Source organism: Rhinolophus hipposideros, assembly GCF_964194185.1.
Source record: "Rhinolophus hipposideros genome assembly, chromosome: 2".
NCBI classification, from domain to species: domain Eukaryota; kingdom Metazoa; phylum Chordata; class Mammalia; order Chiroptera; family Rhinolophidae; genus Rhinolophus; species Rhinolophus hipposideros.
Window position 1 is genome coordinate 101,750,102 of NC_138048.1, and position 70,611 is coordinate 101,820,712.

General features: G+C 44.7%; 5 protein-coding genes and 1 long non-coding RNA gene across 13 annotated transcripts in view; 2 read left to right on the forward strand and 4 right to left on the reverse strand.

The window, feature by feature from the left end:
* The first annotated feature begins 14,687 nt into the window (after positions 1–14,687).
* KCNE2 (potassium voltage-gated channel subfamily E regulatory subunit 2) lies at positions 14,688–23,220 on the forward strand. The gene is made up of 2 exons (XM_081071300.1): positions 14,688–14,795; positions 20,173–23,220. The coding sequence occupies exon 2, from the start codon at positions 20,185–20,187 to the stop codon at positions 20,554–20,556; it is 372 nt and encodes a 123-aa protein (XP_080927426.1). The 5' UTR covers positions 14,688–14,795; positions 20,173–20,184; the 3' UTR covers positions 20,557–23,220.
* On the reverse strand, positions 16,466–21,682 carry LOC308507055. Its single transcript, XR_013994819.1, has 4 exons — positions 20,251–21,682; positions 19,524–19,701; positions 16,796–16,893; positions 16,466–16,688 (listed from the first exon to the last, which is right to left on the reverse strand). It is a non-coding gene; the product is annotated as an uncharacterized lncRNA (long non-coding RNA).
* Positions 23,164–34,661, forward strand: SMIM11 (small integral membrane protein 11). 7 transcript variants are annotated; one of them, XM_081071318.1, is made up of 6 exons: positions 23,204–23,220; positions 25,923–26,005; positions 26,643–26,743; positions 32,370–32,547; positions 33,679–33,835; positions 34,482–34,661. In XM_081071318.1, exons 3-4 carry the CDS (start codon positions 26,732–26,734, stop codon positions 32,532–32,534), a joined length of 177 nt encoding a protein of 58 aa, XP_080927444.1. In that variant the 5' UTR covers positions 23,204–23,220; positions 25,923–26,005; positions 26,643–26,731; the 3' UTR covers positions 32,535–32,547; positions 33,679–33,835; positions 34,482–34,661. The 7 variants fall into 7 exon arrangements, with proteins under 7 accessions (XP_080927446.1, XP_080927444.1, XP_080927445.1 ...); XM_081071316.1 differs by lacking the exon at positions 23,204–23,220 and adding an exon at positions 26,189–26,282 and having other exon boundaries at positions 23,974–26,005; XM_081071320.1 differs by lacking the exon at positions 25,923–26,005 and having other exon boundaries at positions 23,164–23,220.
* Positions 34,662–38,804: 4,143 nt separating this feature from the next.
* LOC308506166 (uncharacterized protein C21orf140 homolog) lies at positions 38,805–45,183 on the reverse strand. Its single transcript, XM_081069227.1, has one exon. The coding sequence runs from the start codon at positions 39,648–39,650 to the stop codon at positions 38,895–38,897; it is 756 nt and encodes a 251-aa protein (XP_080925353.1). The 5' UTR covers positions 39,651–45,183; the 3' UTR covers positions 38,805–38,894.
* A 1,711-nt stretch (positions 45,184–46,894) lies between these two features.
* Positions 46,895–51,388, reverse strand: SMIM34 (small integral membrane protein 34; the record flags this gene model as incomplete). Its single annotated transcript, XM_081079533.1, has 2 exons — positions 46,895–48,532; positions 51,382–51,388. The coding sequence occupies 2 exons, from the start codon at positions 51,386–51,388 to the stop codon at positions 48,120–48,122; spliced, it is 420 nt and encodes a 139-aa protein (XP_080935659.1). The 3' UTR covers positions 46,895–48,119.
* A 16,235-nt stretch (positions 51,389–67,623) lies between these two features.
* The window catches only part of KCNE1 (potassium voltage-gated channel subfamily E regulatory subunit 1), an 11,450-nt gene continuing 8,462 nt past the window's right edge, over positions 67,624–70,611 (reverse strand). For both annotated transcript variants that reach the window (XM_081062718.1, XM_081062717.1), the window contains exon 2: positions 67,624–70,611. This exon is cut by the window's right edge and continues 155 nt beyond it. In XM_081062718.1, the coding sequence (XP_080918844.1) occupies positions 70,326–70,611 (286 nt within the window). In that variant the 3' untranslated portion in view covers positions 67,624–70,325.

Sequence of the window (70,611 nt, forward strand, 5' to 3'; positions counted from 1 at the left end):
TTCAGGCAACGGAGCAGATTTAGGGAGCTAAAGAGACAGCCTAAACCCTGCGGAGTGTGACTCAAGAACCCAAGTAACAAGGTGAGAGAGAGGGAGGGGCTGCCAAAGTCTCTCTCCTACTCAGGACAGTAAATAAGCGCTAAGGACTTGACCCAGCACCCAACTTTCGATGGCAGAGGAAGCTCCTCCCTCAATATCATGGTTGGGCCGAGCATCAGGAAGAAGCACTATTATAATTGCTTCAGGTTTTAGGCTCTAATGTATGGGAGAGCAGGGATGGGAAAGGGAATCTACAAGGAGGCACCCTTCCAAAGCCCACTGGAAAAAGTCCAAGATCACAAGGACAGTCGTCCATGAAGGAATAATTGGTGTTACTTGGAACATGAACGAAGACTCTTCTCCTCTGTGGAGAATGGGGGTCTGACCCAAGAGGAAGCCACTTCTTCAACATTTCCCAGCCCTGTAACCTGGAGTCCTCCCACACCAGAACTACTCATTAGTTTCCTATGAAAGAGGGCCCAAGCAGACCTGCTAAGAGTGAGTGATGGGAGACAGAATGATGGCAGGGATCCACTGTGGATGGGGCAGCTACCTCCTAGAAACGACCTCATGAGGATAGCCAGCACTGTCCCTGCTATAACAAAATGGTGGCAAAAACCCCAGTCAAAGGATAAGCTTCAAATTGGGGGTACAATGAGCAGAAAAGATGTGCCCTTTGCATTGGCTGTCCCAGCCCTGGGCTACCATGCATGGGTCTCCTGTGAAATCCCATACAGTGTTCCTCTCCCTAAGGATGACAGCCCACTCTGTGGAGAGCAGTGATAAGGATCCCCTGTTTGGGTTATAACTTTTCAGCTCTCAGGCCAACACCTATGAATCTGTAATGGCTTCCTGGGGTACAGTGTTGAGAAGGATTCTGAGTCCATATCTAAAGCTCAGTGGCGTACTCTGGTTTCTCTTCAGATCATATAAATCTTTCGCCTTTCAAAGCTCAGTGGAAAAGATAACCACTGTTGATTAGTGATGCCTGCAATGGGCAAGTAACAAGCATAGCCGTGGAGGTGGCTGATTCTGTGTTGTGAGCAGTAGATACTGTTTGATGGTGGCTGAGTTGTGGGTTGAGATAAGTATTCCCACAAAGGATGACACGGGCATCACGCCCTGGAACATCTCTGGAGGTGACGATCACTCCTTTCCATCCCGGAAAGAAAACAAAACAAAAATGCACTCCCAGAAACACTCATTTCTTCTCCATTATCTGGTGCTCCCGAGAAGGGCAGCAGGTCAAGGGCAATTTCCTCCTCTTTCCCCAAGGAGCAAACTGATTGTTGGCCAGAGGGGGCCTCTTTCTCCAAGGCTGTTCTGGAGCGCTTGTCTTCCCAGGGCAGCTGCAGCCACACCGTTTGTTTCTCGTCATGGAAAGCTGAAGCTTCTTGGAGCCCAAGCTAAATACTGGCTGCGGTGGAACAGCCAGGTTTTTTTTTTTTCATGAGCCCTTGGTGAATTGAAACCCAGAAGCCAGCAGCCCACCTGCCAATTATTACAGTTAATTCTGTGCAGGCTTCACTCAGGAACCAAGACAGAGAGTTCTGTTTGCTGGTGGGGGCGCACAAGGCGGGTGAGAGGGGCTGTGGCCGCGAGGCTATGAATGCCCTCTGTGTGTGCCCGAGCTGGTCCTGGCAGCCATGGTGCCCTCACTTCCACTGTGAGTCTGGCATCTAAGTGTGACTTCAGCAGGACCTCCTGCTCCTTGAGTCTGCATCTGAGATCAGAGATGTTGACTGTCAAGAACTTTTCTTCCTCATGCTACTCGCCACAGCCACCCACTTCCCCCTTAAGAACTCAGTGAAGAATCCTTGTGTTTATTTTTTCCAAGGAAAAAGGGAAAACGACATTTGGCTTAAAACTGGGGTTTTTCTGTTGTCTTTTCTCCTGTTGATTCGGGCAGAGAATAGTCACCCTTTGTTACTTGAAAGTACCTTCTGCAGGGGCCACAGTCGAGTTTGAGCTTGGTCTTGCCTCGAAGTGACCTTGAGGTTGGTTGCTCCAAGCTCTCTCTCCTAAGTTCCTCCAGGCCTCGTTTGGTTGATTAATTAGTTCATCCATTCATTAGTTCATTCGTTCCTGTGAAGCCTGGCAATTGGACTGGGCAATGGGAAGACAGTGGAGAAGATGGATTTCCTGTTTTGCAAAGTCAAGCAGGAAAGCAGACAGTAAGCAAGAGGTTGCACAATAATTGAGTACCATCGTGATGAGAACTAGGAAGGGCTGTCTCAGAAGCCACAGCCAGGCGCTCGGGGATAAAACCCAGCTCAGCCCCTCCATAGGGGAGTGAGCACACATAAGACACGATAGCAGTACCTGGTATATGTTCAAATGTGTAACAAGGGGACTTCATCTGGACTGGGGGCGGTGCTGTCTAGGAAGTTGTCCCTAAGTTCCTTGGCATTTAGCCAAGAGTAACCTCTGCTCTGCTGATGCTCCATCGTCCCTCGGTGGGTCCTCCCATACCACAGGAAGACAAGCCATTTACCCGTGTTGACTGCCCGTGACGGACACTATGCCAAGGCCAAGGATAGTCTAAAGATGAAGAGACACAGACCCTGACCCCAAGGAGCTCACCTGTGAGCCTAGACATGAGTGACCACAATGCCCAGTGGAGGGAGCCATGACTTTCTCCAGATGGAGGAGGATTGGAGAATGTTTGGACAGGAAATGACTTGAATTGTGTCTTGAAGAATGAGTCTTGTGAAGGAAGCCACTTCAATCATGAGGCCAGGGGTTCAGAGGGGTGCAGGGTATGAGCAGGTTCAGAGGGAACATTTTATTGGGCTGTACATCTCTTGACTCTAGAACATGAACCTTCTTATCCATCCAAGCAGTGAGTCTTCTAATGGTGCAGGATGGGGACTTCACTCCAAAAACTGTGCTGAGAGAGGAGCTGGCTGGGAAGGAACGGTGCTGGGCTGGTCCCTCTTAGAAGAGAAACTCTATCCTCTGTGACTGGAAGAAACAAAGGATGCTGGGTTGTGACTTCTGTGGCTCTCCGGTGCATGTTAGACGTGCCTACCCTGGGAGATTTCTGGGCCAGAAAACTAGTCTAACGCTTCATACCTGCCCAGGCTCCCAGGGGACCCTGTGCCCTTGCTGCCCTTTGGCCTCAGCTGCAGCAAATGTCTCCTCACCATGGCTCAGCTCCCAGTAGCTACCTTAATCACACGGCATAAGCGTCTATTTTAGTTACATAAACAGAGTTGTCTACATTTGGATTCTGGGGCTGGCTGTAAGAATTTGTAAACAGCATGGTGTACGCATTTCACAGAAAGTTGCCAGGACATGCTCCTTTCCCACTGCCTGTTGTCCAGTTTTCCCTTTTATAGAGAGCCTGGCTGGGAAAGAGAGACAGAACTTATTTGGGAATAGAGGACAATCTCTCGGGCAAATTCCTCTCCCCCATTCCTGCAACCACTACCCCCTCTTCTCAAATTTTGAGGTCTGGTGCAAAATTAAGACTACTCCTGAGTTATGAGTCTCTCCTGAATGCTAGCATCGCATTAATATAAACTTCATGGAAACCAAATTTGGGGAGATTTTATTCCCAGAGGGATAACAAGGGATTTTGAAGTTTAAGGCAGGTTTAAAAAAATCTATTGAACACCACTGTCCCTTCAGAGCCAAGACCCCATGTGATATCACGACCTTCCCTTCACTACTCCCTCCTACAAGCTTTCTTTAGCTTCGAACAGGGCTTGTATGGTTCTAGACTGAAGACATACTGGAAACCACAGAAAAGTGGTCGGTTCGAGGAGGAGAGGGACATTCGTTCCTGTCTTTTATTTACTAACCCTTAATGAAGCACCTATTTGAATTAGATGCTGTGTTCGGCTTTGTGGGCCTTAGAAGGTGTATAACAGAAATTGTCGCCTTCAAAAAACCACAGTGAAAAGTGGGAACGTTAAGAGTCACTCGGATGGATTTGGGACGGCAGAGGGAGTTGAGTTTTACTCAATATATGCTTGCTTGCTCAATGAATGAATGAATAACAGGTCTGTGGTTGAGAATGAAGCCTGGTGTAGTGGTTGAAGTTGAATCTTAATCGTAACTTTATTGCAAGTTTACTCAACTTAAAGCTGAAAAGTCACAAACTGTCCCGTTTTGCCTGGGACTAAGGGGGTTCTGAAGAAGCAGGATTGGAAAAAATTCCCAGGCCAACTAGCACAAGTTGGTCACCCTCCTTGGAGCTTCAAAGAAAAGAACTTCAAAAGAGTTAGGAAGAATACAGGAAATATTGGAATTAGGAAAATGAAAGGTCACTGGGACATGACCCATGTATGAAGCAGTTGTCTTGCTCCTTTCATGTTTTAGTATGGGAGAATAAAGAGGGAGAAAATAATTTATCCTCCTAGAAAGAAACAGGGAAAATAGTAGTTATGAGACATTGGGCATGGGCGAGCAAAATAAGAGGGCTTCAGTTCTTAAACTATTCTCAAACAAACTCAACAGTACACAAAGCTATGGATATGACTTAACTTCATCTCCACAGAGGATTGCAAAGAAATTCATGGCTTTTAATCGCTTAAAATGCTGGAAGGGTCTGGAACAGTTATCTATTTTTCAGGAGCATCTATATAGGGAAAAGCCAAGGTTAGAATACGCAGCAGTGTAAAACAATTGATGCTTAGTGAAAAGGTTCTATAGCCTACGTCGACGTTGTATTTCTTTACTTTTTGCTGTCAAGTGTTACCTTTTTAGAACGATGTGCAGATGTTAATATTTAGTGGTTGGATTTTTTAAGAAAGTGGAGAGGCCTGCTGTTCTAATAAAGAGCTTAATGTGCTGGAAATGCCCTAGTTGAGTTGAGGCATGAACCATGAGAATCAGCCCAGGGCTTCTGGGAAAAGTCCAGCTGGTCCGCCCAAGGGAAAAAGCTCAGCTTTGGCGCCACCTGGTGACAGCTACCCAAGTTTCAGGTATCAAACCCAGAAGAGAGGCACAGTGAAGATTTAAGCTCAGAAAATGACAGGAAAGTCCACTTTGAGCACCAAAAACAATATTTTATGCATTTTGTACTGTGAGTGATTGTGCAAAAGAATGACCTAGAGCCGGTTCTTTTATTCTAAAACGTTTGAGTTTGAGATTATGACTTTTGTAGCCATTGTTTCTCGTCTGTCATATGGGGCTCATTGTACCAACCTTGCAGGTGGGCATAAATACCAGAGGCATGGTACATAAAGTGCCTCACACACTGCCTGGCACATAGTAGGTGCTCAATAAATGGGAGTAGCTGAGCTAGTAGCAATGGCTGTTGACATTATTGATGGGCGGGACAGGGTGAACCTAGGAAAGCTGACTGTGGGCTGTAACTTCAGATCATACTTGAACTTTGGTGCTATTAGTAATTTCCTGAGAGAAGACAATGCAGTGGTGCATTAAGAGCTGTGCGAGAATCCAAAAGTGCAGATGGAGCCTGGTTTCTTCGAGGACAGCAAGGCTCAAGGTCACATTTCCTGGGCAAGGCTTTCCCCCAGGCTTGAACAAGGCTCTTAGGTTCCGCCCAACCTTTGACAAGGTTCCAGAGACATCATAGAGGAAAGACAGCTCTGCCTGAGAGTGGGCAAACAGGGAAACTAGTACTAATAATGACAAGAGAATTAGAAGAAGGGAGAAATGGCGATCAGGTTCCTTCTCGGCATCCTGCCTGTCGACAATCAATGGGCTAAACTAAATAATCTTTAGAGCCCCATATAGGTATAATGTTCTAAAGTCCGAGGGGTTCATAATAATAACACAAAGCTTTGCTGGTGACGATACAGGGCAAATGGAATTTTGATCTTGTTGCTGGTCAGAATATAAACTGGTGCAGCAACTCTGGAAACTAACTGGGCATTTCCTTATAAAACTAAATATACATCAGCCATGTGATCCAGCAATTGCACTCTTGAACATTTATCCCAGAAAAAAAGGAAAACTTATGTCCACACCAAAACCTATACGTGAATGTTCATAGCAGCTCTCTTTGCAATAGCAATAAACTGAAAACAAGCCAAATGTCTTTCAGCAGGTGAAAGGTTAAACATCCACATATTGGAGTGAGTGGTGCTCAGCAATAAAAAGAGACTAGTTACTGACACAAAAACCTGGATGGATCTCATGTTGTGCTGAGTGGAAGAAAAAGCCAGTCTCAAAAGGTTATATACTGTCCAGTCCTTTTACAGAACATTCTCAAAATGGCAGGTTTATACAGGGTGAGCAGGGGACAGGAGTAGGAGAGAGAGCTGCAGTGTAGAGGGGGGTGGGGTACAAGGGAATTTCTTAGTGATGGGGCAGTTTTGTACTTTGACTGTGATGGTGGTTCCATCAATCTATACCTCAGATGAAACTGCATCAAATCACACACACACAGACACACATAGGAGTGCGGGTAAAAACGGTGACATCTGAATAAGGTCTGTGGTCTAGTTAACAGCATTGTACCTATGTCAATTTCCGGGTTTTGATATTATATTATTGTTCTGTGAGATGTCATCATTGGGGGAAGCTGGGTAAATGGTAAATGGGACTTAACATTTTTGCAACGGCCTCTGAGTCTAAAATGATTTCAAAATAAAAATAATATAAAAAAATGTATAGAACGGTTGTCTCCATTGTTCTCTAAAAAAGAAATAAGCCCGAGGCCTTGCTCGGGGTGGTGGGCAGTTAGAGCCGGCAGCGCAGCGGGGAGAGCTGGGGCCCAGAGCCACTGAGTTACTCTGCGCGCAGGACAGAGCGCCCTGTGCTCCGTGCATGCTTGACAGCACTGTGGGGACACGGTGTGGTCGTTTTGAACACCGCAGGCTCTGCTTCAGCTTCTCTTTCTCTAGCTCTAGCAGACTGGAACTTATTATTATAAACACCCTGCCTGGTCAGGCTTGAAAGACCGTAAACTCGAAAGTGGTCATCAGGAGTACTCCAGAAGTGGACAGCAGGTTCTCCCAGGTGATCTTTTTTTCTGGACACTTAGGAAAGCTGGGCTGTTTCCTTGAGGTCACTAATTGGAAGCAAATTCTTTTGTTTTACATTTTCTTTCATTGTGGTAAGAGCACTCAACATGAGACCTACCCTTTTAACAAAATTTTAAGTGCATAGTACACAGTTGGTGATTATGGGAACGACGTTGTACAGCACATCCCTAGAGCTTATTCACTTTGCTTGACTGGATGTTTATGCCCGTTGATTAGAAACTCCCCGTTTCCACCTCCCCCAGCTCCCAGCAACCACCATTCTATGCTCTGAGTCTCTGAAATTGACTATTTTAGGTCCCTCCTATAAGTGGAGTCATGAATCATTTGTCTTTCTGTGACTGGCTTATTTCACTCAGCACAACATCCTGGAGGTTCATCTGTGTTGTCACGTATCATAGACTTTCCTTCTTTCTAAAAGCTGCAGAACATTCTGTTGCATGTACATCTCCGTTTTGTTTATCCAGTCATCTGTTGATGGACACTTAAGTTGCTTCCACATCTTGGCCGTGGTGAACATGGGAGTGCAGATATCTCTTCGAGACCCCGATTTCCATTCTTTTGGATAAACACCCAAGACTGGGATTGTTGGATCATGTGGTAGTTCTAGTTTTGGTTCTTTGAGAAAACGTCATATTGTTTTCCATAGTGACTCACCATTTTGCATTTCACCAGTAGTGAACAAGGGTTCTAATTTCTACACATTCTCACCAACACTGGTTGTCTTTTCCTTTCTTCTCTCGCTCCTTCTTCTCCCCTTCCTCCTCCTCCTCCTCCTCTTCCTCCTTCTCCTCCTTCTCCTCTTTCTCCTCCTCCTCCTTCTCCTCTTTCTCCTTCTTCTCCTTCTCCTCCTTCTTTGATAATAGCCATCCTAACAGGTATGAAGTGAAGCAAACTCCTAAAGCTACCACACTTTAGAACCCAGGAGAGGCCTGGAGAGAGTTTTCTCCAAGACAAGGCAAGAAACCATGGACTTGTTCTAAATTTTCAAGGAGAGGTAAATTTTAGAAAAGATTTCTTAAGGGAGCAAGTGCGGGAGTTTGTGGATGCCCCACACTGAGGCTAAACCTGAGTGCATCAGGTGACAGGAGAGCTAGGGGTCCGCAGTGGTGGGGAGGGGTAGGGAGGGGTTGCCTGTTCCCAGGGAGTAGGTGGGGACTCTTCCTGTCCTGGATACTCTCTATCCCGGGCTTCTGTCTCTGAATCAGACACAGAAGTTCCACAGGAAAACCACTCAACCATCTGCCCAAATGAAGGGCTTGGAAATGAGGACAGATTTTGCCAAGGACACATTTGGAAAGTTTCACTGAGTGCACTAACAGGAACCTGGGTTCTAAGCAGATACCAAAAGGCAGGCCTGATTCTTAGGAAAACTAGAAAACAGATAAAGTTTGCTTGTGAGACTCCCTCCTCTGCTCCCCTGTCTGGGTGGATCTGCGTTTCCCTACAAGGGCCCACAGCTCCTGAGAACGAAGCCCCATGGCCATCCCTCAAGCTCCAGGCCTCCCAGCTCGCCTTTCCGTCCACTTTTAACCCCACACAGCTATGGCCTGCACACCGAGGATTCTGATTTGTTTTAGATTCTCTTCCTCTTTAAAATCATCTTTGTAAAATTACCCCAGTATAACAGGAAAGTAATATTCACGCCAGAATAATGCACCGGGAAGAAATCCTGCTGGAGATGATGGGGGTCATCCAAACCTCATGAGCTCTACGTCGCCTTCATTTTTCACTAACAGAAATTAAAAACACCCTGCCATCAGGCCCATGACATCCACCTTTGTGAACTTTGGGCCTTACTGAAGGAAAATGGAACACGATGAAGCTGAGGTGTCCTCTGGCTGTACGTTGCAAAATAGACCCACTGTTTCTTGGTGCTAACATTCTCACCCCCGGGAGCATGAAACCAGCAAAGCGAGGGAGCATTTTGGGTGAAGACTCCATATGAAGGGGATAAACTTTAACGAAATTGGCAGCATCTAAAGCAGCACCTCCAAAGCATCCTACAAGGTTTCTACTTTTGTTGCCAAACTAAAGAAGCCCTGTATTTGGGGGAGTCCTTGGTGAGGCCACTTTTTTTGGAACTGGTTGAGCTTGTTGTGGCTTAGAGGAGACAATTCCAATAGTTCCTCAGTCTGATAATGTCATCCACTCCAGAACTGTCATCTCTTCTAGTACTCTGAAGCTGGGCCTAGAGAAATTAGCTCAGAGTGCAGCTGTATGTAACTCTCCATGTTTATCAGTGCAGTCAGCTCCAACTTTTCACAAAACCATGATGCTCGTGCTAAGACCATCAAAGAAAACTTCTTCTTTTATGAGCCCTATTTGGAAAATCCAAGTGCTGTTAATGTTTTTGAAGTGGTCAAGTTTTTTTCCCCCAAGCATCATTTTCATGAGAAGAATAATCTTGGTACCGTGTCAATAGGTGGGACTTCATCAGAGTTGGAATTTAGAATTGCCACCTTTCCCATGAATTTGGGAAGCATTGAGAGCTTTTCTCAACCAGACTCAGAAAGAGCAAAAAGTTCCTGCTATCGTGGAACTCAAGTTGTAGTTAGAGACAGCAAAAAAGAACAAAAGAAAGCAATAAAACACAATAGCTGCAGAATCCAGTTGGCGGCACGGGGGGAAGGCTGCACTCAGACTTCATTCACCTTCAGTCTAAGTGAATGGTGTCCCCTGGTTGTGCACTGCCCAGCGCATACACCAGTATTCAGGTAATTTAAAACTCTGAGGAAAATAAAACAGGGTGACAGGAGATTGGGGTGGGCATCAGTGTTAAAGATTGGGTAGGCAGGGGGAAAAAAAGTCTGTCTGAGAAGTTGTCATTCGTAGTGAAGAAGAAGCAAGCTGTGCTAAGATCTGCGGGAACGGCATTCCAGGCAGAGGGAACAGCTGGTGCAAAGATGCTATGGCAAGATGAATAACGGCCCCTCAAAGAAGCCCATCTCCTAACCCCTGGAACCTGTGAATAAAGTTCCATGGTAAAAGGGACTTTGCAGTTGTGATTAAATTAGTAGCTTTGAGATGACATTATCCTGGATCATCTGGGCAGGCCAAGTGCAATTACAAAGGTCCTTAGAAGAGGAAGGCAAGAGGGCGAAAGTTAGAGGTAACAAATGTGATGATGAAAGCAGAGATGGGCGTGATACGAGGAAGGGGCCATGAGCCAAGGAATGCAGGCAGCCTTTAGGAGCTAGAAAAGGCCAGGAAACAGGTTTTTCTCTAGTGTCTCCAGAAGGAATTAGCCCTGCTGACACCTTGAATTTAGCCCAGTGGACCCACATTGGACTTCTGACATGCAGAGCTTAAAGGTAATAAATGTGTGTTGTGTTAAGCCACCAAGTTCATGGTAATCTGTTATAGCAACAATGGGAAATATAGACAGTAAGGCAGAAACAAGAAGAGCAGGGAAGCAGGGTCAGGCTATGAGGAGAGATGAGATCTGAGAAGGGACCAGGGTCCTTTATGGCCTGGTGGGCTGCACTAAGGAGGCTGGATTTTATTCTGAGGGTGATGGGAAACCAGTGGAGTGTTTTAAGCAGGAGAACAGCATGTTCTGATTTATGCTGCTAAAAGATCATGTTGGTTGCTTTTAGAAGTGGATAAATGGGGACAAAGAGTGGAAAACTGGAGGGCAGTGAGCAGGTCACGACACAGTTCAGCCATAAAGCAAGGAGATTTGAAGAGCAGAGACTGAGTTGGGATGTGTTTTGAAGAGTCAAATTAAACACAAACTCATCAGAGCAGTAAGAAACAAGTTGACTGTATTGCTTGCCAAGCAAAGAAGACAAATTCAAAGGGCCTGCCTGTGTATAAAGAGGAAGAACCAGGCAACAATGAGAACGTACAACAAAGGAAAGATTCCTAGAACAGGTGTCTACTTGTTCATGAGATGGACCATAGTTCTTCTCTGCAACTTGCCATTCTACGAGTTTCTGACACAAAAGCCCACAATTTCCAAAGAGGTTGGGATGAGTTCCTATGGTTCTGGTGGGTTCAACACCAGTGGGCAAATTCATACCCAACCTTAAGACTTCAAGAGAATTTTCTTTGATGAGAAGCAATCAACAGTATTTGCTAGTAGATTGGATGTGGAAGGTGAGGAAAAGAAAGGAATGAAAGCTAATTTTTAAGTTTCTGGCTTAAGAAACTGGGAGGATGGTGGGGCCAATTTATAGTAATTGATTAAAGAGAAGGAGCAGACGTGGTGGGGGAATTAAGAGTTCTGTTTGGACCTTTGAAGGTGAGATGTCCATCAGACATCCAAGTGGAAATGTCAAGTAAGCATTTGCACATTTGAGTCTAAAGCTTAGAGGAGAGGAGTGGGCTGGAGATTTAAATTTACAAGTCACCTACCTAAACATGGATTCTTAAGAAGTCAACTTTATTGTGGCATGGTTTATATTAAATTACATGTACCCATTTTAAGTGTACAGTTCAATGAGTTTCACAAGTATATACACCCAGGTAAACTACCACCACAATCAAGATATAAAAAGATTCAGTTACTCTGAAACGTTCTCTCTCAATCCCCCCAGAAAACCACTGATCTGCTTTTCATCACTACAGACTTTGATTACTTTTGCCCTTTTGGGAATTTCTAGAATGGAATCATATAGTATAACCTCTTTTGTGTCTGACTTTTTTTTGCTCAGATGATGTTTTTGAGATTCATCCATGTTGTTGCATGTATCGTTAGTTTGTTCCTTTTTATTGCTGATATTCTGTTGAATAGATATACCACAATTTGTCTACCCATTTTTCTGTTGAGGGATATTTGGGTTATTCCCAGTTTTTAGCTATTATGAGTCAAGCTGCTATGAACATTCATATGTACATCTTTGTGTGGGCATATTTTTTTCATTTACCAAGAAGTAGGATTGTTAGAGCCCTATACATTCTAAGAACCTGCCAAACTGTTTCCAAGAGACTATACCACTTTACACTCCCACCAGCAGTGTATGAGAGTTCCAATTACACCACATCCTCACCAATGTTTGGTCTTGTCAGTCTTTTTTAAATTTAGCCATTCTAGTAGGTGTGTGGTGGTAGCTCATTATGGTTGTAAGTTACATTTCCCTAATGACAAATGATGCTGAGCCATTGAGAGGTATAGGAAAGGGTACAAAGATAGCTAAGGAAAAATGAAATAACTATGAGCTCCGTGGAAAAGAAAAACTTTATAGGAGAAATGTAATTACAGCTCACTATTTGGGTCAGCGTGGGTCATCAAAGAACAATATTTCTATCATCATAACAATGCAAACTTTGAAGTTGAATTTACCCCTAAGCGGATATACTTATGTTGGGAAGGTGTGGAGGAGGGTGGAGCGTGTGGCTGTAGAGTACCTTAGGGGATAGCAGGTCAATAGCTAAAGCACGATGTGTCCTAGGGGACCAGCTGGGGGTAGAGGCACCATCTGAAGATCGGCCAAAGACAATTACCCCGCTTTCTGCATCCCTATTACCTGTCATTAGCAGTTGTGTTCTACTTAAAGAATCTTGTTAACTGGTTGGTTTGTATCCCTAGCGGTCTCCTAAGAACAACAGTCCTGGTAGCTTGAAAGGCAGACTCAATTCTAAAGTCTTCCATAGCTCTTCTCTTTTGAAGACATGTTGGGTTTTGTTAGTGCTGGATATCAGACTAATAACCAATTTTAAATCCAAAAGCAGACTCAGTTCCCTGGGTTTTAAAAACTTGTCCACATGTAGGCAGAGGAGCTCTGTAAAGATGTGGGCTGCAATTTGGGTTTCAAAGAGAACATTTGCTTTTGCGTACCTTGCTTTTTGAGCAGATGCCACTATATTCTCTTGTTGGGGATGATGCAGAGAGAAGCTATTGAGAGCCTTCTGCAGAGGTCAAGGGGACTGACGGCTGTCAGGGAAAAGCACAAAGCAGCTCTGTCTTCTTGTCCAGCCTGTAACTGAGACTTCGGTCTTATTTACACTCTGCTCCTGCCTCCATTTTGTCAGGTCCCCATCTCATTCCAGTTGTGGGAATTGTGTATCAGGGCATGGGGAAGAGCTCTCTAACAATAAGCCATTAAAGAGCCACTCTTCACCAGGTGTTAGAATGTTCTTTTCTTTGGTGAGGTCTGGTCAAGCTCTGCTTCTCACTGCCATGTCCTCTCACTTATTTCTCTTAAAAACAATAGCAAAAGCTAATATGTCCAGGGCACTGACTCTCTTAGTGTGTGCCATGTTCTGTACTCAGTGCTTTATATCCATTATCTCATCTAATTTTTAAGACAACCCAACGAGGTAGGAACTCGTATTCTCTCCAGTTACAGATGAAGGTATCCAAAGATTAGGAACGCTAAGGAATTTGTGCACTGGGTCTGTCAGCCTCCAAAATCAAGGTCTTAGTCTCTAGAATATATGGCATCCAGTTCCGCCTCTAGTTACCCAGGTGTAGACTTGCACACTCTTCTGATTCAACAGCCAAGAGGCTTCAGGAGTGAGGGAGATCGGCCTCTGTTCCTTATTTCCACCAGCAGGTGGCACAGTCACCCCAGTGGAATTGCACAGGAAGTCATTTGAATGACTGGCTTCAGTTTCTTCCCAGGCACTTTCAAACCATTCCTTTCTGGTTGGGGTTTGCCTGACCTTGTTCCGTGAACGCAATCTACCAGAGTTATACAGATGTATGTCTTTACGTCACACCTAATACATTAACTACTACAATTTATAGACAATTTAAATCCCACCCATCTTCCTCTTGCAACCCAGTGTACTTCAAACCGCATTGTTCAGAGCACTATTTAATGAGAAAATCCAGTTGTAATACAAAGTTTACTTCACACAGTACATTACAACCTGTGACTTTCCAGTGATTTGGGTGGAGTGTTACTTCTGCAGCCACCATCTAGGATTAGATTCAAATCCTGGCTCTACCTCTCCGTCATCCTGATCCCTTGACCATTCTATGCCTGGATTCCTAGGCCGTAAAGTTCGTGATACTCTCTCCATTGCCTTGTGGCAACTAATACATGATGCTAATACAATAAAAGCATTTGAAAAGATCCTGACATGGGTTAAGTACTCAATAAACGTGAGCTCTCATTAAGGCCCACTCTGCCCAACTGCAAGGATTTCCACTATGATATAAAAGGACCTTTTGGGGAATAGAGTTGGTTCACTCTTTTGAGGTCTTTACATACCTTACCAGACTTGCTTCCGTCTCCTCCATACAACACCTTTCTTGGAGCCAGTTTCTGTTTTACAACAATGTTGTTATAGTCTTTGGAAATTTTCCCAGAGAGGGGTATTTAAACAAAATTTGGCTTATGAAGAAGTGGTCAGAACAGGATGCCTGCCTCAAATCATATTGGCCTTCTCCTCAACCCACACCAACCCCCAGACAGAGGTGGCCATGTTCATCTCAGCTCTCTGGGACGCTGCCTAGGAAATGGTGCTGTCCACTGAGACTTTTCCTGGAGAGGGTGGCTCCTTGTGCCCAGGCGCTGTCCTGGCTGGAGCTGGCATCATGGGGCCTGAAGAGGGAACTTGTGCCACTTCTGCCAATGACCAACTCCAAGCAGGCACACCCTGTCAGGCACCAAGGTTAGTTCCCCACTGCTGGTCAGTATTTAACTTTCCACATGAGATTAGATTAAACATTAGGAGTCATTGGGATTGCAGACTGCGGCTAGCAAGGGCTTAGCTGACTGCGAGTTGAAGGTGCTCGGCAGGCTGAGGTTTCTGCACAGTCCTGAAGAGCCTGCCAACGCCAGCAAGAAGGTTCAAAGCCTGGCTTTGGAGCAAGGAATTTCATACTGCTCACGCGCTGCAGAGGTACATTTCCACTGCAAATTCTTAGTGTTGGAGGAAGTAACAAAGCTTTCTGTTTTCTTTTCCAGGAAATTATAAAGGGAATGATTTTCCTGGTATAAGAACTGACCTTCACCCCTCTCCCTCCCTCCGTCCCTCTTTCTCTTTCTTTCTCCTTCCCTCCCTCTTTTTCTCCTCCTCCTCCTTCCTCTTTTTGGTAGTGTTTTCCTTACTCGTTTCTTCAATAATTGCCTTTGGGTGACATTTTTGAAAGTTTTTGTATGGGAGTTTCATGGTAAATGTAGATAGCCACTTCTTTTAGTGTTTTTTGTATACAATTGAAAGACTTTGCTGCCTCTTGTAGGCCCAGGTGATGCTAATGATCCACTCTTTCAAGAAAAGAGAACTCTGGATTTGGGGATCAAGTGGTGGTTGTTTTCCCCAGTGTCAGGTTGCCCTTGTTGTGAATCACAGACATCTGTGACAGGCACAGCTGGAAGCAAGGGGTCATTGCGTGTCCTGAACATAGAGAACAACTAACTGATGAGCTCAAACCATGGTCTTGGTCTCATTTCTTTGCCAGTTGAGCTGACCAGCCAGAGGCAATGGAAACGGGGAGTTACTGGAATGTGTGACCTCTGTTAGGACAGCGTGGGTTCTAAGCTCGAGCCTGGGTGACATGGGTTTCCTGTTCCAGCATCATGCCCAGCATGCAAGCCCTGTGACCTAGGATACGTGATTTAAGCTCTGTGGGCTGTAGTCATTCCACCTGCCATTATTGAGCAGGCCAGCATTAATAATCTCTAGGAGCCCAGCCTGCTTTTTTGAGCAAGAATTGGTTATTGGAAATGCCCTAAATATATATGGTCACATAGAGTAGGTTGAATGATATGAAATAGCCAATATGTGGCCATTTTGTAACCAATATAAATGGTAATTTTATATATGGTTATAGAGTATTAAGTAATGGTTGCCTTCACATTACTAAACACCTTTTCTACTTAGAAGAGGGGTAAATATATATTCCAAATATGGCCAGTGTCTCTCAGTTCAATAGTTATTCTGGGTATCAGAAACGTACATCTATTTGAATATGTTTCAGCATATCCGTCAGTGAAATTGCTTTCACACACTGTGATTTGATTATTTCCTGCGGTTATGGACAGACAATGGACTGCTCAGCCCAGTGTTCAAGAAAGGGAATCTACCTTGGACTTGACTTTTTCAGCCTGGCCAAGGGGTCAGCCCTTAGGCACTGAATCCCCACAGGCCCTTTCAACTCTATGATCAAGTCTTATCAGAAAGCACCTCCTGATCTGCTCGCACCGGGCTTTTGTCCATGTTAGAAGAGCTGAACAAACAGTCAGCAGTATTAGCTCTAACAGACCAGGAAATGCTGCCATGCCCACATCTTAAAGCAAACCCAAAGGACTCCTGTGGAATTTGGCACTGAAGTCCCTCAGCTCACAGATATTCTGTTGCAGATTCTTGGATGGGTTAAGGTCCTGGGAGTCCCGAGTGTGAATATAGACTTTTGTATGTGCATAAGTACATTTTTCTGGGGAAATACAAAATCAGATTGTTTTATTTTATTTTTCACGGGATCTGCGAACCCTTCCCTTCCACTCCCTTACAAATAACTTAAGACTCACCATTCTAGTTGAATTCCACAGTACACAGGAGAGGAACATTCATTCATTCACCAAACGTTTAGTAAAGGTCTGCTAAGATCAAAGATGAATAAAGAAATCCGTGCCTTCCAGCAGCTCAAGCTCTCCTATAATTATGATTCAAATAACTTACTTTCTCTAGACACGGGTTTCCTCATTTGAATTATGTTCGTAAAGTGGAGGTTATAATCCCAATGTCACAGAGTGGTTTTGAGCATCGCATGAATGGCACACAATACATGGGTAACTGAAAACAAGCAAACAAATGGTGGTTTGTAGAAGCAGCACAGAAGAGGGATCTCCAAGCCAGACTTGGAGGATGGGGAAAATCTTGTGGATGAGATGTCCACCTACCCAGGTTTCTGAGACGACAAGAGCATCCCATCATTTTCATGTGTGAGTCGGGAGCTACTCAGCTCCTTTGTCCTGTAGAAGTTGTATTTTTCCTTCTTCTGCAGGGCAAGTCAGGGAAAATAATTTAGAAGGTCAAGGTGACTTCCGTGCTCTCTCCTGTCTCCTTCAGGACCCATTCCTCCTCCCCATCAATACTTATTCAAGTGTCCCACCCCCATCCCAGCTTGGAAAATTCAGTCTTCTTTTGAGGTGCCCTGTTCTGGATGACCTTGCTAAGCATCAAAACATACCTCTCCTATGTCTCCATTCTCTCAGTGTCCTGAAGGAACAGGGGACTAGCAATTGGACATTTCTTATGAGTCAGGTACTGGCCTAGATTTTTCACAGGTAGTGCAAAGCTAACGAGTTCCTCTGATGAAAACATTCACAGAAGGACGCTGGCAGTCCAATTGCTATTTCCATGTAACACGGAGACCTTTGGTCCCCCCTTTCAGAGGAGCCACTGGTGGAATTCCAAGCACAGTGGCAAAGCCCACAAAGGAGATATCTAGGAGGTGGTGGGCAGAGGAGCTCCAATCACCCAGGAACTTGCAATGCCTCCTCCCCACCCCGTGGGGCGAACCCGGATACAAGGCAGAGTCTCATGTGGCCCAGTGCATACCGCAATTGCTTCAAAGAAGCACTGTCCAATAAGCAAAAAGAACTAGAATAATTCCAAGTTTGACAACATCTCAGAAAGAACACCACAGAGGATCTAATTCTCTACTCAGAAGAGTTCCCTTCTTCCTCTTCTCAGTTCCTCCTTCTCCACAGTCATTCAGGATCTTCTCCCATAACCAACTTTCCTCAACACCCATCCCTGTGATTTTTCTGTACCCCACCAGCAGCCCTTTATTTTGTAAAGTTAGCTCTGATTGTTTTTTAGTTGTCTCTCTGTTCTACCCACTTTTCAATTTTGCTTCACAAAGGAAACTTAATTCTCTCTAAAGGGAGTATCTGGGGGAAATGACAGTTTTCTTTATTGGATGGAGATGGGGAGAAGGGCTGGAAGAAACAGAGGGTGAGAACACTCGCAGGTGACCTAATCCTGTCCCATCACATTTGTAAGACTAGCCCTGACATAGCACAGAGCGTGGGTGCGGCTTGTCTTCTAACTAATGAAACAAGTGTGAACTCCCCAAATGAGTAGGTAGGTCTTGTCTCATCAAAGATTAAGGAGCTAACGGTGAGGTCTTGACAGACGAAAGCCAGCCTAGCTACACTCCCCCACAGTGAACTGTATTATTTTAAGGGGAAAAAGCATGTCTGTTACATTGCTTAGAAAATGTGCTTGGCATGTACTTTGGGGCAGTCTTATCTATTTGTTATGTTTATTTTCAACCCACTAGGCTTTTCGTGGAGAGGGAGAGGAAGATCTTAGAGCTCTTTGAATAATAGGACTTAAAATATCAGACTGAGAAACGCGTATTATCTTGGTTACAGTAATTCTCAATGAGGGAAGTTTGGGGAATGTTCTGTGGGAGAAAGATTTGGAAGTTTATTTGTACCCCTTTCCCAGGAGGGACGATCTGAAACACCTCTTTCCATAGGAGGAAAGACGCATGTTAAAAAGAGGGCACACTGCTTTCATAAGGGTACTAGGCCAACCCACTATCTGGTCCTTTGGTCTTTTCTTGACTGAGTGGGCCTGCAGGTCCTGCCAATCACAGATTTACTTCCTGCCTACATCCCTTCCAGTTCTCTTTACATCCATTTGCCCCATTTATGATCCATGTTCAGCTTCGTTCTCTGACCTCCCTTTCACTTTGTTCATACCTGTAACACTTTGCACCTTGTATCGGTACTTGTTTGTGTCTCTGCCACTATACTGAGCTGCCACACACAGCGTTCATCATCTCTGCATTTCCAAATGCCTAGCCTGTGCCTAGCATGTTAATTTATTCATCAAACACCTATTGTCCCTGCTATGTCTCAGGATCTGGGCCAGGTGCTTGTTATAACCAAGGTGGACAAAGGTGGTGTGAGCCCTGCCCTCGTAGAGGTGAGAGTTGTGTGGGAAAGATGAGACCATTAATCAATAATCACACACACACACACACACACACACACACACACACACACACACACCAGCAATATATACACATAATTATCATGTTGTGAAGAGTGCTTTGGAGAAAAATAGTAAGATGTTATTGGAGAAAAGTGGTGGTGGGAACTGACTAACAGCAGGGCCAGGGAAGTTTTCTCAGAAGTGACAGCAGAGATGGGACCAAAAGGGCAAAGAGGTGGCAGGAAGAGAGGGGCAAAAGTATTCCAGGTTGACAAATGTGCAAATGTCCTGCAGTAAGAGAACATTTATTGACTTAGAGGAAGGGAGGCCAGTACGGCCAGGTGGTCGTGAGGGTAGAGTAATAGGGCAGGTCGTTAGGAGCCAAGCCAGGTAAACCCATTAAGGAGACAGGATTTCATTTTAAGAACAGCAGGAAGGTATTACATCGTTTTAAAAACAAGGAAATGATCCCAGTTCCCTCTTAAAAGGAGCACTTTGACTGCTGTGTGGGGCCGAGAGGGGCTGATATGACCCCAAGGAGATGATTTTGGAGGGTTGTATTGCATTGCATGATATCATCCAGCGGAGAGATGCTGGGCGGTGATAGTGAGGATGGAGAGGAGAGTTGGATTTGAGAAATAGGAATGATCTCTCAGGTTGTTTCTTTGTATCACTTACCTAAAATCCCTCTTTCAAATATGGATGTACATACTCCTCTCTTTGGGATCTTTGGGAAAAGCACTGCCTAGACATTGGAGATGACACAAATTGCAAAGGCACCTTCTACCCCATAACTCTCTAAAAACATGGAACATACAGAAGTCACTGCTTCATTCAGCTGATGTTTGTTGAAGGCCTGTTATGGACAAGGCATTATATTAGCTATTATGAGGTTACTGACTGATCTAAAAACAAATTAATGAAAGATTAGTGATGAAAATTTGTAACATGAGAAAAGCATAAAGAAGAAACATTTTTTCTCTAAGTATACCACCCACTATTAACATTTTGAACTATTTACTTCCAGTCTTTTTTTTCTCCATTTTCATACGCAAATATACATTCACATACATAAATTGGGATCATACTATAGTTTTATGTCCTCTATTAAGACTTTTATTGTCTGATAGCATGCATGCAAAAAATGCATATGAAAAGTTTAAAGAATAACAAAATGTGTACTCCATCAATCCCCAGCTAGGCTGAGAAAAAATACTACTATTTTCCCCTTGCATGCCCCTCCCTCCATCCCTTCAGGTAGCCAAATGTGGAAAAGATCCCCCCCTTTTTTTAACCTTGTTCATCTGTTTTAATATTTAATTTACAGCAGGAGAAAAATATGCCTACTTTATCCAATCTGACACAGACACTGGAAGATGTCTTCAAAAGGATTTTTGTGACTTACATGGACAATTGGCGCAGGAACACGACAGCTGAGCAAGAGGCCCTGCAAGCCAAAGTGGATGCTGAGAACTTCTACTATGTCATCTTGTACCTCATGGTGATGATTGGAATGTTCTCTTTCATCGTCGTAGCCATCTTGGTAAGCACGGTGAAATCCAAGAGGCAAGAACACTCCAACGACCCCTACCACCAGTACATTGTGGAGGACTGGCGAGAGAAGTACAAGAGCCAAATTCTGAATCTAGAAGAATCCAGGGTCACCATCCATGAGAACCCTGGGGCAGCAGGGTTCAAAATGTTTCCTTGACAAATGGGAAAGGCATAAAGCCAGCCCCTGACATCCACACATGAAGAGAGGCCCATGCCATGGAGCACACCCAATTGTCATTTCTTAGAAGAACCGAAGTTCCTCGCTCTCTGTTGAGAATTTTCCTGGAGATCACATGGTTGGGTCACAAAGACAAGTCACATTTCAATCTCAGTGACTGATGCGTGCTCGTCAGAGCAATATTTTATGCTGAAGACTTCTTTTACTTTCTGCGCAATGTAAATGTCATTTTAATCAATGTCAATAGTAAAAACACAGCCAAATTTGAAGTAAAGTACCTGGGCAGTGGCAGTGGGGAGTGGGGATAGAGAGATTTACAAAGCACTGTAGCTTCTTTCTCATGAAACATTATTTTATATGTGACTGAATTTATAAATAACCCAGATGTATTACCCAGAAGCTGAGGTTCAAAATCTACCCTTTGGCTCACTAGACTGACATCGGAGCATTTATTAATTCATGAATGTATGTAGAGTCTGAAGTGATAATGAACAAAACTATGGGTTTACTTTATGGGTATTGCTTTCCTGGCATTTAATTTATTTGGAAGTCTGAAGACAGAACAAATATTTCACAGGGGCAACTAGTCCATGCCAAAGAAGAATCTTTAAGAACTACCCAGTGCAAACATTTTTAAACAAACATTTAAAGTTTTACAGAAAATTCACTTTTAAAAGTTCTTGTTATTATGGGAAAAAATAGTTGTAACATTTATAAACAACTTATTCTTTTCACTCAATTTTATTTTCTTCTCTTTACAATGACCTATCTTTACTTCTGTTTGAAGAGACTAAAGGTAAAAAAAGTGTCTGAAGTGCTATGTCTGTTGAAAATCTAGACAGTAATTGCTTAATGTTTTGCATTATGGGGTTCATGAAATCAGAGAACATCAGGTCCAAAAGGCACGTTGGCGCTCATCGCATTCTTGTCAGACCATTTCATTTATAGATGACAAATTTGCAGTCCGCAGATTAGGTGACTTCATTCATTAATTTAATAAGCAACATTTAACATCCATTTGTTGGGTCACTGGCCTAGACCTGAGGAGTACAGAGATGAATGAGACTCCCTGAGCTGGAGGAACCCAGTCAGCAGAGAGGGAGTCAGAGATGGAAACAGCATGATGGTATCACGTGACAAGCTTATAACAGAGATCGACACAAAGTGGGCAGAGTTAGAGCAGGGACAGGAGGGCAGGCCGCACCGTCACTGTCTACTCTCGGAGGAGCTGAGAGCAGGAAGTCAATGGCAAGCAAGATGTGTGAGGCTGTAGCTTCACGAAGCTTCATGTCTCCTGGCTTACCCTTTCCTCCTCCCTCATCTCCCCATCTATTCAGCCAAGGCAGAGCGATTGGGAGCAAGGCCTCAAGTCTCCGGGCGCTAAGACAAAATTCACAGAAGGAGCCCTTCTTCAAGGCCTGCTTGGAGGATGTCTTCTGTCCACTACCAGGTTTATCTCTTCAGCATGAAGTATGTACAAGGTATCTGCTTCCTAATAATAAGCATGCAATTACGCTCACAGACGCATTTAATACCGTGTTAGGGAAAAGCCATTCCTATTCCAAGGGCAGATGTGGCAGGAGTGGCTTCCTTTCTCAGATCAGACACCCAGAAAAGCTGTTGCACACAAGGCATGCATTCCAATGTGAGCACAGCAGTGACCCGGGTTACAAAATCCTTGCCTTGGGTCAGGATCGACACGGCGATCCAAGGTTTCCATCCGGTGACAAAAACTATCACCTTGAGCAGACGGTGGTCGGGCTCCTCTGAGGCCTCTGTTCAACGGGGCCTCAACCTTGAACTATACACAGCGCAGGCTCTTGGCACAAAGTATTTCATGTCCCTCCCCAAACTAAGGGACTTGAACAAATGCCAGCACAGTTTCTAACAGCTCGCGGCTGCATCCCTAGGATGCCCTTTCAAGTCCCGCCCGAGAAAGCGCCACCGGCCCCCTCTGAAGCTCACCCCCTCTGATCCCCTCCCTCGTACAGCAGTCCCTTTAGAAAGCCTGCGATTCTAAACCCGTCCTCTCCACTTCTGAGATGTGAATCGTTCACCGCCCGGAACGGTCCCCGCGCGGTGGGCACCCGGGGGCAGGAACGACTGCGCGAACTCTGCACGCCTGTGCTAGGCGTTTGCTGAACGACGGAATCGGGGGACCCAGCACCGGGCGCCCCACTGCTGTCCCAAAGGAAACTGCATGCATTTTGTCGGAGAAGACGAATGCTCAACTTGGAAGCTTCTTCGGGGACCGGTGGGTCGTCAGTCGCAGACCGCAGCGAGGAGACTCCCGGGAACGCGGGACGGCGGAGGGGGAGGGGCCGCGCGACCCCGCGCCCCGCGGAGGCAGCCTCCTCCAGCTCAGACCCTTTCTGAACGGGAACCCGCCCTGGGCCTGTCCCACGGGGTCCGGCCCTCGCCCCGCACTCGGCCAATCATGACCTGCGACCCCCGTCACTCCCCAACGACGGCGGCCGGGGCCTACTGCGCCGGCGCGCGGAGCACTGCGCCCACGGAGGCCGCTGAGGCCTACTGCGCCGGCGCGCGGAGCGGTGCATTTCGGGACGTGTGATTTTCCCGCGGCATTGTGGGAATTGTGGTTTGCGTGCCCGCCGGACGGAGGCTCCGCGGTGACTTCGAACTGTAAGTGGATGACTTGTGGGTCTTCGGGATCCTGCCGTGAATCCCGACGGCTTTTGGGGGGCGCTGGGGTGTCCGGCGCCAGCCCCGCGTTCGCGCTGTGTCTCCGAGATGCCCTCGGCCGCGCGGCGCCGGCTCTCGGAGTGGGAACCCGGAGGGTGACGGGCGCCACGGCGCCCACGCGCGGAGCGTGCCCGCCGAAGGACCTAGGCCGGCCAGGCGCCGCGAAGGCCGCGGACCCGGCGCGGGAGGCGGCGTGTTGCGGCGGCCGGCGCGGTCCGGGCGCGGCCCCGCGTGGGTTGTGGCCGCGGGGCGAGGGAATTGCCTGGGCGCCCTGAAGGGTGCGGGGCAGCGGCCTCCCCCGGCCCTCGGCGTCGGGTCCGAGCGGGGCCGGTGTCGCTGCCAGGTGTCGGGGCCGGAGGGGACCCCGGCGCGGCCCTCGGTTACCGGGGAGCGAGACCCGCTCGCCGGCCGCTGGGGACCCGGCGGCGCCCGGGGTAACGGGGCGGGGGCGGCGTGTGGGGACGCGCGGCCCGGGAGCCACGCCGGGCCCGGAGGGAAAGGGACACCGGGCCGGCGCTGCGTGGGCCGCGCTGCCTCGCGGGCCTGCCCACGGCAGTCCGATCGCTGTCGTGGTTTGGAGGGGAAGTCCGGCAAAGGGAGGAAACCCCCACGCTCTGTGTTTGCAGTCGAGGAAGTAGAATTACTTCTATGGAAGCCATTGTCGCTTTTGAGTTGCGAGCGGAGACCGGACGGTTCCGGGGTGAGAGTGAAGCGGCCCGCCTTCCTGGGTGTATCCCTCCCACGCCGGCCCCGGCCCGTCGGCCTGCGCCGCTCAGCCCGCGGGCGCCAGCCGCGTGTTTCCCGTGTCGCAGCAGGGGGGCCTGGGGCCGCGGGGCCGGCAGCCTCGGGTCGCGCCGTGGCTCTGGAGGTGTCGGCTGCGGAGGGCCGGCGGGGGCGGCGCGTGGCGGAGCGGGGCCCGGGTCGTGGGGGACGGAAACCTGTGCTCTGCAGGCAGCGGGCGGGTGGGCTGCGCTGCGCCGCCCCGCGCTCTGTGCCCCGCCCTCGCGGGGCCCCTTCCCCCCTTTGCAGGGTGCGCTGCTGTACACGTTTCTTTCCTAAAGAGCTTGAATTGTATTGTTCTAGGTATGAGGTGGAGGCAGCTGCGAGCATATTTTTAAAGTCAGACCCTGGTGCCATCAGAGAGAAGGGTCACTTACTAATTGCAGAGTTGCAGAGCGGGTCTTCGGAGTCTGGTGTTTTAAAAATGAGAGCACGTTGGTTCAAAGGAGTTCCTGACTTGCCCCGGCCACGTGACGTGCCAGGGGTGCCCCCGGAGCAGGGTCCGGACCTCGGGTCGGCCCGGTCCTCTCCTGGTGGCTCTGTGTGCCGCGCCCTCCTGACCTGCGGTGACTGCCTTCCCCCTGCGCGCCGCTTGTTGACGCTCTAAAGTGGGGCATGGCCGTTAGTGCAAGGACAGACGCTGATCATGATAGTATTTACTGCTGGCCACGTGCGGAGCGTGGCGCCTTTTACAATTTACAATTTTTTACAAAAAAACAAACTTTTTGCAAAGTTTACAGTTACAGGTTCGCCATAATGTTGATGAGATGCCGCAGGAACTTAACTCTTGTTGTATCAATTAGCCTGGTAAAATTGGTTTCATTGTAAGTCTCAGTACCTGTTGAAGACATTTCAGGAACATCACGTCTCCTGTTTGCCAGAGGGCCAGACCCCTGGGGGGTCTCTTTCGTTTATTTCCTCCTATAAGCTTTTTGGACCAGTTTGTTGTCCTTGACCTTGGGAATCAATGCCTTACCTCAGTTCATTAGGTATGTAACATGGCTTCAGAAAATTAGTGGGGAACAGCCAAACTCACCTACTCTCTTTGTACACAACTCAAAGCAGGAGTTGTAAAAAGAAAATTTACACAACTTTAAACATTTAATTTACAACATGGCTAATCCCTGAGATTATTGGAGATTACTCAAAGTGAAAATTCTACCAACAGGTTGTAACAGGAATGTATTTAGTGCAGGTCAGAATCTGCTGCTACTTAAGGACAAAGAGGCCCTTTATACATGATGGTAATGAGGACCTTCAATCTCCATCATCACATTTAAACAGATTTGTGGTGTAAATTCCTTTTGTTAGCTTATCTGACTTTGAAAAGGTCATGGGGAAAACTTGGTTATCCTGTACCAACTGCCAGCTTGTTTACCAGCTACTATGACCTTGAATAGATGAGGTATGAACTTTTTATGTTTAGATACTTTCATAAGTGAAAGTTTTTATAAAACATCTTCCCTGAAGTTCATGTTATTACCTCCATTCTAAAGGCCTGTGAAATTTTGTTGCTTTACGTCATTCTAATTGTAAGGACATTTAAAGGAAAGCTTCCCTATGATTTTTGAGTACAAAGCTCTCTGCCTGCATCAGGATAACTGGAGCCAGTTTGGAGGGCTCAACTCCCAGTTCCCCAGTGTGTGAACACATTACATATGTTTCCTTGTCTTTGAAGTGGAGAAAGTGGACTGTACCTCATAGGACTCATGTGAAGAGTAAATGAGTACAGCATCTAACACACTCAACCCAGTTGGGCACAATAAAGTGAAGCTGTGATTATTATGCTGTAAGTCTCCAAATTTCAGAAAAAATAGGGGCCCAGAGCCCATCTAGTTGACACCCCTTTTCTTCATTTACAGATGGGACCAAGGCCCTAAGAGGGAAGTCATTTGCCAGAGTGTGTAGGTTCTCCATCTAGAGCTCAAGTCTTCTGACTCTTGGGGTATGTGTTGTAGTCTAAAAATAGTGACATGTGATGCCTCAGAGCAAATCCTCTGCTGGCTGTGTCCCTGCCTTGTCACTTCCTGCCTCACCTTGCCCTGAGTCTCCCTCACATTTCAGAGGGAACCTGGATATAAATTGCTTTCTTAGGACAATTTTTTCCCTATTGTTTACTCTCCTCCAGATATTTTTTAAAAACCAGGATTTGCTTAATTAACACTCAGAGGACCTGAGGAACACTCACTCATCCACAAACCAGCTCTTGTTCAGGGCAGGAGGTGGGTAGAGGAACCGATTTTGGATCTGGGCTCTTATATTCCCAGATGAATGGAAAGGGAGCACATGTCCCTTAAGGAGCAGCACTGCCACCTCTGCTTGAGCCTGTGCTCCCATTCCTGGCACAGATCAGCCAAAGAGATCTTTCTGCTCACCAAGAGCCAAGCCTGTCTCGGCCCTCACCCAGGCCATCTGCTGTCCACCAGGCTCTGGCTCAACTTGTTGGGGACACTTAAACCTCCTTTCTGCAAAGCTCGCCGTCTTTGCTCATGTGCCCTCTCTCTTCATCAAAGGGAAGTCTTCTGAAAAGGGAGTCTGCTCTAGAAAACCTGAATTCACTTGATTCTTCTTTTCCCCACCAGACCAGCGAGATCTGATCTTCCAGCTCCTTCTCATGTGCTTGTCTGAGTGGGCCTCCGTCGAGCAGAAGTGAATTCACAGTTGGTGCAGCATGAACTGGAAAGTGAGAATAGTTTTAAACATTTATGGCTTGAGTTTTTCTTTCTCCTGTTTGTAAAAATTCAGAATAAGAAGTAAATTACAACAAGAATCATAATAATACTTAATATTTTCAGTTAAAACGTACAAGTCTACATTTACTCACCAGACTCCTGGAGGAAGGCTAGGCCTTTTCTTTGGGCATCAATTGACCTCAGATCTGCCTCACTTTTCTTGCAAAAACTACAACCTTTTAAGTTATACCTACAATTTCACATTTTGGTTTCTTTAAAATGGATTAAGATCTTACATGTGAAATCTTTCTAAATTTGTATGCTCCTCTTCCCTGATCTTTTACATATGTGTTGCCAACACACTTGTTTTTTTTTTTTCAACTCAAACTTGAAAAAGCATTGAAAGCATTCAACTTAGTTTTCATGGAAACAATCTTGTTTACATAGTCATATTTCCTAAGTGTCATGTTTAAATAAATTACTATAGCATCGCGTACAACTTAACCTGGCTGGGGAATAAACACAACTGACCCCAGTAAAACATTGGATTTAGCTGGTAGAGAAGTTCAAGGGCAACTGAAGAGTAGCCTGCCAGCTGCTTTTACAGAGGAAAAGGAGTGGCTCGCAATAAATCCCCACAGTAGGTGGCATGAGGTGGAGGTCGGCTAAGAGAGCAGCCTCGAAAACCTATTTTATTGTAGATACTCTGAAAAGTATAAAATCAAATAAAAATTACACATCGTCATACCATCCGAAGAGGGCTACTTTGAACAATGTTGGTGTATTTTTTCAAGATATGTAAGTTTAGTGTATATTTTCAAACTTAGGATCTCGTATGTACTTTTTCAATTATTATAAACATTTTCTAGTTTCAGACATCCCTTAGGTTTCTAGTGCAAGGAGAACTGGAAAGGTCTGGAAGAAGGATCAGGGAACTGGGAGAGGACCGACCCGCCCTCCTTCCCCAGCTCCTTGGGGCATGGGACTTGGGAAGGGCTGTGGAGACTGTTCTTTAGAAAGAGCCTGGTTGCAGTTAAGAAGACAGAGTGAGGATTCTGTGAAGAGACTGGAAATGTAGGAGTGTTTATTTAGCATGTATCCGGGTTCCAGAGCTCACTGTGGAAAGGCTGGGGAGGAAAGATGAGGCAGTGAGAAGATGTAGGGGGAAGAGCAGAAAGCAGTGTGGGGTGAGGTTTAGGGAAGGACTGTTACCCTTTGTCTTGCTGAAAGTCAGTAGGGATGATGGAAGTGATACTAAGCGCCCCATCAACAAGTGTCAGAGCTTCCTGCGTGATGCCCTGAGGTTCTCACACTTAAGAGTATCAAAACCACCTCGACTAGTTAAACAGTGCGGCTTTACCCCCCTGAGTCTGATCGTATAGGCCTGGGCTTTGTGATTTACCAGGCAGTGCACAGAGAAGGTTTTCTTTTCCTTGTAGAGTGACCCACTTGACCACCGAGGCAAGTCCTTATGACAAAAGGAGTCCTTCCTGTGTCAGGAGCAAAATCTGCCCAAACCTTCCCAACTTTGAACAGACACACACTGCACTCTAGCTGCCAGGGAACAACCTCATGTTTCTGACACCCTGTGGTGGCAAAGCAGTGGCCTCCCCTTACACCCTGACCGCATAGAGCCCCCTGAGACTGAAGGATTATGTGGGCCCACTGCCTCCTGTGCCCTCTCCTTTCTGGCACGTTGGGCCTGTGGTCATTAGCAACGGTCAGCCATGCCTGTGCGTTAGCAAGTGAGTGTGGCCTCATTATTTAAGAAGTCAGCCATTCTCATGACACAGGTATTGGGGTTTGTCTAAAACAATTGGTGTAGGTCTAGTCCACTCCAACAATATTTTGTTCATTTACCTCTTTGAAGGTTTGCCCATTTCAAGACTTAATATGAGGGATTTGTTAGAGATCAAAGGAAGAGATTTAACGTGACTGAAGTTCAGTACTTGAGAGGGGCAGGAACGGGCCCCTGAAATCTTTCACTTTTGCCCTCGTAGAGTCCTTGACCCCTGCTGCCACTGCTTTGCCCTCTCTCAGTCTCGAAACTTCTGCCTCTTGCCTCTGCCTCTCTAGTACCTTTAAAAAGAAAGTAAATACAGAAACCACTTATCTGTGTCCTTTTGTTGATGTGCTTCCATTTCCGTGAGTTTTCTGAATCTGGTTGCACAGTGTGATAAAAAAATACTGTGAATGCTGTTGCCGAGTGCCATCCAACGGAAAGGCAGGGATCTTCAATATGGAAAGCAATGCATCAAACCTTAGTAACTGTGTGTGACAAGTTTCAGCTTGTTAGTTGTAGCTTTGGGTGTGAGCTACGGTTGAGAGAAAGTGTGTTTTAAAGTGTGCCATAAATCATGGATCATGAACAATGAATTAACATGAAATTTTATTTCAAACTGTAAAAAAGTGCTAAAGAAACACATGCAATGTTAGAATTAGTTTATTGTGATGCTGCAGTGACCACAAAGACGGTTCACACGATTTCGTAATGGTCGTGAATCAGTTGAAGACTAGGAGAGATCGGGATGTCCTTCAACATCAGAAACCCAAGAGAATGTTGCAAAAGTAATGAAATTATTTGATCAAACAGGCGAATGACTATTAGGGAAATTTCTGAGGATCTGAACATCATTTATGGTTCCATTCAAAACATTTTAACAACAGACTTGAACGTGAGGCATGTGAGTGCAAAATTGTTCCACGTGTTTTGATTGTCAAACAAAAGCAACAGTGTTTGTCAATTATGTTGGAGTTGCACGATCATGCTGTTTCAGGTTCCAGCTTTTTAAGACTTGTCATCATGGGAGATGAAACTTAGGTTTATGGTTATGATCCTGAGAACAAGGTTCAGAGTTGTCAATGGAAATCACCCAGTTCTCATGTGAAAAAAGCACATCAATTAAGATCTAACATCAACGTGATGCTAATTGTGTTTTTTGACCTTGATGGAATTGTGCGAGCTGAGTTTGTACCCAGCAACACTACGGGTACTCTGACTATTATAGGGACTTATTAGCGCATTTAAGAAATGATGTGCGTAGAAAGCGGCCTGAGAAATGGGCAAACGGTTTCATCCACCATCATGACAACACTCTGTCACATATTGCTTCTGCTATGGCAATTTTTGCTAAATAAAAACATTATGATATGTTCCCATCCACCTTATTCACCGGATCTGGCACCATGCGACTTCTGGCTCTTCCCCAAAGTCAAAATGATTCAGAATATTGAGGCAGCCACCACAGTGCAACCAAAGACACTCACGAAAGAGGACTTCCAGAACTGCTTCAGAAAGTGGCAAGAACGATGGGATAAATGTGTTCAAAGCGAGTGGGAGTATTTTGAGGGGGGTTAATGGCAATGTGTCTTTTACTGTAACAAAAGTTTTTTTCAATTTAAATATTCAACATATTTTTTGATCATGCCTGTAACTGCTCCAGCGAAATTTTGTGTTTAGCTCATGGGGAACCATGGGCTGTGATATGGATTGGAGACTGTTCCCAGTATAAGTCAGTGCCCAGGTAGCCTAGAAAGTCCTAGTGAACTGAAGAGAGGTTTATATTGACACACAGGTGATTTTTGCCTCCAAGGAGGCAAAATAAGGTAACACTTGACATTCTTGTCTTTTTTAGCTGGTTTATAAATGTGGAGTCAAGCCTCATCTCTAAAATGAGAACCTTCAAGAAGGTAGATGAATTAGAGAATTATTTGGGGAAGATAAGAGAGGTTTGTAGCAAGTCTGAGGGAGGAAGGACCTGGAAACCACATCAGTATTCTAAGCTGCTTATATTTGTCAAGATAAAACATTTCATTTTTGCAATTTTTTTAGTTATTATACTATTATGCCAGAGTGATCTTTCTGAAGTGGGTTTGTTGTATTTATTCTTCACCGTTAAATGGTTTTGTGGTTGAAAGCTGTTATCTAGTTAACTCAGTGTTCCTGTGTTCTTACTGTTTTAACTAAAACAATTTAAATATTTGGATTCCTCCTTTTGATATCTGTTGTGTTCCTATTGCTTCACATCATAACCTTCCTCAAATATCTATAAGTAATCAGTAAATAACTTCAACGTTCATGATTTTGGTTGCCTTTGGTAAATTCAGTAGCCAAGCATTTGTTTATTCGCATAATTTAATTGTAAAATTGGTGAGGGTGGGGGAGAGCATCACGTATGTTGCAGACTCACGTAATGTTGAAGAGTTCAGACTTCGGAGCAGTCAGAACTCGGTCAGACACTAACCTTTTCAGACTTTGTTTTCTCAGCTATGAAATTAGGGCAGCCTGTGTACCTCACAGGATATCATGAGGACGGAAGGGAAAAGTCTCTGTGAGACACTTAGCGCACAGTAAGCTCTCAGTGGATGGTAACTGATGCTATGTCTTCTAACTGTGAAAAGTACATGTAGGTCTGAGTCATAAAAATGTTGAATAACATTACAGGAACATATATGTACATAATTTGTGATCTTACTCCATTTCATTGAAAATCAGGAACCAGTGGAAAGGAGACTGGCATCCTTTAAAATCTTCCATTCTAGCTCTGACCTCGTAATGAATGAGCTGTGTGCCGTGGATGGGCCTCTCCACTGCCACTTTCCTCGTTTGTATAAGAAGGTGGTGGACTAAGTCATCTTTAAAATCCATCTAGCCCTCCAGGTCTGTGAGCGTGTTCTCCGCTAAAGTTTTAACTGACTAGTTTCAGATCAACTTGAAACTCTCAGAGGGACAAATATACTCCCCATAGTATTAATAGAGTCTCTCTGGAATTACATCTAATAATTGATGTTTGGCAATTGAACCTAATGATTTCATTTGAATAAATCCTGCCTAGTCCTTTAGAATGACACTGAGCAAAGGCTATCATTCATTTGTTTGGAATGAATTTTTAATCACACAAAAACTCATAATTATTCAGATCATACTTATCATGTTTACAAAACTACTATAGTATTTGCCTTGAGATACTATTCTATATAGATTTTCATAATGAAACCTATTGGTGCAAAGAATAAGTCCAATCAATAGTTACTCCCTAGATTTCATTTTAGCCAATGCGTTCAAACTTCCAACAAAAAATTACAGGAACAGTGAATAAGTAGCTAATAAAATTTTGAGTTGTATTTCATTTTTATATTTTGCTTTCAAGTGCCAAAGCTAATGAGTAGAGGGAACCAAAGGAAATCATAGCATACTACAGCTGGAGAATCTAGAAGGAAGCTCAGGTCCAGCCTGTCTTCGAAGCTCAGAAAAGTCAAGTGACTGACCCAGGTCACACAGTCAGTGGCAGGGTGAACCTGTAACCCAGGCCCCCTGGCCCTGGCTTCCTTTTACTGGACCATGCCACTGCCTCAGAAGCAGAGGGCCTGGGCAGTCGGCCAAGTGCACGGTCAGATTGTGAGAGACCAGGGCTGTTCCATCTGCAGACCACTGGTGGGCCTCTGTGAAGCCAGCAGCAAGGGGGACAGGAAGGACACAGCTAACACTAACACTAGACTGTTAACACCCTGGGGACAGGAACCTTGTCTGTTCTAGCCTCGTGCCTGTTACACAACAGCTGCATAGTAAATGTTTGTTGAATAGAGGAACATGAATCTTATCAATTATAGAACATTTAGAATCATTTCTTCTTTAAGGTTCTTGAACACGTTCCCCTGCTGCTGTATATCTTGGCAGCGAAGACATTGATTCTCTGCCTGGCATTTGCTGGAGTCAAAATATACCAAAGGAAAAGATTGGAAGCACAACAGCAAAAACTGGAAGCTGAAAAGAAGAAGCAATCAGAGAAGAAATATAACTAAAGGGAAGTCAAAGGTACCGGGACTTTGCAAGTATGAAATATACATGGGTTTGGTGGCCAATCAAAGAATGTGATAGTTCTGAGAATTCCGCATCCCTCGGGTGGGTCTGAGCTGTGAGGGCACGTGGCCCACCTGTCACTGAGCAGCTCTGTAAGGCGAGGCAGAGCCTGACCCTTTCCCCCGTCTGCTGATGAGTCAGGGAGCATGTGATTAATCCATGCTTCTGCATGCTTCTTACTGGGAGCAGCGGTGCTTAATAGGTACTGAGTCACAGGACTCTTGAGAAGCTAATAAAAGCTTCTTAGAAAAGCACACATACTAGAAACACAAGTATGTGTAAATCTGAGATGGGGGAGGGGAAGGGGGTTATGCATCGTTTGACACCCTCACCTGTACCCAAGACTGAGAGACCTTGCTATCCCTGCAGGATAAAGTCTGACTCCTGGGTATGGCCTGTAAATCTCTTCTGTGTGTGTCCTTAACCCAGGACATGTTTGCCCCCTGTGCAGCCACTCCCCATGCTCCTGCAGACCACGATAGACTTTTGTGCCCCTTGGCCTTTGCTTGTGAGTCCCGTGGCTCGGAGAGCCCTTCCCGATGACCTGCTCCCAGGCAGGAATTAGGACTCATCATTGTGGCCCAGTGCCTGTCACAGCACACACAGGAGGTGCCCAGGATGTGTGTGTTGAGTTGAGGCACCAGGAAATTGTTATTCAACCCCCACTATAAACTGAACCTATGACATTGAGCAGTTTCCTTAATTCTGGTGTGCTGATTCAGTTTCTTCATTTCTCGAGTTCTGTGCTTTTCTGAAAATTAGGATTCAACTATGGTGGCAGGGGATTCTAGATCAGTGGTCCCCAGCGTTGGCTAAAGATGAGAATTGCCCGATGAGGGTGCTTGTTAAAATGCAGGTTCCCAGGCCCCAGCCTCTGCGAAGTTCCATTATGTCTGTGGTCGGGCCTGGGCATCTCAGCAGCAGGTGGCTGTAGGAAGGGGCCCGCCCAAACCCCTGTCCATCCTTAGATTCCATGCTTCTGTAAATAGGAGTTCCCTTTTGTAGTATTTTGAGACTTAAACTGAGTTTAAAAGCAAACGTATTGGTAATTACAGCATCACTTAGAGAGTGACTATTATGTGCTAGCGTTTTGCCAAGCATCGCACATACGGTGCCGTTGTTCCTCCTCCTGACTACCCTGTGACGTCCACTCAGATTGAAAACATAACTCCCACCGGACGTGGTGAAGAGCAGAACCAGGACTGAAGCCCCGTCAAACATTCAGGCCCCAGCTGCATTGCCGGTGAGTGCAGGAAGGGGAGCTGTCAGCACGCGAGCTCCTGTTACTCGCCCATCCCTCACTGGTCCTCAGCCAGCTGCAGGCCTCTGCCGGGCAAAAGAAGTTAGCGTGGGACTTTGCCTTAACAACAACAAAAGTTGTGTTGACTGAAACTCAGTAGAAAGACTAGGGTGGGGGAGAGCAAGCACGTCGAAATTAAAAAGGATGAGGGAAGGCCGTTTTCAGTGAAATGTTGATTGAATTTCCATTCTAGACAGTCATCATTTTGTGTGTGATACCGAGCAAGGAAGAAAAGATGAGGTGTGAGATCATAAACACTTCTTCCCTTTCACAAACCGCTGCAGAGGCCATCAGTGGAGGGGGATGGGGGGGCTGACACAGCTGAGCTTAGAGCTGACCAGGGGGTTCCTCCCTCTCCCCTCCTGGGCTGGCAGCTCATCAAAGCCTGGAGCCTTGTTTTAAACAAAAGGGATTTTTCAATGGAAGGGAAATTATGATGCTGAAAATACATTCCCTAATAGATAAGCTTCCATAGTTTCTGTTTGTTAAGTCTAAATGGCTGAATGTAAGCGTTAGTGCTGAGCGAGTAAAGCTCTGGCCCTTATCTTATCAGACATTCCTATTTATCTCTTTGGTTCTTTTTTTCTAGATTTTGCACTTTACATGTCAGCTTGAGTGGACTCCAGCCGAGAAGAAAGACTTAATTACTGAATGTTGCGTCAGAGGACAAGTTCCCAGCCTACAGCTTTAACTTAAAATGATGGGACTTTTTACACGCTTTTAAAAGAAGCAGTATTTTCTTTAGTAAAATAAAACACCTTTGTAAAAAGGGTGTCTGTGGTCTTTGGACTAGACCAGCTGGACACACACACACACACGCACGCACGCACGCACGCACGCACGCACTCACGCACTCACTCACCCTCTGCCAACCCACACCCCTCCCTCCCAGCACTGCCTGGCTACAGGTGAGGCCCCACAGGGCTGGCCGCAGAATGGCATCTGCTGTGGGGGAGGAAAGCTCGGCCTGCTCCCCTTCACCCACCCCTCCATCCCTCCCTCTAATCTGCTGTCTTCCCAGACACTCTCCTCTTTCCTCCTACAAGCACTGTCCCCCTTCTGTGTGTTTTCACTGAGGTGGAGGGAGGCTGTGCGCTCATCCCCGGGGAGCGTGCAGCGACCTTCAGCAGCCAGGACGGAACCAAGTCTCGGATAGTGGAGTAAAGAGAGGTCCCTGGGTTCTTGATCATGCGTCCATCGTAACAGCCCTGAGCTGCCACCTCAGTACTTATTGTTTGTTGCTTTGGGGGTGGGGTGGGGAACGTTCCATTTCATTTAAATCTCTGGTGAGGTCTCCACTGCTCATAGCCGGATCTAGTACCCCGGGCCTTGTCTCCATTCGTAAAAGGAGCTTAGTGGTCACTGCCCTGCCTGTACAAGGTGCTCATCTGAACTGGATGAGGTCACGTGTGTAAAAGCGGTTTGTGTATCTGAAACGATCACAGTGGGAGCGGTGCGTACCGCCTGGGTGGGCAGCTGAGCCTCCTGCTTGACCAGGCGTGGCTCCAGGAACCCAGCTGCGCCCAGACCTTCCTCAGCTGGACAAGGCCAGAGCCAGCGGGCCTCCGGCTCCGTTTGCGTCTTTGAGTCTTGGCCTGTTCCAGGGCAGCGCCATTCTGACATCACCTCAGGAGTCGCCCTGGCCCATGGGAAGGGAGTGGGGACATGGTTGTTGGTGATGGCTAGAGAGGAGGGTATCTTCCATCAGCCAACGTCTCAGGATCCCAGCGCCAGCGGCATCAGGAGGCCTGTTCCAGAGGACTTGTGCACACGGGGTTGCTGTGCATTGTCACCCAGCGTTTATTTCATACACTGGCATCTGAAGAGATTCCGGGCTGTGCTCACCAACCTCCCCGTCCACCCACCAGAAGAAACCTCTTATTGTTAATTCCCTAACTTACTGCAGATGTCTTACAAGAAAGGCCCAGAACCAAGTTGCCTTTGATCAAAGTATCATAAGATGTGTTTCCTCTCACCATGGCCAGTGATAAAAAGCAAGAATTTCCCTCAAAGAGTGAAAAGGAAATGAGGTCAGCCACGTTAGGTCTACATGTGGGCACTTGCGGGAACCTGAGTCTGGACTAGACTAGCCGGGCCTTCCGTTTGTTGAGGTGGCAGACATGTTGGAGTGGCTCGGCGTGTACTAAGCATTTTAAAGCCCTTGACCCTCGTTTACTAATAGTTGAGCCTCAGGGAAGTAACTTGTCCACAGTCTCACAGTTAATAAGCTGGAAAGGAAACTTGAGATTCCAACTAGGTCTATCAGATTCCAAGAACCCTAGTGTACTTTCCATTACTTTCTGCTGGAAGTTTCCACGCATCGTGTAAAGCAGCATTTCTTAATTATGAATGCAACACTCTGTAACTACATTACATATTAAAGGTAGTCTTTTTGATCTTTCTAGTTATGCTGATGCTCTCTTTCCCCTGCTTTTCTAAACGAGGCTGCTAAAGGAATAGAACCTTAAATTCGCCTTACTAGAATATTTTGGCTTTGAAACAAAAAAAGCCTTTGTTGATTTATCTTGCTCATCTGATAACCTAAAAACCTTTTTTTTTTCCTCACTGTAAAATAATGTGTCTTTAAAAGGTATTCTGCTTCTCGCTCAATCTGTGTCGAAACGCATTTTTCTTGTGGCGTTCAGTTGGATGTGGCTGTTTTTGCCAGATGGTGCCCAGGTTGATGTCAGAGGGGAGCCTAACGCCATGTGAATTGGAGCGTGAAAAAGAAAAGACGGCTTCGATAGCTAAGCCAAGCATGGTGGTTAGGTACCCGGGCTTTAGAATATGACTGGTCCAAGGGACCGCTCAGTGCCTCAGTTTCCTCATTTGAAAAATGGGAAAGTGATAGACCCTACCTGATGGGGTTGTTATGAATAATGGCTCTAAGCGTGAATCTGGATTTGAACCTCAGCTCCTCCACACTGGAGCAAGTTGCATATCTTTCTGTGCCTCATTTTACCCCATCTGAAAATATAATAGTAGTTCCTACATCACAGACTGTTGTGAGAATTAAATGAATTAAGCAGGTGTAGCTGTTAGTGCTTTTTACTACAGAACTCTGGGTAGCTGTGCAATAAACGTGATGTCAGAGCAAAACGTTCGTGTCCAAAACCCAGGCCACCTCCACTTGGGCCTGCAGAGTGCCAGCGCGTGAAGTCACCAGTAGGCTTGCGTCTTACCGTTTGCTGGGAAGGAACTGAAATTTTATAACATACGTGAAACAGATAGTGAAAGACCACACAACAGTTGTTTCACTGGTTAATTTTTGATGGGGAATGCAGTATTCCAGTTGGCAGAAGACTTGTTAGCACCTGTGGTCACGTGAATGATGGTCCCCAAAGGCATCACTGGGAGCCTATGAATATGACCTTATATGGAAAAAAGATCTTTGCAGATGTAATTAAATGAGATGAGTCTGAATTATCCAGGTGGGCCCTACATGCCATCACAAGTGTCCTCATAAGAGGGAGCCAGAGGAAGACTTGAGAACGTCAGGTGGCCAGGGTAGCACAGATTGGAATGCTGCTGCTACCAGAAGCTGGAAGAGGCAAGGAACGGATTCTCCCTTACAGCCTCGGATTCTCCCTTACAGCCTCCGGAGGGAGCGTGACCCTGCCAGACACCTTGATTTTGACTCTCGAACTGATTTCGACCTCAGGCCTCCAGAACTGTCCTCCACCTTGCTTGTTCTGTTGTTTTAGGCCACGAGGTTGGTGGTGCTTTGCCACAGCAGCCACAGGAAACTAACAGCCCTGTTGGCTGTACAGTGGGATGTTCAAGAACTGCAACTGTCTGGTTCCAAGGGGTTGGTGGTTGTAGGTGCGATACAGCCCCAGGTAAAAAGCATCATAACAAAATGCTGCAGTCATCCACCACTTAGTTGTTGAATAGCCTTGAACATCCATTTTCATCGGAGACAGTATTTCTGAATAATCCAGGGAGATTCAGGAAGGAAGCAAGGCAGGAAGACAAGCCAAGAATCAGATGCTTTCTGCATATGGCTATCAGGCACCTGGCCTCACAATCTTATATATGGTTAAGTCTGTTGGGAGTTGGGTAGAAATTTTCCCAAGTTATATTTGGCTCACCCCAGTAAAATGTCTTGTCTTGTAAAATTACTGCAGGAACATGTATAAATAAGAGTGGACTTTATGTTTAATAGCAGGCAGGCCTTTTTCTATAAAAGTGGATATTACCACCCCAAGTCCTTACAGCCTACGTGAGCAGCAGCCCCAAACTTGAATAAGATGCTGTTGTACCAGCTATAGACCCCGGGTGCAACCCCGTGGAGGAATCTAATGACCCACCTCCTGCTGGAATTCTTGGAGCTGGGATGGGAGATGGATTGGATAAGTGGGCCTCACAGACTCCTCCCTGTTCACTCACTAAGTGCCACTTGAAACAGTCACCATCATAGCTTTCCAGGTTCCTTACTGGCACCACCAACTTGCTTGTCTGGATGGGGTTTCACTTCCCTTGCATGTTTCTCTCTTACCCTCTGCCATCTTGCCTTCAAGCAATGGGAGGGAACGCCTGTTAAGTCCCCAACTGGACCACAGCTGCAGCTGGTGGCAAGCTGGCTCCCTGTGGATTTGGGTGGGCTGAAGCATTGGCACACTACTTAATTTCAATGTTTTTGTGACTGCACACTTGATTCTCTTTTTCTCAGACCTAAATTTTGACCACACAACCTTTAGCTTTGCTCACCCCTGCTCATCACCAAGTTCCTTTGAGCTGGACGAGCCCTAATCTTCCTGCTGACATAGCCCTCAATGTCGCTTTAACAAGATGGGAGTCAAGATCTTTGATTTATCCAGAAGCTTTACTGAAACCTCCAGTAAACCTGAAGCACTTTACCAACACCGTTAGTAACCCAAGTCCTCACAGCATCCCCGTAAGGTCACTCAGAGTTTGGCTGCAATGGTCCAGAGTTGAGCCCAGGGAGTTGGTCAAGACCATGCTGGTAGTGCAATCTCACTGCTGGTTGGAAGAATCACCCTTAAGAAAATTTACCAAGATAGTAGTTTTCCCACCTCCGCACTTTGTTAGTTAGTGTTCTCCACTTGCTTGGATTTATCCTTTCAATCCCTTTGCTAATTAAACTGCTCAGAAGTATATACTGGTACTCATAGGCACCGTCAATGGACTGCAAACAAAACTCCTTTCTGTTGTTGATGATAAACCATTTCAGAGAAGACCAGGCTGAGTCTAAAGGGTTCAGGTAACTGTAAGGGGAAGGAAGAGAGAGTAGTTCATGGCCACAGGATTTGGCCACCTCAGGACAACACATGATGCTTGTTAAGTTAATGACTGATGGGACGTGGGCCTGGGCCTGAGACTCCTTGTTTTCATTTGGCCTCATCTCATCATGCCGCCTTCCGTCTTTGACCACAATGGCGCACTTCCCGTAGGCCTTCTTCGCCACATCACAGAACTCAAAGAAGAGACTGTCTTCTTGTCTGACACATAACTCATCTCTTAGGAACATCCGATATTTCCAAGGCACCCATCCGTGACTACCACCGGCATGCAAAATAAACCAAGTTGGACTTTGCTTGAAATATCCATCGCCAAAATCTTCCCCAGTTATAAGACTTTCAGGGATATCGGTTTCCCCAAAATATATGGTCTTAAATCCATCATATTGCAGTGTTCTCAGGGTTTTCAAATACTGGAGGCATTTCTTCCGCTTGATACTATCAAATGGACTTTTGATAATGATGTTTCTTAAAAGAGGGTTTGCAAAGTGAGGCATGGTGGTTCCCCAAGAGTTTTTAAGAGTTTACATGTCTCCATCTGTGGAGTTCTGGCAAGAGTGAGATGATGACTTCATAAAGGGCTTTCTTACAGCTGGACCCGTCCCATAGATACACTTTGGATTTCAAAGCATCAGGGAACACATACTCAGAACAATTCCCTTCTAGCTTATATGATATGAGAATGAGAAATACTACCCATATAAAATGTCTTCTTTGACATCAGTTCTGTTATAAGTCTGGGACAGAGATGGGCAATTGTATTAGTTTGCTAGGGCTGCCATCACAAAGTATCATAGTCTGGTTAACTTAAACAGAAATTAGTTTTTCCGCAGTTCTGCAAGCTGGAAGTCCAAGATCAAGGTGTTGGCAGGTCTGGTTTCTCCTGACGCCTGTCTCCTTGGCTTGCAGGTGGCCACCTTCTCAGTGTCTTCACATGGTGTTTCCTCTGTGCAAGCACATGTTTCTGTCCTAATGTCCTCAAAAGGACACGAGCCAGGCCTTGGAGGTGACTGGGGATAGTGTCCCAGAACCTCAGAGGGACCAACAGAGAGGGTTCAATGCCGAGCCAGTAGCCACCCCTGCAGAGAACCCTTTTGTACTCCATCCTCACCATCCAGGGAGAGGCCTCGCCAGCATCTGGGCAGGACCAGGAATTAGCCTGCCCTGGCTGTGAACTGGGGCCTGGACTCAAGGAAACCATTGCACCACGGATGGCCAGAGATACTCAGAGAACCTTTCCCCATCCCGCCTTCTCTTGATGCAGCACCTTGTCAGCTTGCCCTCCTTGGCTGTGGTTTCCATTGGGGGCTATTGAAGGCCTGGGAGAAAGAACCAAGATTCACCAGTGTCCCCTCCCACTTTAGAGAGTCTAGAGGGTGATCGAAGGACCACCAGGGGGCAGTATGGGTATGCCTCCATATTGACGTCCCAGGTCATGATGGAGGCATGTCCCACCTCCCAGGACAGGAGACAGAAAGAACCTTACCAGCCCCAGAAGCGGCCCCAATCCCCCTGCTCAATTACCATCTTCTCTCTCAGCCCTCAGAGTAAGCGCTGTCTGCTTTTCTACAAAACATTTCAGTACTTCTTTCTTCACTGCCCAGGCAACTGATATTCTAAGGTGGAACACTGTAACATGTTTAATTCATTTAAATTAATTTCGTATAATTGGGAGATCAGATTTGCTCCTGTTCAAAGATAGGAAGTGACAGAAATCTTCACTCAGTGTGTAGGTATTGCTGCAGTTCTGTTGGACTGTCTTCTGCCTGGCACAAATCAGGCTCATCATAAAAGAACAGGAAACATTTGGAGACTAGCGACACTAACATCCCCACACACACCCAAAAATAAATAAATAAACAAAACCCAAACCCTGAAACAGTTACCACACATATAAATAGATATGTGTGTCCATGTGATAGTTTATTCCACAAATTCAGTTGTGCTGGAAGCATCAGTTCCTTACATCACTCACATGGGACTTGGGCGTTGTTGGGACTCCTCACCCCACTCCCACGGTCAGAGTGATGGCAGGGCCCCGAGGCCACCCTTCCACGCTGCTCACTGTGGGCACTGTGGAGGTGCCCAGATCCAACCCTGTGCTCCCATCATCTGGGCACTGGATTCTTTCTGGGGCTAAGAACCTTAACGACAAGGTCTGGCCCAACTAGGTAGGCCCCAAAGCCACTGCCTCAGGAGACCCAGTCACCTTGAGGGGGATCTAGAGTGAGTAAACCGAGCCAAGGAGCCGCCACCCAGATCTCCAACCCAGGAGCCTCTGTGTGGCCCTAGACTTGGGGACAGCTCTGCCCCATCTCTCCCCTTGGTGGACCTGCCCTCCCTCTTCCTCTGCAGGACAAGTAGTACAACCTCACCACACACAGGGAAAGGGTCTGTCATCAGGCCTTCGGCCTGCCATCTTTAACCTCTGAGTCAATGCTCACCAAGCCTGGCACCCTCCTAAGGGTGCCAGGGCAGGAAGGAAAACCTGCCGAGAACAAACTCAAATTCACAACTCTACCGATGACCCTGCTGTGGTATGTGTGTGAGCACATGTATGTCAGACATTTGCTTCCTCCCCAAACTCCCTGGTGGGATAACACTTCCAATGAAACGTGTCTGTCATGGGCGGTCACAGAGCCCCTGCTCTGCCAGCGGTTGTGGGAAATGAGGTTTCTGAGCACTTAGTGCTGGGATTGGCACTGGCCCCACTACACAAAGCATCTGGGATAATCCTCGCTGTGATCCATGTAGCTGAAATGATTATCGCCCCATTTGGGAGACAAGTTGCTTAGACAGTGATTACAAATTGCCCCTTCTACTCTCCTTGTCCACCAAGGGAAGAGGCCCCAGTCACCTCTTTTTTCTACAAAAGAGATTCTTGAAAAACATTCTTCTAATGTACTTTCTGGAGCTAAGGGGAGTTGACTGGGACCAAGGGGGCTTCTTCACATTCCTTGACCCCTCTCCAGAGCTTCATTTCCTCACAGGTAAAATGAGAGAATTGGACCAGGAAAGGGTGAGATTCATTCACCCTAAAATTTGATTTGCTTTTTCTTGTGGAACAAGAAACTGTGTGTGTGTGTGTGTGTGTGTGTGTGTGTGTGTGTGTGTGTGTTGGTAGAGTGTATATGTGTGTGAAAGTATGAAGTATGTATGTGTGTGTATGTGGGGGTGTATTCACACATGAGTGCAGACGCATGAGTGTGTGTGTAGGGAGTGTGAAAATGTGTGTGTGTGTACATATGTGTCTGAGTGTGTGTGAGCATGTGTGTGTTTGTACGGAGTGTGTGTGAATTTTAATCCCTGGGACCCAGCTCCAGATGTGCTTCCTGCTTCACCAGCAGCCAAGTCCCAGCACTTACAGAGAACGCCTTCCTTAGGCCTGGCCCAGAGGGACAGCACTTCCTGTTGGGCACTCCCACAGCCCACTTCCCACTTCCCACAGCCCACTTCCCAGCCCACAGCTGGGAACATCAGTCAGGGTAATTACCAAATCTCTTCAACCTTTCTCAGCTCACTTCTTGCCTTGTTTGGCTGAGGCCAAACTCCCATTTCTGGCTTCCACTCTCGCTCTCTCCTGGGAGATAAGAACAAGCCCGCAGAACTTAAAGCTTCTTCCAGGGTCGGCTTCCAACAGCCGTACTCAACTGGGTACATGGAGGCATAGTTTGGGGAGCCCTACAGAATTGCTTATGTCTGGGCCCCAAACTCAGAGTTTCTGATTGAATTGATTTATGGGGAGGCCTGGGCATATTGAGATTTTTACAAGCTTCTGTGTGATTCTAAGGTCAAGCCAAGGTGAGAACCCCTGTCTTAGAACAAGGTCTAATTAGGGTCTGGTGGGGACCTATGGGTGCAGAACATTCGGGCTGGCAGGGACCTCAGGGTTTGTTGTGAAAGGAACTAAACAATTTTTTTCCTCACGTTAAGATATGTATTTAGATGGTTTCATATAGGAACATTTGCATTTTACATAAATAAAAAAGAGAGAAAGTAGGGAATGGGACTGGGCTCCTCCTTGCTCCCTATGGTGGCCTGAGACCTCCATAGAACATGATTTCTTAGTCCACCGGCTGCTATAACAAGTTACTGTAGAATGGGCCAGGGGGTGTAGTTAATTCTGGAGGCTGGGAGGTCCAAAATGAAGGAGCTGGTAGATCTGGGGTCTGGTGAAGGCCTGCTTCCTGGTTTGCAGCTGGCCACCTTCTCACTGTGTCTTCACACAGTGGACAGCAGAGAGGCTCCCCTTGGTCACAAGCACTTGTGTCTCTTCTTATAAGGATGCTAATCCTATTCATCAGGGCACCATCCTTGTGTCCTAGTTACCGCCCCTCACCCCCTCAAAGGCCCTACATCCTAAAAACATCACAATGGAGGTTAGGATTTCAACATATGAATTTGGGGGGTGGGACAGACACAAACATCCAATCCATAGCACATAGTTTGAGAACCTTGGATCTGGCTCAACTCTGGTAATCATTAATACTGTTCCCCAGATTTTTTGACTCTCGACCTTCCAGACACATGGTAGGAAGGGTGGCACTTCTCCACCCCCTTGTGGTTGGGAGTAGTCATAGGCTAATTCTAGCCAATGAGTGGCAAGGGGAAGTGATGGTGACTCTTCCAGGCTGGAGCATTTAATCATCCAGGTGAGAGCCTCCAGAGCACTTCCCTTCAGTCCTGAGACCAGCAATGTTTCAAAGTGGCTCCTCCAGAAACCTGGGTCTGAGTGAGGGCGGTAATGACACAGAGCGGAGCCCCAGCTAACCTTCGGTGCACATGTGGTGTGAGAGAGAAACAAATGGAGCCCCAAATAGTAACCTTCCCACTCCTCATCTTGAATGAAAATAAAAGTATATTTTGGACAAAGACTTAATGGAAACATCACATGGACTTTGGAATCTGGATAGACCTAGCTTTGAACTTCTTGCAAGCTGTGTAACAATATACGGTTTCCTTAGCTTCTCTGAGCCTCAATTCCCTAATACACCCACTTCATGGAGTTTATAAGGGATCACCTGGGCTAGTATATGTCAAAGCATCTAGTGTTTGGTAGTGTTCATTAAATGTTATGTTTGTTCTCTTCCTGTTGCATTTTTAATGGACACATGGTTCCTACCCTGCTTCCATTTCCCCTACCCCTTCCTGACAGTGCCTTGAGTTTGGTTCAGGTGTTCACCCATCTCCCATGAAGCTCAGGTTCTTTTGGAGGAAGCCACACCAACTCTGGCACCAGATTTAAGCCAGTGAGCACATTCCACTCCCCACCCATTGCATGGCTCAGGGATGTGCTTGTGAGGTAAGCAGTTCCCCAGTAAATCTCAAGATGCTTGCTTGGGCTTCTGGGCACCCAGTCTCCAAGAGGGGGCCAAACTTATTTCCCTGTATCTCTCTTTCCCTAGGAGCAAATCTGTCCTCTGTCCTTAGTGCAAAAAGCCTCACCAACAATTGTAGGGGGTGCAGCCTGGGCTCCAGCTGGATCCCCAACCCCATTCTAACTGGTTTTGCAAGGCAGAGGATGTGGGATAACGGGTCCTGCCAGGCACAGAGAAGTGGCAACTCCCTCTGCATTTCATACTAATAAAGACACGTGTACATGAAAGTTCTTATTGGGGCTTTGATGGCAGAAGACATGAGATAATCGGTTTCAAACAATCCAGGAAGAACACGACTGGGGCAGACATCTCATCATCTCCCTGGCAAATAATAATTACAATAATATTACTCTCCAAAGAATTTCAGGATTTGTGTGCACATGAAAGCAACACAGAAATCCATGACATTGAAATGATGTGGCTTAATTTGACATTTACAACTTTTACTGGGGACTCATCATCAACAGAATCCTGATGATTGGTTTCACCTTATTAAATTTTCCAATGCTTTAAATTGTATCGCCAATGCTGAGGGTGGATGACCTAAATCTATTTTTGTGCCCTGACCTGATCAATTTTTAAGTTCTGTCATAATATATTGTTTCGAATTACCAATGCTTTGGGCATGCTTTTCTAATAAAGAGTTCATAGCCTGTGCAAGACTTCCCTTTTGTGTCACACTGATGTGGTCACTCCCCCAGGTTTGGGAGGAGAAGTCTTATGTGGGAGGGGCGGCGGGGGGCAGGTGGTGGATGTCCATATGCCATGCAGGACCTAAGAGAAGCCATGATGCCTCCTGAAAGTGACCCACCCTGAACCTCCCCCTCTGTAGGAGGCACTTATTTTCATGCCAGGTCTCTCATGAGCTATCCTTCTGGAGTCCTTCCTTCCATCATCCCCTCCACCACAGTTTCTGACCAGGATTACCTGCTTCCTGACCTGCTCCCACAAGACCCTGACTCACCTCCAGGTTTGCTCCTGTTACCCTGCTGTAGAAGTGGTCCCTTGACACTGTCTTCTCCAGGAGACTGTGCTTCTCTGTATCCTTGGCCCTAGTACAGTGAGTGCCTGAGCCTTTGCATGTCTGTGACATAAGAAACATGTATTTGGTCTTTGTCCCCAGTCCCTAGCATGGAGTTTCTAAAACCCTTGGCATTTCCTAAATGATAGAGGTATCTTTTATTATTCATAACAAAGTGCTTTCAACCATATCCGAGCTTATGCTAATAAATTGATGCTTGGTGGGACCCTAGATGGCTGCAGGACGGGGGTCTGTCGGCAGAGGAATCAAACTGTTGTTAGAGGATTGGAGATTTTAACGCCATCCCCCAACCTCTAGGGAGAGGAGAGGCTGGTGATTGAATTAATCACCAATGGTTAGTGATTTAATCAACTATGCTTACTTTCATAAAAACTCCTAAAAAGGGTGATCACAAAACTTCTGAGTTGGTGAACATATGAAAGTTCTGGGGGTGGGGTTTGGCCCGCTGGAGAATGCATGGAAGTGCCACACCCCTTTCTACATATCTTGCCCCGTGGGTCTCTTCCATCTGACTGTTCTTGAGTTGTGTCCATTATAATAAACTGGTAATCTAGTAGGTAAAGTGTTTTCCTCAGTTCTATGAGCTGTTCAAGCAAATTATCGAAACTGAGGAAGAGGTCATGGGAGCCTCTGATTTATGGTCAGTTGGTCAGAAGTACAGGTGACAGCCTAGGACTTGAGACTGGCATCTGAAGTGGGCACAGTCTTGTGGGACTGAGCCCTTTCTGAGCAGTTAGTGTCGGAACGGAGTTGAATTGTAGGACGCCCAGCTGGGGTGTGGAGAGTTGGAGGAGAACTGGGTTTTGGTGTGAAAAACCCACACATTTGGTGTCACAAGTATTGTAAGTAAAAACAGCTTAGAATGCCCTTAGAAAGTGTCTGGGGAATCACATGGTCAAGATAAGAACTACATGCACTGTGCTAATGTAAAGTAATACTTTGATAGGGTTGCTAGAAAAAGATATCCTGCCTTATAAGCATATAAAACAATCCTAACTTTATAAACAAACCAAAACTTTTGTTGGAGAGCCCATGAGATAATTATGCGGTAAATATGAAAGGAAGAAAAATACTTGGAAGTGTATCTCACCCTCCAAAAATAAAAGCTTGGGGTTAAATTCTGACCTTTATGAAACTGTGGGTCTGGTCGTAGACCGCTGTCTGCAGACAGGGGAAAAGAATATTTCATTTGTAGTCCAATGGACATTAAAAGCTGAACTGGATGAACTTCAAAGAAGTTGGTACAAAATACAATTTTTCTCTTTGCTTGTTGAAAGCCACAGCTAATCACAGTCTCTCTAAATTGATCAGTCATCTAGGCAAGATCTGATTTATTTTTTAGGTAGAGACAAGTGTATAAGTAACAAATACTTTAAAACATTGGAATGAATCATACAATGTTTAAGGTAACAAAACGTAAAAGTGACTACATTAAAACTTGAATCTCAAGGACCTGCTTCAGAGCACAGGGCATCAACTGTTAGACAGATGGGTTTTCCTGTAGAACAAGGTAATACAGCCATTGCTTACAGACTAATTGCCAGTAGACTAGTTGTTTCCTGTTCCACAAAGTCACCACTACCATCACCACCAACACCAACACCACCAACACTGCCATCACCATCACCAAAATCAACCATCACCACCAACACTACCACCACCACCAAAATTAACCACCAGCACCATCATCAAAATCAACCACCACCAGCGCCACCACCACCAACTCCAACACCATCACCAGCATCAGCCATCCCCACAAGGCTTATATTTACATATTTATTTTATTTTTCAAAATATATTCTTGTGCATGATCTCATCAGTTCTTATCTGCTTTGTAAGATTGTCAGAAGTGGCATTATTAGCCTCATTTTATTTGTAAGGAAACTAAGGTGCAGAGAGGTGAAGTGGTGTGTTCAAGGACCACAGTGGTTCATAATGAAACCCAAACTAGAGTTTGGTTCTTCTGACTCCAGAACTTGTGCTTTTGTCCAACAGCTCCCACTCTCAATGAAAATGAAGAACTTCTGACTAACTTCTGATATTAACTTTGGTCCTATACTCCAGTCAGAGTCTTTAGAATGCATGGCCCTTTTGGACCATATATCCCAAACCCCACATGTCCCAGGTGAGCCACTAACCACTCAAAGTTCATGTAACCCCTAGAAGTTACATTTTTCACCCAGGGCATCTGACTCCAAATTCAACCTTCTTTCCATGACAAGAGGCCACCTTCATGTATCCTCAGGAGTCTTTTAGATTCCTCTGAGTACAGTGGACCCTGGACCACAAGATTTTCCACTGAAGGGAGAGTATGACTGGAAGCCACTGCCCCTGCTTTCTAATCGCAAAGCATCAGAAAGCCTGGGAAGGAAACAAGATGCTGGCTTTGGTCACACCCCCATCTGCCCAAAGTGCCCGTGGCTCAGTGATGCTCTTCCCACCCATGAAAGTGCTTGGCTCCTGTCTCAAGTTTCCAGGTAAAGCCAAAGCTGCTCTTGCCACAAGAGAGTTGGGTCTTTTCTGTGGAGGCCTCCTTGCCTTGACTTTCAAGGGATGCTTTGGATTTCAGTTTGGGGTCCACTGTTTCCACACATGGGCCCCAGGCTGGCCTGGTTAGGCTGCAGGACAGCTCTGTTGCTAATGGTCAATGAGGAACATTTGGCTATCTTGCTCTGGAGTCCCTTTATTTTCAGTTCAGAGGTCAAATTCGAGTAATAAATATCTTCCAAGGACTTATCGTTCTTTCTGAGGATGTTGCTGGCCAATCGGAAGAGGAAAATCACTCCATAGATGCCAAATATGGTGAGAATGTACCAGGCGGCGCTGGTCCCATCTGGAAGCTTCAAGGCCCGGGTAGAGTTGGTACCATTCCTCCCCTCCATGTAGACCCTCAGCAGGTGCCCCAGGACATTGCTGGCCTGGGTCTGGTTGGGACCTCCCCGAGGAGTCCACTTGGTCACTGAGAAACAGAAAGATCCAGATAAAGCCCAGCATCCTGGGCTGAGGGCTGCCTGGCCAAGCCAATGACAGCGTGGTCCTCACATCAGTGGGAAGCATGGAACTGCTGGAAGAGGCTTCCTTTGTTGAATGAGCAGGAGGCTAGCAACAGACATGTCATCATATATATATACATATATATATATTTTTTTAATCATAAAATATATATATTTTTTAAATCAAAAGAATTTAAAACACCCAGTTCTTGAATAGGAGATACATCATAAAGATGTCAGTTGTCCCCAAAATAATCTACACAACTAATGTAATTGCAATAAAAAGATCAGTAGAATTTCTTTGTAAAATAGACAAACTTTTGCATAATGAAAAATCAGCTGTCAAGACTAATTAGGAAGAATGTGAGAAAAAGAGTGATGCATGGAAATTAGCCCAGCCAGAAATTTAAAACTAACCAGTCAGAGAAAATAATTTAAATTTTTTGGAATGAATAAATATTTTACTTCTCCAGAGTCCAGCTGTGGCTTAGTGGGCTTTGCAAAGGGAGTGGGGGCTCTTCAGAACCAGGTACAACTCTCCCTAAAAAGTCTCCCCATAAAAACACATTAGCTAAAACTCTGTGATACATAGACAGGTAGACCAATGGAACAGAGTAAAACACCATTAGAAAGTTAGGAATTGGAATTTGGTAGGTAATAAATGGACAGTCCTACTCAGTAAGGAAAAAGATGGAATCAATAAGTAACATTGGAGCAATATGGCATTGGGTCCACATCTCTCACCTTATGTCCAAAAACAGTGCAGAGAAATCAAAGATTTTAACATTAAAAAAAGGAAATAATTTAAAGTACTAGAAAAAAGCATGGTAGATTTTTTTTCCTTTATCATCTTAGCGTGGGATATTCCTTTCTAAGCCTAATACAAAAATTCAGAGGATGAAAAAGAAGAAAGAAAATGTTAAATTCAACTACATAGAAAATGTTCAAGTTATTACCTACTGTGAAAGCAAAAGACAAATCAGAATAATTACCATTTATACTAAATTGCTTAATAGCTTTTAGTTGTATAAGAAAAAGTTCAAAATTCCAGTAGAAAAATATGCCAAGGATATGGACAATTACAGAAAAAGAAATGGACCTTCAACATGTGAAAAGCTTCTCAATATTACTTATAATAAGAAAATTGCAAATTAAAACTACAACAAGATAACGTTTTATTATCTATCAGTTTTGCAAATTTATGATGTTTTAGAATACACTGCGTGGATATGCCTGCAGCATTATCAGGCCTTTGTTTAATTGCTGGTGAAATAGATCGTAAATTCATACAACCAATCTGAAGGGCATGCTGACATTAAAATGCACTTACCTTTGATCCAGCAATTCTATGTGTAGGAATTTATCTTAAAGATGCACTGGAATATGTTTGAAACAATGTATGCTTGAGGTTAGTCATTGTAGCATGATGACTAATGCTTAAGACCAGCCTGAATAGCATCAGTTTAGGGGATGGTTTAATACATTTTGGAACCTCCATGCACTGGAATATTATGCAGCCATAAAAACCAATAAAGAGGATATTTTTTGTACTAAATATTAATAAATGGGAAAGTAATTCAACTGCGATATAGTGTGAAATCATATATGTAAACAAATGGGGGATATGTTATCTGTTTGAAGCATAGACGTATTATCTTTGAGAGAATATACAAGAAATTGGTACCTGTGGTTGCCCACGGGGAAGAGAATTAGGGGAAGGGAAATGTGCTTTTCACTGATGCCCTTTTGCACATTTTTACCATGTGTATTTATTTCAAAAAGAAATTAATTTTAAAAAGGAAGCATACAAGTGGGCACTTCTCTGGTCTCCTTGGTGAAGTGCCCTTGGGCAAAGACGCTGTGTGCCCTTCCAAGATCAGATGATTAAGATCTTAACTGCTGTTTAATTCAAAACTGTTTTCTGTCCTAGGGGAGCCTATGAAAATGAAATGATGAAAGACAGAGAAGTAGTACATAAAACTGTGGGACATTTCCCCGTGGAGCTTTACTGTTTCAAATCCCCATTTCTTATTCTATGTGAACACAGATGTATTCAGACATGTCATAGGATAAATCGCATAGCTTACTGATCGGTAGACCAAAGGTGCTCCATAAATGCTGTCTATTTGATGTTTGTTTGTTGCTAACTCATTTTGCTAATGCAAGATTCAGAGAGGCTGGTGTTTTTTATTATAGTTAATTGTCAGAATGAGTGCATAATCTTATTACTTTTCGATGAAGGGAGAAACCATTTAAAAATCACTGTACGAACCACATGTAACTAAGCCCAAATTAACAGATTTAATTATATAAAATTTGTCACTCATAAGAAACACTACAACAATCAGGAATTTTACACCACAGTTGGTGGAATGTTTGAAAAGTTTAAGGAAAGAGAGGGAAAAATTCCCATAATTATTAAAAAAAAACATCATAAACTTAATTAGGGCAAGAGAACTTGTTTAAACTCAGAACACATGTATAACCTCAGAGAACTTTCTGTGAACTGTTGTAGAATGACATGATATGTTCAAACACATATACAATTCACACAACTAAAATTACAGAACATTAAATTAGTTTAAAACCAGTCCATTTTCCACATTAAAAAACCTCACTATATTAATTATTGAAGTACATTGTTCTTTATTTTTTCTTAAAAAAATAAGAGTAACTTAGGTTGTATTCTAGAGGATAAAACACATCTTGTAGAAGAGACAAACCTTTTCATCTGTGCCATTTTGCACTTGTAATGACGTGAAATGTGTACGTAATTCTAGAACTGCCCATCCTTGAATCATAGCAGAATACTTACATTCCATGAGGTGGTCTTTTTTTTTGACTCTTGGGGAGGCAAGTTTAAGCAGCTGCCATGGAAAGGTAAGATGATGAAAGGGAACTCCTTCTCCGTGCAAATGGTCACAGTCTCACTGAAGTCAGGCTGCACTGAGGTTCCTGAGCAGGGAGTAACATGATACCCCCAAAAGTTAAGGCAGTACCAAATAGAGAGCAATTGGATGAATTGTCTCTCATTCAATTACTCAGAGGATCTAAGTTGATCTGTCTTTTGTTGGCTCAGAATAAAAGCACTTCCTGGCTCTGGCTCGTTGAGAAGGTCGAAAGCAAAAGAATTGTTTAAAAACATGCTGGTACCAAGGATTCTTCCACCTTCCCAGGTCCCACCCAGCCTTGTGGTGGTGACAACCTCTCCCCAAGGTTGTCTCACCAGCTTATAACCTGGATGGTTCCTGAGTTCCCCTGTTTTGCATCTGTTGCAGGTGTGACAGAGGGTCAGGTGTGCAGAGACCTGTTGTGATAGGGCCAGGAAACTCCATGTGGAAGAGTCACCAGCTTCCTCTTGGATTATTTCCTGGATGAGGAAACTCAGACCGGAAGGAGCAGGTGCAGGAGGACACAGCCGAGGGACCTTGGGTTCCCCTCGGAGGTCAGTGAGCAATGGGCTCGTGGGCCAGGCTGTGAGGGGTGGCGCGTCTCTTTCCCATACCCCTGACTCCCGACCACATTGGAATCAAAGTAGATTGAATCAAAGTAGATTTGTTCTAGCGCTTTCCAGTGCCCACGTAAGAATCTGGGAGAAAAGAGAACTAAGGGAGGACAGGTTGGAAGATTTTGGCAGGTTCCATGATGCATCCATTATTCCCAGCCCCATTTCTCCTAAATTCTCACTAATATGACAACGACCTGCCAAACTTGTGAGGGTTGTTAGTTTTTAAAATGTAATTTGGTGAAATTTCCACCAGTAAGGGGCTAGATAAGTAAATAATAAAGTAGGCCATATGATCCAGCAATTCCATTCCATAGTATATATTCAGGGGAAATGGAAACATACATCCAGACAAAACTTGTATACAAATGTTCATAACAGCATTATTCATAATAGCTAAAAAGTAGAAACTGCTCAAATACCTATCAACCTATGAATGAACAAATAAAATGTGGGTTATCCATGCAATGGAATGTTATTTGGCAATAAAAAGAAATGAAGTATTGATACATGTTACAACACAGATGAACCTTGGAAACACTATGCTATGTGAAAGAAGCCAATTACAAAGGACAACATGTTGTATGCTTCCATTTATATGAAATATCAAACAAAAATAGATAAATCTATAAAGACGTAAAGTAGATTAGCTGTTGCCTAGAACTGAGGTGGAGGAGGGGGGTGATACTTAAAGGTGCAGGGCTTCTTTTTGGGATAACAAAAGTGTTCTAAAATTAATTCTGGTGCTGGCTGCACAACTCTGTGAATGTATTAAAAGCCACTAAATTGTACACTGTAACAGTGGATTTTATGGTGTCTGAATTATATTTTAATAATTATAATTTTTTTAACTGAACAAGATCTTTAATAGATAACAAATATTAAAGTATTTTATTTTATTTCCTTTTTCTTTATTTATTTGGGATTTTTCTTTCTTTTTTTTTATTAAATTTATTGGGGTGACAATTGTTAGTAAATTTACATAGGTTTCAGGTATACAATTCTGTATTACATCATCTATAAATCCCATTGTGTGTTCACCACCCAGAGTCAATTCTCCTTCCATCACCATATGTTTGATACCCCTTACCCTCATCACCCACCCCTCACCCCCTTACCCTCTGGTAACCACTAAATTATTGTCTGTGTCTATGAGTTTTTCTTTCTCAAATAATTATAATTTAATATAGGTATACAATGGAGTACTGTGCAGCTGTGAAAAAGAATGAGGAAGTTATTTGTGTACTGCTGTGTAAAGATCTCCAAGGTGTATTATTGTTGAGTAAAAACAACAAAGAAAAGAGTATGTTACCATCTATGCAAAAAAGTAGGGAGAAAATCACATAGATCTGATTTTGCTTGTATAGGCATTGAAAAGCCACTTTAAGGATGGCTGAGAAAGTAAGAACAGGAATTACATGGGGTGGAGAAGAACTGGGCAGATGGAGGGCAAGAGTAGGAGGAAAAATTCTCACTGAGTATTCTTTATGCTTTAAAGAATTTTAACTATGTGTCATGTTACCTATTAATAATAAATACACCCATTAATTAAATGTAAATCTTTGTTAAGTTCTATTTAGGTTCTTGCTCTCTCTTGCTATGGGATGGCTGGACCATGGCACTCAGGCTCTGCCATACAGACAAGGGTTTCCAATACTGACCGTGTGAGGTGAGAAGGGGCAGAATGGAAGCCCCAGATGACAAAGGACAAAGGCAGTGACAAGGGCTAGGAGTGGGCTGTGCTCCCAGCTGTGGCCTTGCTGTGTGACCCCAGGCAAGTCCCCTGCGCTCTGAGTTGCAGTTCCCTCCTCTGTAAGGTGGAGGAGCCACAGGTCCCGTAGCCTCTAGTTCCAGAAAGGCAGGGAGGAAGCCTGGGGAAGGGCCACTCCTTGTGGAGGTGTCTGAATTGGAGAGCTGCCAACACAGGCACCTCAGGAGAGGAAGGGCTCAGCCGGCCAGATGGTGCCCAAGAGCTGGAGGCTTCAGAGAGTGTGCCATCTGTGAAGTCATAAGGTGTTGGCATTCGGTTCAAGAGGACGCGAGGAGTGATAAGCTCCAGAAAACTAGGGAATGCATAAGGAAAGATGACTTTTGTCTCATCAACCCTGGAAAGGGGCACTAAGGTTAGTGAATAGTTCTGTGACAGGTGCTTTCCATGTGGTTTCTGCTTCTAGAATCTCTGCAAGGCAGGAATATTGTTTCCACTTGAAGGCAGGGACATTCAGGCTCAGAGAAGTGACATGCCCAATGTCACACAACTCATAGATGCCAGAGCTGGAATATCTGACACCAAAGGCGTTCTCCCTCCACACCCTGAATGTCACCTTCAGGCTGGACCCAGGGTCCCATAAATAATCCCGAGTGCTTGCTCTACAGGTTGAATTGTAGACTATCACTGCTGAAGCATATTCATGACCTTGAAACCCACCCCCCTTGTTCGTCAAAATTATATTATGATGTTAGAAGACAGGATAATGGATATCTTTCAGCTGAGGGTAAGTGACTAGAGCGGGCATAGAGGGTGCTAGGCACAGTCTGTTTCGTGGGTTTGTTCCGTTTGGAGCTCTTCATAAAACTGTATACCTATTTCTGTATGCATGCTCTACTACAATGTAAACCTCATCCTATTTTTTTGTTGTTTGTTTGTTTTTTGTTTTTGTTTTAACACAGAGAGCCCTGATACGCAGTAGGAAAATAAAGTTTACAGTTTGTATAGAAAAATACAAATGCTCTTTTTAAAAAGGATTTTCTATTCTGTCACGGCTGTGGCCACCTGGTACCATCTAATGTAAACTGCCGTGTCCCTGAGAGTGGGAGGTAGTCACAGGGCAGGGAAGCTGCCTGCCTTTGTGTGCAGTGTGATGGCGTGAACTGCTTATCATTCCCGAATGCTTACACAACAGTGAAATGGAACAACTTGTACCACCACAAGGGCCAAGAATTTCTTTCTTACTTGTGTATATCTCCTTAGGCCTTCTGGTTCAGTCTAGACAAATACTGACCTAAACGCAATCATGCAAAGCCACTCACCCAGTAAATATTTGTCTGAGCTACAGTTCTGGGAGAAAGGACCCCAATACTGCCTGGCTTCTTTGAAGTTCAAGACTGAACTCTCCCAGAGGGCCATGACTTTTTAATTTCTGGTGCACTCCAGAGACAGTCAGCTTTGAAGATGTCTCCATTGGAAGCAAAGGTGGCAATGATGTAGATTTGATTCTCTGATAAAAAGAGGAAAAAATAAAAAGAAACAAGGGCTTTTGAATTTCAAGGTGTCAGAGCTGGTATTAAAAAATGTCAATAAACAAATGCTCATATCCACAGTTGGCATTGTTTCTAAGGAGTATTTTCGAGGTAGACCTCACTACCAACTCCGACACCCTCAACATAAAAGGACATTAAAAATGATGATCGTTTAGGAGTTCAGTGGACAGCAACCAAACTTCTTTCTTGCACCAGTCCAGACAAAGGACGCTCGCAGCCCCAACTGGTCAAGAACACATATTCTAAATGTTTCTGCCTCTGTAGGGGGTACAACCTTTTAGAGGACTTTTAAAAGGTGGTTTGCATATTTAAAAATCTTTCATTTATATGTCATTCTTGCCTTTTAACTTTATTATTGTCTTCTCTGCATTTATAGAATTTAATGTCACTGCCTATCTCCAGGGGGGTGCAGAAGGAAGCTGACAGCCTTTGAAATTGGAGGACCAGAAAAAGATGAAAGCCAATGGATTCAAGAGATATTTAGAAAGTAGAATGCACAGAACTTTACTAGTTTGTGTAGTAGGTTGAATGATGTTTGCTATGAATGGAATTTTCTCCCCCCAAAATTCTTACGTTGAAACCCTAACCTCCAATGTGCTGGTGTTTGGAGGTGGGGCCTGTGAGACATGATCAGGCTTAGAAGGGATAGGGAGGGTGGGGCCCTCATGATGGGATTACTGCCCTTATAATAAAAGTTGCCCAGAGAGCTTGCTTCCTCTTCTCTCTCCGCAATGTGAGGACACAGTGAGGTGGCCGTCTGCAAGCCAGGAAGAGAACTCTCACCGATACAAAATCTGCCAGCATCTTGATTTGGATGCCTAGATTCCAGAACCATGAGAAATACATTTCTGGTGTTTAAACCACTCAGTTTGTAGTACTTTGTTATGGTAGCCTGAACAGATTAAGACAGTGTTCCCCCAAAAGATATGTCCACCTGGAACCTCAAGTATGACCTTATTTGGAATAATAGCCTTTGCAAAAGTAATTAAGAAAAAGAGCTCAGTCATCTTGGATTAGAGTAGATCCTACTCTAATCCAATATCCAATATCATCCAAAGGTGATATTCTTATAGGAGACAGGAAAGGAGAAGACACATGGAGACACAGGAAGAAGGCCATGGGAGGGCAGACGCAGAGACTGGGAGGGCAGACGCAGAGACTGGAGTGACGTTGCTACAAACCACGGAGTGGCATGCGTCACCAGAAGCTGGAGCAGGTGAGGAAAGAGTCACTACTCAGCAGTACATACATATGAACTTTGAAAGCATCATGCCGAGCGAAAGAAGCCAGACATAAAAGCCACATATTGCATGATGCCATTTATATGGAATTTCTGGAAAAGGCAAAATTCCAGAGACAGTGGTTGCCTGGGGTGAGAGGTGGGAGTAGGAATTGATGAAAACAGGAATGAGGGAACTTTTGGGGCTGATGGAAATATTTAAAAACAGGATTGTGGTAATGGTTCACAGTTGTACACATTTATGAAAATTCATCAAACTCTACTGTTACAAGGGATAGATTTTATGGTATGTAAATTATATCTCAAAAAAACTGCTTTAAATTTTAAATTAAGTATCGCATTTCAGATGTTTGGAAAAGAATAACAAAATAAACCTAAGGAAAGCAGGGGGGAAATGATTAAAAAGGATGAGAGCAGAATTTAGAAATCAGAAAAACAGTAATACTAATGAATACAGTTAAGAGCTGATACCTTTAAAAAAAAGAAAAAGAAAAAAGAAATAAAACGGATAAACCATTAACTACCTTAATAAAAAAATAGTGGAGAAAAAATATATACAAAATAAGGACTGTGAATGGAGTAGCAATACAGAGGGAATCAAAGGGATGATTCCTCAATTCCTCTGCTTGAGTCTATGCAAATAAATTGGAAAATCTTGACCAAATGAATGATTTTCTAGGAAAATAGAAATGACCAAAACTAACCCCAAAAGAGATTTTAAAAATCAGAAAATATCTGTTACCATAGAAGATGCTGAAAATCTTACTGAAGTCATCCACCCAGAGAAGCACCTGGTTCAGACGGTTTCACAGGTGAGTCCTACTACACCTTTACTGATGAGAGAACAGTTTTCATCCTGTTCTACAGAATGGAGAAAAGAAAACTTCCCGATTTTTCTGATGAAGCCAGTAGATCGATGATAACCTCGCCTGATAAAACCACCATAATAAAAGGAAACCCCAGACCAGCTTCATTTATGGGTAGAGATGTGAATATTCCAAATACAACATTAGCCAATAGATCCACTAGGGCATTAAAAGAATAATATGGGACAAACAAATGCAGTCATGCCACCTATGGAAGATTAGTTCAGTAGTAGGAAATCCATTAAAGTGATTTACCACGTGAGTAAGTCTAAATAGAATGTGTTCACCATCATAGATGATAGGTATTTGTTCAATTCCAACTCCGTCCTGATTTTTAAAATCCTGATAAATTAGAAGATAGATTACTTCTCTAATATGCTAAATTAAATATATCTAAAGTAAGAAACTAGACTTATGCTTAATGGTGAGACATGAGAAGCACTTCAGTATAGTCAGGAATAACCCATTTTCACCACTGTCATTTAGTTGGTACTGAAAGAATTATCTGATTTAATTAGACAAGAGGTACACAAACTGGAAAGGAAGAGGCAAAAATGATCATTGGCTATATGCTTGGAAAACCGATGAGAATCAGCAGGATAATTCAGTAAACTGAACCAGTTCAAAACAAATACTAAAAAAATCACTATCCAAGAATCTGTACTAACAGTTGTAACTTTGTAAATATAACTGAAGAAAAGATTCCACTTAGAATAGGAACCAAGAAGATAAAACACTCAAGAGTACAATAAATGGACAAGATTCATATAAAGAAAATCTTAAAAAGAGGGACAGAAAGAAAGATTTGATTAAATGCAAGCATTTCCTATCTTTAGACTCACTTGTGTAAAGATGACAGTTCTTTTCAAATTAGTCTATGGATTTAATATAATCCCAATGAAGAGCAACAGAAGTCTTTGGTTTTCATGTTTTGTTTTGTTTTGAGAAGAAGACTGAATGCCAAGTATTTTAAGCTCATTCTCCAATTGTTAATGACTTTATCCTTCTCTTTTCCTTTCCAATGATATATTTTGCACTTTCCAGGCCTATCGTTTTTTCTCTCAGTTTCAATGAATAGAATTCCAGCTTTTAGGCTTGAAAAATCACAGCAAAATCAGAAAGAGAAAACCTTCCTTCTGCCCAGGCAGCTGTAAAGGAGAGCAGATAGCATCCTGCACCCCAGACCCCATTCTCGCAGATAATTATTCCAGCAACAGAAGGGCATTCCAGGTTGCTGCTATGCCCTGAGAAAAGTTACCTTAACTTCCCTAAAGACTAGAATCCAGACTGGTCGTCTTACTTAATTATGCTGGCCCTGGCAGAAATATTTTAATTGATACCTGTTTCCTCCAAGGTAGAAGCTTTTGTGAACTTTCTTTGGCTTCCCTCTTCTCTCACAGGAGGCGTGAGGTACATCAGTCTGATGGATTTCTTATTTAAACAAAGACTTTGAGAGCCTTGCCTCATTCCAATTAACACGGACAAGTTAAGTCTAAAATTTATAAAGAAAATCAAATACGCAAGAATAGCCAAGAAAATTCCAGGGCAAAAAAAGGAATGAAATATTCCTGTAAGACATTAAAACGTATTATAAAGCCACAGAAGTTAAAAGTGCTTCATCTTAGCATATAAATAGGCAGACAGATCAATGGAAGCGAATAAAGTCCTGAAATACGCGTAGACTTGAAATATTCAGGAAAATAGAAAATAAAATAAAATAAAACAAAATTAAATTAACATTTCAAATCAGTGGAGAAAAGATGGGTTATCTCATAAATGCAGGATAGACATTTAGGAAAAAGTAAAACTGGACTTCTACCTTGATACTCACATCAAAATAAATTTCATAATAAATTTTATAATTTAAAAAAAATAAAGCCATAAAAGAGCTAGGAAAAACATGGGAGATATAGTTTTATAATCCCAGATTGTGGCAGTCTCTCCAAATATGACACAAAAGTCAGAAATCACAAAAGACAAGACTGATAAATCCGATTATGTAAGAATTAAAAATTTATTTGTCGCAAAAGCAACAGGCTATCAACAGACTCAAGAAGTAAATAAATGATAAACTGGGGGAAATCATTTGCAACCATAATAAAGTGTCAAATTTCTTAACATTCAAAAGGCTTTTGACATTAAGAAACAGGTCAGTGGCTCAATAGAAACATGGCCCAAAGACATGAACACCTAGTCACAGTATCGGAAGCACGGATGTTTTTTAAGCAGATAAACATATGCTTCTTCTCGTGCATAATAACATAAATGCAAATTAAAATAATACAGAAATCTCATTTACTACTTGTAGGATTAGTAAAGATCATCTGTAAAATGGGTCTATCCACAGTGTCACCAGTCTACAAAGCAGTTAGAACGGTGTCTGTCTGACACATAGTAACAGCGCACAGAAAGTCAGTTACTACATTGCCATTATTGAGGATAGTTGGCATTACTAAAATTTTATAGTACACGTACTTTCTGACTGCTCAGTCATCTTCTAGGAATTTTGAGGACTTAGGTGTGAGCTCTACTTCCAGGGCATATGTACAGGTCTTGTCACTGCCCCATTGTAACAGCAAAAGATTGCAAACCACCTAAAAGAGAGAACTGGTTAAAGACAGTATGGAAATCCATACAATTGGATCTTATTCACTATGTACTAATGAGTAACAATCTTCAATATATTGCTAAATAGGAAAAAAAATGAGCACGATAAAAATTAGTGTGTGTTGTATATCATTTATATATAAAAGCTAAACGCTGCTGTATATGCATAGAATATTTCTGAAAAGAGACCTAAGAATCCTTTTGTTGCGTCTAAGCAGCGCCTTTTTAAATGATTTTCTTTTTACCATGTGTCTCTTACCTATTGAAAGACAAATCTATTTATTTATGTTTTTTGAGTGAAGAGTTTGCAGCAAACATATTAACTCTTTGCAGGGAGTCAGCCATTTCTATGCTTTGAAGTTCTTGCTTTCAGACATTTTAAATTCTTGCTTTCAGACATTTTAAATCTGAGCCCCTAGACTTCCGTCTCTGCCCCTGATTTGAATCTTCCTGTGGGAATGTTTTTGCCTTTGTAAGAGAAATAGCCTGCCTCACAATACAGAGAATCAAAGGAGGTGTGAAAACTGGACGTGCAGGTTGCCCAGACTTGGGCCAAAACAAGCCGTTTGAAATTCAGTAATTCGTTCTCCCTTTGATTCAGTGCCGCCAGAAATTACCGATTCGATAATTCAGTGTAGGCTGTCGGATTGCTAACACCAGCTGCTCTGGTCTTTCTGTGCGCGCTCCGGGGAGCCCCCTCAAGGCAGAGACCCTGGGGCTGGGGATTCCTGTGCTGCGGAGCCCAGTGATACCCGTGGATGCTCTGCCCCGCTGTGGCGAGAGGCCGCTGTAACAACCAGGCCACCAGGAGCAGCTCCAGGGACCATTCCCTCCCTGGGTGTCAGCCCAGGCGTTTTCAATAGAGGGCGCTGATGAGAGCCATGTTTGTGCGCTGGAGATGCACGTTCATTATCAGCACAATGGTTAGTATGTGGATTGACACATACAAAAGCACTGAAAAAGACAAAACAAAAGAAACCTTCTAAAATACATAATTATATAATGACAGTCACTGATTTTTTTTTTTTGTAATCCGAATTCTGGCATTCTATACTTAACCTACGAAATTCCTGCCAAGAACAATGGGATATGTTCATCAGGCGCTTGCCTCAGTTTGACTTCAGAGGGTGCCCACGATGCCTCTCACCTGTGGCTCCTGCAGTTGCGTGCACCAGATTGTGGGTTAATATTACCAACTTTGGCCACAGAACCAAACATTCAGGATAGTTCTAGAATACGGTCAGCTCACTTTTTTTCTGTAAAAGGCCAGATGTTCAATGTTTTTGGATTTGTGAGCCACAAGAACTCAGCTCTGCCTTCGTAACATGAATGCAGCCTTAGGCAGTATGTAAATGAGTGTGGGTTTGTGTTCCAATCAAACTTTATGTATGAAAATAGATACAGTGGTACCTCGGTTTTTTAACGTAATCCGTTCTGGAAGACCGTTCGAGTTCTGAAACGTTGAAAACAACAGACAGCTCAGCCTCAGAATCTTGTACTCAGCAGAAACCATGTGACATGTTCGACTTCCCAGGCGTATTAGAAAACAAAGCATTTACTTCTGTGTTTACGGTGTTTGGAAACTGAAATGTATGTCAATAGAGATGTTTGAAAACCGAGGTATTACTATAGTGGCTGGATTTGGCCTGTGGGCCTAGCTGGACAAACTCTGGCCTAGAATCCCTGTCTCTCAAATCCAGTGAAACTGTACGTTGTTGTCAGTGTGCGTTTTGTGGTCTACTGTCCCACAGAGTTTTGTGCAGCTCAGCAGGGGGACATGCACAGGCTGTAGGGTTGCTGTTTGCTCAGTGAGCACATCCACTTTGAGTCTGTTCCAAGTTCAGTATGTGCAGACAGCTTGTGCCCTAAGTAAACGTAAACCCTTAGCCAATGTATACCATTGACTGCTTCAGTGCTGTACAAGGCCCCAACGTCTTTGATCCAAGCACTTAGAAAATGAAGCCGTCAAACGTTCTTACCTTCATCTGGCTGCGTCAAAACACACAACATTTCCACCCCTGCTACAACTTCTCCCAAAGGTCCTGCGATCAAAGAGAACGTGTCTTTTGCCTTGTTTCCTCCCTGGCCCCATGTAGCCTCCCTCCTTCCCGTTGACTTGATTGCGTGATGATGCTTTTCTTTCTCCTCCTTTTCTTTTCTCTTTTAATGCAGAGTCAGCCCTTGAGTGGGTGCCCTCTGCTTCTCCCTGAATTCCCAAATTCCTGACTGGATGGGTCTCCTACCCGCCCTTGGGGACTTGCTTAATAGCTGAAACTTTGGGGTTTTTCTTTTGTCCTTTCTTTGCCACAAACATCAGAAAAGCCACCCTTTAAAGTAAAACAGGCAGGAATCTGCCACCTAGTGTGTGTCCAGCATACAGCCTCTGACCCCTGGCTTTGTTTACACTTCAGCCCTAAAGGAACCCTCTTGCTTCCACTTCTCTGCTTCAGGCAGCCTGTGTGAGGATTTATTATTATTTTATTTTTTATTTAAGTAGAGTTGGCATACAATCTTCCATTAGTTATATTAGTTTCAGGTGTACAGTGCTTTGATATTTACATACCTTACAATGTGATCACCCCACTAATTCTAGTAACCATCTGTCCCTGTGCAAACTATCACAATATTATTGACTACAATCACCTTCACCTTTATCACCTATCCTCCCACCCACTCTCCTCTGGCAGCCATGCCTTTGATCTCTGTTTCTATGAGTCTGTTTTTGTTTTGTTTTGTTTGTTCATTTGTTGGGTGTTTTTCTTTTCTTTTTGTTCTTTTTAGATTTCAATATAAGTGAAACCATATAGTATTTGTCTTTCTCTGACTTATTTCACTTAGCATGTTATCCTTGAGGTCCATCCATGTTGTTGCAAATGGCAAGATTTCGTTCTTTTTTCATAGCTGAGTAATATTCCATTGTGTTTATGCACCATTTCTTTTTTATCCATTCGTCTATTGATGGACACCTAGATTACACCCAGATTGCCTCCATATCTTGGCTACTGTAAATAATGCTGCAATGAATATAGTGATGCAAGTATCTTTTGGAACTTTCTTTTCTTTTTGTTTTTGTTTTCTTCAGATAAATACCCAGAAGTGGAATTGCTGGGTCATATGGTTATAGGGCAGCTGGTGACACAGAAATGATAGGTAATACGACCCTCAACATTTTCCCTTTGTTCTGTTTGCTAGCCGCTCCCTGAAGTTAGTATCTTCATGTTTTCTCAGCCTCTTTCCTTTTTTCTGCCTCTTTAGTTCTTTAACACCTGCTTAACCTATTCTCGATACTAATTTCTCTTTCCATATAAAAAGTGAGTTTCTGTTTTCCTTATTGGATCCCAAATGACCAGCTACAATGATAAGGCATGTTTGCTGAGGGATGAGGCTGTGCAGTGAAAACCTCACGTGAGAAAAATCACAATTGAGTTTATAGTAGCAACTTCCATTTGGTGAGAACAAGTGATACTGATCACGTATTGAGTGCTTATTATGTGCCTGGCACTGTTCTAAACCCTTGGACTCAAATCACTGTAGTGGGATGAATAGAATCCATGTCCACTGAGAATCTCAAAATGTGGCCTTGTCTGGAAATAGGGTCATTGCTGATGTAATTAAGGCAAGGGTCTGTATATGAGATCATCTTGGAGGAGGGTGGTGTCCTATATCTGATGACTGGTGTTCTTATAAGAAGAAGAAAAGACACACAGAGGAAAAGGCCAGGTTGGAGTGATGCGGCCACAAGCTAATGGGTGTCTGGAGCCACCAGAAGCTGGAGGAGTCAGGAAGGATCCTCTCCCAGGGTCTCCAGAAGGAACGTGGCCCTTATGACACCTAGATTTTGGACATCTGGCTTATCCATTGTTTCAAGCCACTGATTTTATGGCAATTGGTATGGCAGCCACCGGAAACAAATATAATCACTCAGCAAATTCTCACATAAAAAGTATGTTTAAAAAGCAGGCCGGAAACCTGGGTTCTCTTCTATGGATCTCCTGGGTTTTCCCTGAAGAGCACAAATTCTCTACTCTTCGTGCAGACTTCAGGCTTCTTACTGCAAAGTTACCTCAGAGTGCCCTCCCTGGACTGTCCTGGGGGAAACCTTCCTGAGCTGGGAGGTGAGCCCAGCCCTAGCCCACTTCCAGGCAGCCCCTCTCAATGCAGGGTATCTTGGGAACTGTAAGAAAGCAGCCTGTTTCTGAGGACTGTCCAGTGTGAAGGGGGCAATGCCCAAAGGGGAGACGGGGGTGGGCGAGCAGACTGGGGCAGGGGGGGACTGGGACCCAGCCCCAGCTATGGATGAGCCCTAGACAAGCAGCAACTTTTCCCATTCCTCCTCCCTATGACAAGGTCTGATAGGAAACACTCAGTTTATTATTGCCAAAACCTGCCGAGCCTTTTCAGGAAAGCAGCTTAGATTTTAAATCTTATACAAGGTGAAAAGCCCACTGCTGCCTTGTTCTCCCTCCCTGTCATGATTCTGCAAGGCCATCGGAAGGCATGAAATTGCTCCACTGGGTCACCTAATATGTCCCTCTGTCCGCATTCATGAGGACGACCCAGTGGTGACTCGTAGGACAGTCCTGTTTGTGGGCTGGGTTGCCGAGTATCGTCTGCTCTCAGTGGCAGGTGTGAAGGTGCAAAAGAAACAAAGGTCAAAGGCAGTTACAGAGCCCTCAGCGTCCACTCATGTCGTTTGAGCAAACTGGAGAAAGGCACGCCTTCTGGCGGTAGCCACAGTCCCACTCCAGGGACTAACGAGACTAATAGACTCGATGGATCTTATCTGTCCAGAGTCGGGGGTCGTGTGTTGGGCCACCCTGGAGGGGGATGCTATCCCTTACCAACGGGGCAAGGAGAAGTGACCAGACCATCAGCAGCTCTGCGGTATCCAGGTGGGTACTGCCTCCACACAGCATGGTGGTCACGGGCCCGACGGGAAAGGGGCGCAGGTCGGGTGAGAGATTGTTTTCCAAGATGGAAAGGATGACAAAGAGTTATTCCTGGGTAAAGGAAGGGGGATGAGCAGGTTCCAGCACAAAGGAAGGTGTGGGGGGTGTCCCAGCAACGGCCCCAGAATTCCGAGCTCCCTGCTCAGAAGAGGTGCTTCATAACACGCTTCCAGAACACTGCTTCTCTCTTTCTAGGTTTTACTCCGTCCTGTCTCCCTGAACTTGACAAGGGAATAGAAGTGTAGTCTCCTGAGAATGTCTAAAGCCCATCCAGCCCCTTGGCTCCCATGCTCAGGGCTCTCGCAGCGTGCATTGAGAAATAGTCTCAACATGACCACCAGGGGGCAGCCGCACCCAGAGCTCCTGCCTCTACCCGGAGACTGGCAGTAGTTTTGGAAATATTTGCAATTACCAGGCTCTGGCTTTACTGACCTCAAGTAGACAGACGCGCTAATGCACATGGAGTGGGGGTGAGGGGGCTATTGCTCTAAACTTCCTGACTCCTTTTTGTACTTAGATTTGCTTTACCTGTCCAATGAGCCTGCTTACTTAACAATTTTACTACTCCTTATCAATCCATTCATAGCTTTCTGTACATTTCTTTTGTCCTCATGCCCTCCTAACCTTTGGTTATCTCCCTTAGTCTAACTTAGTATTTACATCTCATTTGTGCCCACGGAGAAGTCATCTACTGATGTGGATTAAAGACAAGGAGAGGGAGAGAGAGGGAGAGAGAGCCACATACATTAGTCTGCACACAACACAGCTTTGCCTGGACTTCAAGGATTATGAAGTCCATAAATGCTTTTCAGATTATTTCTAACTATTGTTGTGGCTACTGTTGAGTTACCATAGTGTCATGATGGGAGAATGAAGTTCAGAACCAGTGCAAAGGCAGCATATCAAACTGTATTCTCAGTCTGAAACTTGGCTTCTCCCTTTTGGCCTCTCCTCTCCTCTCATCTCCTCCCTCTTTTCTCTTCTTTTCTTAATGGCTTGGCTCATATGATGGACTACCTCATATGGTAGTCCTCTCAGCAGACCTCTGAATATATACTAGTGCAGATGGTACAGAACCTCATTTGAGAAAAAGTTGTCTGATATTACTAAATGATATCCTATAAAATTTTCAAGTTGAGTTAGTGTATACCAAAGAATAAAATCAGTAACTTCACAGTATCCTCTCCTTTGTAGTGGTGGCAAAGTCTTTGCTCTTTTTTTGTTTTTAATTAAAATTTTTTGGAGTGACAATGGTTAGTAAGTCTTTGCTCCTGTGGCCAATACTGATTACCTTTCACCTCCGAGCACAGCCCTCCATTCCTTCCCCACTCACAGGTCTGTAGGAGCCCTTGGCCTGTTAAAGCAGCTGCAGGACGGTGAGAGTCAGAAGTTCAGGAAGCAGAGCTCCTGCTGGCTTCCTCCTTTAAACAAGCAATGACCTGGAGTGTGTCCTTGCTGAGCCTGTTTCCTCAGCAGTTAAGTGACAGTTAACTAGACAGATAATGGTGCCCTAAACCTTGATGGAGCGAGCTCATCAAAGTCAATTATCCAGTGAATTGCATATCATTCTGGAGAAGTTTTGAAGCCATCCCGAGCCATGCGAGGTCGCTCCAGGACAGTCGAGGTGTGAATGTTGGCTAATTTACCCCAGTCCACCGTCAGCTCAGAAGCCTGATTTGCCTGCACATAGTGGGTCTACCACTCCAGGGCAGACTCCCACAACTAGTTCCGAGAATCTAAGGAACAAAACCCAAGGAACAGAGTTGTGACACACTCTTCTAAAGTGACAGAGTGAGGGGTCTGACATCCCAAAGGGAGAGTCAGATGAATGGGATGTCCTCACGGTGCCAGGAGAGGCAGCCTGATGCAGCCTCTTGTCATAGGGCTGGGACCTGAGGGTCCACTGGCTAGCACCACATTTGGGAGAGTGCTGCCAGTGATTTCGCCTCTTCTGCCACCAAGGCAGGGCAGCCCTTCAGATGCAGTGTCCCCTCTCTGGCTCTGCTTTCTATCGAGCATGATGGCCTAGGGCTGGCCTGGAGCTATTCTTTCTCTTTAAAGCATAGGTTATAAATTGGTGGTCTTTGGGCAGAATTCAGCTCTAGGTTATATTGTCTGGCCCACGTAATTAAAAAAAATTGAATTATTAGGTTGGTGCAAAAGGAACTGTGGTTTAAAAGGTTAAAAATAATTGCAAAAACCACAATTACTTTTGCACTAATCTAATAATTGCCCCTATTTAAAAATCAGGAGCTTTCGAGTAAGTATCCAGATTTCCAGCTTATTAAAAAAAGAAAAAACCCTCAAGTTCATCAAGACTGCACCACATTTCCGGCTAGCTGGAAATGCATTAAGTTCAGCAGCAAAAGTGCCTTCCCCTTAGAAGGAGGGGGCTCAACAGTCTGCCTCCATCTCCATCTGGGGCTTTGCTCTGTTGCTTTCTATATGTGGGTGTCAGGGGGTCGACGCAGGGTTGAACTATCCATGGGCAATCTGACATCCTTATTCCCAAGCCCCTGGGGCTGCCTCATCAGAGCCCCCGAGAACCCACATCCACTTTCTAAAAGTATAGTGATATTCAGAGAACACACACCACAGATCATGATAAAAGACATTATGTTTTCAAAGAAGATCTTATTAATATTTCAAAAGGCATGCTGCCCTATCCCATACATAGAGACAATATTGAATACAAAACATTGAGATTCTATTTTTAAAGAGCTCAGAACAGCCCCTGGACATAGCAAGCACTTTATATGTGTTAAACTATAATTTAAACATGTAATAAGCATTTGAAAATTTGCAGTTTGTAAGAAGTTTGAGGGGTGTGGGGAAGTGAGCTGCATGGCTGGCTGGTCCCTCGAGGACAGGCAGGATAAGGCTCAAGGGAGCTCCTGCTGCCTGAAAAGCCGCAGGAATCTCCATGAGGCAGAGTGAACTGGTGATACGGAGCCAGTCCTAGGTCTGCAACATCAAAGTCAGGGTGACACTATGACTTATATAGTGGGTCACATGTGCTCTGGCTCCCTCTCCACACCCCAGCTCCCGGCCTGCCTTTCCTTCAATATGGGTGACATGTGTCTGTCAAAAGCAGGGAACTCACACAGCAGTCAAGTGGGTTTCCAGTGGCTCATGAATGGCCAAGATGGTGGGCAAAATGTTGTGCGTGTGTGTATTTCTGGGGTGTGTGTTGGGGGGATCATTAGCTTTCATTAGCTTGTCAAAGGACTCTATGACCCAAAAGAACCACCCATCTCAAGGACTGTAATAATCTGTGTCGGGGTTCTGCCCCAGACATGTTGAGACCCTGCTCCAAGCACACCCAGGGGATCACTGTCTGTTACATGAAGCAAGGACTGGAGTTGGGCTGGGCCCGGTTTGTCCATCTAAGGATGGTCAACATGCTATGTGTTGCTTTTCATTTATATTATGTGCAGGTTTTGAACAGCTGTGTTTTACTTAAACATTCCACCCTCTTCAGGAATGCCCAAGCAGGCGAGCGTTTAGGATGTCGTAGAGAGCTAGCGCTGCCCATGATAGCTGGAGAAGGCTGAAACCCAAGGGCACACATGCTCTGTGACACCCTCAGGTCGGGTCACGCTAACGAGGCTTTCTCCTACTGCCATGAGCAACTCCTCCTGGTACCATCTTCCTCCACCCCCAACCCCTTCCCCATCTCTCATCTGTGAAGGAATCTTGTCTTGTGAGGAGAAGAAGGGCTGAGAGGAAAGCAGCTGTCGCTGGGGTGAGGTGAGAGGCACTGTATGAGTGTCCAGCGGCTGCTGTAATAAAGAATCCCAAAGAAGGTGGCCTAAAACCATACAAACTCATCGTCTTACAGTACTGGAGTACCAGAAGTGTCACAGGGCTATACTTCCCCAGAAACCTGTAGGGGAGAATCCCTCCTTGCCTCTGCCAGCTTTTGGTGGTGGCCGTTAATCATTGGCTTGTGTTTTCATCAGTACAATCTCTGCCCCTGCCATCACATGTCTGTGTGGTTCTTCCCACAAAGCTTCTCCCCACATGTCTGTGTCCAAATCTCCTTCTTCTTCTAAGAACATCAGTCATATTGGATTAGGGCCCACCCCCATGACCTCATCTTAGCTTAATGACATCTGCCAAGATCCTATTTCCAAATTAGGTCACAGTCATAGGCACCAGGGGTCAGGATTTGAATGAATCTTTTGGGGGACACAATTCAACCACAATAGACCGATTATCTCAAAAGGCCCTGCCACCTCAGTTCCACGTATTTCCATTTGTCTCCACCCACTCCTTCTCCCAGGCTCTTGAAACGATGGGTAGGCCCTTCCCTCCTGCCATGATAACTGAGCACCTTTCATTCTGAAACCAGGACTTTTTTCTCCTGCATCTCAGTTCTGTAGGGAGTGAGTTCCTTTGAGACTGGGATACATGAGTTGGAAGTGTGCATGTGTGTGTGTGTCTCTGTGTGCACATGTGCACCTGTGTGAGTGTGTATCTGTGCGTGTTTCTGTGTGTGTGTTTGTATATGTTTGGCGGTGGGGATTCATGAAAGGTAGGCATACAGGAGAAGTGGGAGGCAGGAAGGAAGAGGAGAACAGAGCCACGTAGTGAGGGTCGAATTGATACTAGTACTGTCCTGTAACAAGGAAGCGTTTGTGCTTGTGACAAACGTGGAAATATAATGCCTTTGGTTTCAGTCCTATAAGGGAAGTATATTAGTTAAGATATTGAGGCTGCTACTTTAACAGAAACCAAAATAACAGTGGCTCAAGGAAGACTGGAGTTAGTTTCTCTTTTCTATAGAGTCTGAGCTGGTGTGTGTCCAGGAAAGTTGGGAGACCCTGTCCTGTGGCATCGCTCAGGGACCCAGACTCTTATTGCTTTGCCATCTATAAAGGTACTGTCGGGTTCCAGAGTCAAGGCTGGCTTGCCATCTCATCCATGCCCCCGCCACTGGGAAAGGAGAAAGGGAACTGGAGGATACATCCTTTCCTTTTCAAGGATCACTTGGAAATTACCCCCATCACTCCCACTTCTACTGGCCAGAACTTCATCACGTGGCCTTGCTAGCTGCAGGGAGTCTGGGAAATACAGCTCTTATTCTCAGAGGCCATGATCTCAGGGCTTCTGCTAAAATTAACAAGGCAGGGACACATCCTGTTGAACAGCTGACAGTCCATTATAGAAGGAATATGATTTTAGAGAAATAATGTTATTGATCCATCCCTCACCCCTTACAGTAGCAAAAACCTCCAATTGTACCCATACAATAAAGAGTATAAGAGGCAAAGATTAGAAAATTCAGATTGTCGAGTAGGCTTTGTCCAGGTCTAACCAGTTGTGGGGTCATGACGAAGGCTTCATCTCAGGAAGGTGTGTGTTGGGTCGTTCCACAGCCAGCTGGTTTTCAATGACATAACATGCCCTGTAGCTCTCCAGAATCCGCGCCTGGAAATATGCTTTGTCCTTCTCCTGCCAGGTGTCAGACTCTATGTACACGTTGAAGGGGTCGTGGGAGTGCTCTAGCTTCTTGGAGCGGATGTAACTCAGCATGATGCCCAGAGTGAAGAAACCGAAGAAGCCGAGCACCATGAGAATGTAAAGAGCCTCCAGCTCCCCGTCACTGTCAGCA

What these genes read in the sequence shown, in the direction of transcription:
- LOC308506166 (XM_081069227.1), bottom strand. Translation starts at nt 39,650, where the DNA reads ATGCCTCACTTTGCAAACCCTCTTTTAAGAAACATCATTATCAAAAGT.
- KCNE2 (XM_081071300.1), top strand. Translation starts at nt 20,185, where the DNA reads ATGCCTACTTTATCCAATCTGACACAGACACTGGAAGATGTCTTCAAA.